We start from the raw sequence: 70,935 nt of genomic DNA, 5'->3' as shown, positions 1-70,935 counted from the left end.
ACCCCGGGGCTTAGGGTTTTTTTCAAAAAATGTTTTTCTGCCGGTTAAGTTGTCGCGGGCTGATTTCTTTTCTTGTGATAAAAAGCTTTCTGTTTCAACCGCCAAACATCTCAGGGGAGCATTTGCAACCGTTTGGCACCATTTTTGAGTGAATTGCCGATAGTCAGATTTTTGATGAAATTGTGAGCCCGGGACTTAGGGATTTTTTTAAAAAAAACCTTTTCTGCCGGTTAAGGATTTTCTGTCCTATGATAAAAAGCCTTCTGTTTTGACCGCGAAACGTTTCAGGGGAGCATTTGCAACCATTTGGCACCATTTTTGAGTGAATTGCCGAAAGTCAGATTTCTGATGAAATTGTGACCCCGGGGCTAGGGGTTTTTTCAAAAAAATCTTTTTCTGACAGCTAAGTTGTCGAGGGCATATTTCTTTTCCTGTGATAAAAAGCCTTCTGTTTCGACCGCCAAACATCTCAGGGGAGCATTTGCAACCGTTTGGCACCATTTTTGAGTCAATTGCCGAAAGTCAGATTTCTGATGAAATTGTGACCCCGGGGCTTAGGGGTTTTTTCAAAAAATGTTTTTCTGCCGGTTAAGTTGTCGCGGGCTGATTTCTTTTCTTGTGATAAAAAGCCTTCTGTTTCGACCGCCAGACATCTCAGGGAAGCATTTGCAACCGTTTGGCACCATTTTTGAGTGAATTGCCGAAAGTCAGATTTTTGTTGAAATTGTGACCCCGAGGCTTAAGATTTTTTTCAAAAAAATCTTTTTCTGACGGCTAAGTTGTCGAGGGCTGATTTCTTTTCCTGTGATAAAAAGCCTACTGTTTCGACCGCCAAACATCTCAGGGGAGCATTTGCAACCGTTTGACACCATTTTTGAGTCAATTGCCGAAAGTCAGATTTTTGATGAAATTGTGACCCCGGGGCTTAAGAATTTTTTCAAAAAAATCTTTTTCTGACAGCTAAGTTGTCGCGGGCTGATTTCTTTTCCTGTGATAAGAAGCCTTCTGTTTCGACCGCCAAACATCTCAGGGGAGCATTTGCAACCGTTTGGCACCATTTTTGAGTCAATTGCCGAAAGTCAGATTTCTGATGAAATTGTGACCCCGGGGCTTAGGGGTTTTTTCAAAAAATGTTTTTCTGCCGGTTAAGTTGTTGCGGGCTGATTTTTTTTCTTGTGATAAAAAGCCTTCTGTTTCGACCGCCAAACATCTCAGGGGAGCATTTGCAACCGTTTGGCACCATTTTTGAGTCAATTGCCGAAAGTTAGATTTCTGATGAAATTGTGAGCCCGGGGCTTAGGGATTTTTTTAAAAAAAATCTTTTTCTGCCGGTTAAGGATTTTCTGTCCTGTGATAAAAAGTCTTCTGTTTTGACCGCGAAACGTTTCAGGGGAGCATTTGCAACCGTTTGACACCATTTTTGAGTGAATTGCCGAAAGTCAGATTTTTGATGAAATTGTGACCCCGGGGCTTAAGAATTTTTTCAAAAAAATCTTTTTCTGACAGCTAAGTTGTCGCGGGCTGATTTCTTTTCCTGTGATAAAAAGCCTTCTGTTTCGACCGCCAAACATCTCAGGGGAGCATTTGCAACCGTTTGGCACCATTTTTGAGTCAATTGCCGAAAGTCAGATTTCTGATGAAATTGTGACCCCGGGGCTTAGGGGTTTTTTCAGAAAATGTTTTTCTGCCGGTTAAGTTGTCGCGGGCTGATTTCTTTTCTTGTGATAAAAAGCCTTCTGTTTCAACCGCCAGACATCTCAGGGGAGCATTTGCAACCGTTTGGCACCATTTTTGAGTGAATTGCCGATAGTCAGATTTTTGATGAAATTGTGAGCCCGGGGCTTAGGGATTTTTTAAAAAAAAACCTTTTCTGCCGGTTAAGGATTTTCTGTCCTGTGATAAAAAGCCTTCTGTTTTGACCGCGAAACGTTTCAGGGGAGCATTTGCAACCATTTGGCACCATTTTTGAGTGAATTGCCGAAAGTCAGATTTCTGATGAAATTGTGACCCCGGGGCTAGGGGTTTTTTCAAAAAAATCTTTTTCTGGCAGGTAAGTTGTAGCGGGCTGATTTCTTTTCCTGTGATAAAAAGCCTTCCGTTTCGACCGCCAAACATCTCAGGGGAGCATTTGCAACCGTTTGGCACCATTTTTGAGTGAATTGCCGAAAGTCAAATTTTTGATGAAATTGTGACCCCGGGGCTTAAGATTTTTTTCAAAAAAATCTTTTTCTGACGGCTAAGTTGTTGAGGGCTGATTTCTTTTCCTGTGATAAAAAGCCTACTGTTTCGACCGCCAAACATCTCAGGGGAGCATTTGCAACCATTTGGCACCATTTTTGAGTCAATTGCCGAAAGTCAGATATTTGATGAAATTGTGACCCCGGGGCTTAAGAATTTTTTCAAAAAAATCTTTTTCTGACAGCTAAGTTGTCGCGGGCTGATTTCTTTTCCTGTGATAAAAAGCCTTCTGTTTCGACCGCCAAACATCTCAGGGGAGCATTTGCAACCGTTTGGCACCATTTTTGAGTCAATTGCCAAAAGTCAGATTTCTGATGAAATTGTGACCCCGGGGCTTAGGGTTTTTTTCAAAAAATGTTTTTCTGCCGGTTAAGTTGTCGCGGGCTGATTTCTTTTCTTGTGATAAAAAGCTTTCTGTTTCAACCGCCAAACATCTCAGGGGAGCATTTGCAACCGTTTGGCACCATTTTTGAGTGAATTGCCGATAGTCAGATTTTTGATGAAATTGTGAGCCCGGGACTTAGGGATTTTTTTAAAAAAAACCTTTTCTGCCGGTTAAGGATTTTCTGTCCTATGATAAAAAGCCTTCTGTTTTGACCGCGAAACGTTTCAGGGGAGCATTTGCAACCATTTGGCACCATTTTTGAGTGAATTGCCGAAAGTCAGATTTCTGATGAAATTGTGACCCCGGGGCTAGGGGTTTTTTCAAAAAAATCTTTTTCTGACAGCTAAGTTGTCGAGGGCATATTTCTTTTCCTGTGATAAAAAGCCTTCTGTTTCGACCGCCAAACATCTCAGGGGAGCATTTGCAACCGTTTGGCACCATTTTTGAGTCAATTGCCGAAAGTCAGATTTCTGATGAAATTGTGACCCCGGGGCTTAGGGGTTTTTTCAAAAAATGTTTTTCTGCCGGTTAAGTTGTCGCGGGCTGATTTCTTTTCTTGTGATAAAAAGCCTTCTGTTTCGACCGCCAGACATCTCAGGGAAGCATTTGCAACCGTTTGGCACCATTTTTGAGTGAATTGCCGAAAGTCAGATTTTTGTTGAAATTGTGACCCCGAGGCTTAAGATTTTTTTCAAAAAAATCTTTTTCTGACGGCTAAGTTGTCGAGGGCTGATTTCTTTTCCTGTGATAAAAAGCCTACTGTTTCGACCGCCAAACATCTCAGGGGAGCATTTGCAACCGTTTGACACCATTTTTGAGTCAATTGCCGAAAGTCAGATTTTTGATGAAATTGTGACCCCGGGGCTTAAGAATTTTTTCAAAAAAATCTTTTTCTGACAGCTAAGTTGTCGCGGGCTGATTTCTTTTCCTGTGATAAGAAGCCTTCTGTTTCGACCGCCAAACATCTCAGGGGAGCATTTGCAACCGTTTGGCACCATTTTTGAGTCAATTGCCGAAAGTCAGATTTCTGATGAAATTGTGACCCCGGGGCTTAGGGGTTTTTTCAAAAAATGTTTTTCTGCCGGTTAAGTTGTTGCGGGCTGATTTTTTTTCTTGTGATAAAAAGCCTTCTGTTTCGACCGCCAAACATCTCAGGGGAGCATTTGCAACCGTTTGGCACCATTTTTGAGTCAATTGCCGAAAGTTAGATTTCTGATGAAATTGTGAGCCCGGGGCTTAGGGATTTTTTTAAAAAAAATCTTTTTCTGCCGGTTAAGGATTTTCTGTCCTGTGATAAAAAGTCTTCTGTTTTGACCGCGAAACGTTTCAGGGGAGCATTTGCAACCGTTTGACACCATTTTTGAGTGAATTGCCGAAAGTCAGATTTTTGATGAAATTGTGACCCCGGGGCTTAAGAATTTTTTCAAAAAAATCTTTTTCTGACAGCTAAGTTGTCGCGGGCTGATTTCTTTTCCTGTGATAAAAAGCCTTCTGTTTCGACCGCCAAACATCTCAGGGGAGCATTTGCAACCGTTTGGCACCATTTTTGAGTCAATTGCCGAAAGTCAGATTTCTGATGAAATTGTGACCCCGGGGCTTAGGGGTTTTTTCAGAAAATGTTTTTCTGCCGGTTAAGTTGTCGCGGGCTGATTTCTTTTCTTGTGATAAAAAGCCTTCTGTTTCAACCGCCAGACATCTCAGGGGAGCATTTGCAACCGTTTGGCACCATTTTTGAGTGAATTGCCGATAGTCAGATTTTTGATGAAATTGTGAGCCCGGGGCTTAGGGATTTTTTAAAAAAAAACCTTTTCTGCCGGTTAAGGATTTTCTGTCCTGTGATAAAAAGCCTTCTGTTTTGACCGCGAAACGTTTCAGGGGAGCATTTGCAACCATTTGGCACCATTTTTGAGTGAATTGCCGAAAGTCAGATTTCTGATGAAATTGTGACCCCGGGGCTAGGGGTTTTTTCAAAAAAATCTTTTTCTGGCAGGTAAGTTGTAGCGGGCTGATTTCTTTTCCTGTGATAAAAAGCCTTCCGTTTCGACCGCCAAACATCTCAGGGGAGCATTTGCAACCGTTTGGCACCATTTTTGAGTCAATTGCCGAAAGTCAGATTTCTGATGAAATTGTGACCCCGGGGCTTAGGGGTTTTTTCAAAAAATGTTTTTCTGCCGGTTAAGTTGTCGCGGGCTGATTTCTTTTCTTGTGATAAAAAGCCTTCTGTTTCGACTGCCAGACATCTCTGGGGAGCATTTGCAACCGTTTGGCACCATTTTTGAGTGAATTGCCGAAAGTCAGATTTTTGATGAAATTGTGACCCCGGGGCTTAGGGATTTTTTTTAAAAAAATCTTTTTCTGCCGGTTAAGGATTTTCTGTCCTGTGATAAAAAGCCTTCTGTTTTGACCGCGAAACGTTTCAGGGGAGCATTTGCAACCGTTTGACACCATTTTTGAGTGAATTGCCGAAAGTCAGATTTTTGATGAAATTGTGACCCCGGGGATTAAGAATTTTTTCAAAAAAATCTTTTTCTGACAGCTAAGTTGTAGCGGGCTGATTTCTTTTCCTGTGATAAAAAGCCTTCTGTTTCGACCGCCAAACATCTCAGGGGAGCATTTGCAACCGTTTGGCACCATTTTTGAGTGAATTGCCGAAAGTCAGATTTCTGATGAAATTGTGACCCCGGGGCTTAGGGGTTTTTTCATAAAATGTTTTTCTGCCGGTTAAGTTGTCGCGGGCTGATTTCTTTTCTTGTGATAAAAAACCTTCTGTTTCGACCGCCAGACATCTCAGGGGAGCATTTGCAACCGTTTGGCACCATTTTTGAGTCAATTGCCGAAAGTCAGATTTTTGATGAAATTGTGAGCCCGGGGCTTAGGGATTTTTTTTAAAAAAACCTTTTCTGTCGGTTAAGGATTTTCTGTCCTGTGATAAATTGTGACCCCAGGGCTAGGGTTTTTTTCAAAAAAATCTTTTCCTGACAGCTAAGTTGTCGAGGGCATATTTCTTTTCCTGTGATAAAAAGCCTTCTGTTTCGACCGCCAGACATCTCAGGGGAGCATTTGCAACCGTTTGGCACCATTTTTGAGTGAATTGCCGAAAGTCAGATTTTTGATGAAATTGTGACCCCGGGACTTAGGGATTTTTTTTTAAAAAAATCTTTTTCTGCCGGTTAAGGATTTTCTGTCCTGTGATAAAAAGCCTTCTGTTTTGACCACGAAACGTTTCAGGGGAGCATTTGCAACCGTTTGACACCATTTTTGAGTGAATTGCCGAAAGTCAGATTTTTGATGAAATTGTGACCCCGGGGCTTAAGAATTTTTTCAAAAAAATCTTTTTCTTACAGCTAAGTTGTAGCGGGCTGATTTCTTTTCCTGTGATAAAAAGCCTTCTGTTTCGACCGCCCAACATCTCAGGGGAGCATTTGCAACCGTTTGGCACCATTTTTGAGTCAATTGCCGAAAGTCAGATTTCTGATGAAATTGTGACGCCGGGGCTTTGGGGTTTTTTCAAAAAATGTTTTTCTGCCGGTTAAGTTGTTGCGGGCTGATTTCTTTTCTTGTGATAAAAAGCCTTCTGTTTCGACCGCCAGACATCTCAGGGGAGCATTTGCAACCGTTTGGCACCATTTTTGAGTGAATTGCCGAAAGTCAGATTTTTGATGAAATTGTGAGCCCGGGGCTTAGGGATTTTTCTTAAAAAAACCTTTTCTGCCGGTTAAGGATTTTCTGTCCTGTGATAAAAAGCCTTCTGTTTTGACCGCGAAACGTTTCAGGGGAGCATTTGCAACCATTTGGCACCATTTTTGAGTGAATTGCCGAAAGTCAGATTTTTGATGAAATTGTGACCCCGGGGCTTAGGGATTTTTTTTAAAAAAATCTTTTTCTGACAGCTAAGTTGTCGCGGGCTGATTTCTTTTCCTGTGATAAAAAGCCTTCTGTTTCGACCGCCAAACATCTCAGGGGAGCATTTGCAACCGTTTGGCACCATTTTTGAGTCAATTGCCGAAAGTCAGATTTCTGATGAAATTGTGACCCCGGGGCTTAGGGGTTTTTTCAAAAAATGTATTTCTGCCGGTTAAGTTGTCGCGGGCTGATTTCTTTTCTTGTGATAAAAAGCCTTCTGTTTCGACCGCCAAACATCTCAGGGGAGCATTTGCAACCGTTTGGCACCATTTTTGAGTGAATTGCCGAAAGTCAGATTTTTGATGAAATTGTGAGCCCGGGACTTAGGGATTTTTTAAAAAAAAAACCTTTTCTGCCGGTTAAGGATTTTCTGTCCTGTGATAAAAAGCCTTCTGTTTTGACCGCGAAACGTTTCAGGGGAGCATTTGCAACCGTTTGACACCATTTTTGAGTGAATTGCCGAAAGTCAGATTTTTGATGAAATTGTGACCCCGGGGCTTAAGATTTTTTTCAAAAATATCTTTTTCTGACAGCTAAGTTGTCGCGGGCTGATTTCTTTTCTTGCGATAAAAAGTTTTCTGTTTCGACCGCCAAACATCTCAGGGGAGCATTTGCACCCGTTTGGCACCATTTTTGAGTCAATTGCCGAAAGTCAGATTTCTGATGAAATTGTGACCCCGGGGCTTAGGGGTTTTTTCAAAAAATGTTTTTCTGCCGGTTAAGTTGTCGCGGGCTGATTTCTTTTCTTGTGATAAAAAGCCTTCTGTTTCGACCGCCAAACATCTCAGGGGAGCATTTGCAACCGTTTGGCACCATTTTTGAGTGAATTGCCGAAAGTCAGATTTTTGATGAAATTAAGACCCCGGGGCTTAGGGATTTTTTTTAAAAAAATCTTTTTCTGACAGTTAAGTTGTCGAGGGCTGATTTCTTTTCTTGTGATAAAAAGCCTTCTGTTTTGACTGCCAAACATTTTAGGGGAGCATTTGCAACCGTTTGGCACCATTTTTGAGTGAATTGCCGAAAGTCAGATTTTTGATGAAATTGTGACCCCGGGCCTTAGGGATTTTTTCAAAAAAATCTTTTTCTGCCAGTTAAGTTGTCGAGGGCATATTTCTTTTCCTGTGATAAAAAGCCTTCTGTTTCGACCGCCAAACATCTCAGGGGAGTATTTGCAACCGTTTGGCACCATTTTTGAGTGAATTGCCGAAAGTCAGATTTTTGATGAAATTGTTACCGCGGGGCTTAGGGATTTTTTTCAAAAAAATCTTTTTCTGACGGCTAAGTTGTCGAGGGCTGATTTCTTTTCCTGTGATAAAAAGCCTACTGTTTCGACCGCCAAACATCTCAGGGGAGCATTTGCAACCATTTGGCACCATTTTTGAGTCAATTGCCGAAAGTCAGATTTTTGATGAAATTGTGACCCCGGGGCTTAAGAATTTTTTCAAAAAAATCTTTTTCTGACAGCTAAGTTGTCGCGGGCTGATTTCTTTTCCTGTGATAAAAAGCCTTCTGTTTCGACCGCCAAACATCTCAGGGGAGCATTTGCAACCGTTTGGCACCATTTTTGAGTCAATTGCCGAAAGTCAGATTTCTGATGAAATTGTGACCCCGGGGCTTAGGGGTTTTTTCAAAAAATGTTTTTCTGCCGGTTAAGTTGTCGCGGGCTGATTTCTTTTCCTGTGATAAAAAGCCTTCTGTTTCGACCGCCAAACATCTCAGGGGAGCATTTGCAACCGTTTGGCACCATTTTTGAGTGAATTGCCGAATGTCAGATTTTTGATGAAATTGTGAGCCCGGGGTTTAGAGATTTTTTTAAAAAAAACCTTTTCTGCCGGTTAAGGATTTTCTGTCCTGTGATAAAAAGCCTTCTGTTTTGACCGCGAAACGTTTCAGGGGAGCATTTGCAACCGTTTGACACCATTTTTGAGTGAATTGCCGAAAGTCAGATTTTTGATGAAATTGTGACCCCGGGGCTTAAGATTTTTTTCAAAAAAATCTTTTTCTGACGGCTAAGTTGTCGAGGGCTGATTTTTTTTTCCTGTGATAAAAAGCCTACTGTTTCGACCGCTAAACATCTCAGGGGAGCATTTGCAACCGTTTGGCACCATTTTTGAGTCAATTGCCGAAAGTCAGATTTCTGATGAAATTGTGACCCCGGGGCTGAGGGGTTTTTTCAAAAAATGTATTTCTGCCGGTTAAGTTGTAGCGGGCTGATTTCTTTTCTTGTGATAAAAAGCCTTCTGTTTCGACCGCCAAACATCTCAGGGGAGCATTTGCAACCGTTTGGCACCATTTTTGAGTGAATTGCCGAAAGTCAGATTTTTGATGAAATTGTGAGCCCGGGACTTAGGGATTTTTTTAAAAAAAACCTTTTCTGCCGGTTAAGGATTTTCTGTCCTGTGATAAAAAGCCTACTGTTTTGACCGCGAAACGTTTCAGGGGAGCATTTGCAACCATTTGACACCATTTTTGAGTGAATTGCCGAAAGTCAGATTTTTGATAAAATTGTGACCCCGGGGCTTAAGATTTTTTTCAAAAAAATCTTTTTCTGACGGCTAAGTTGTCGAGGGCTGATTTCTTTTCCTGTGATAAAAAGCCTACTGTTTCGACCGCCAAACATCTCAGGGGAGCATTTGCAACCATTTGGCACCATTTTTGAGTCAATTGCCGAAAGTCAGATTTTTGATGAAATTGTGACCCCGGGGCTTAAGAATTTTTTCAAAAAAATCTTTTTCTGACAGCTAAGTTGTCGCGGGCTGATTTCTTTTCCTGTGATAAAAAGCCTTCTGTTTCGACCGCCAAACATCTCAGGGGAGCATTTGCAACCGTTTGGCACCATTTTTGAGTCAATTGCCGAAAGTCATATTTCTGATGAAATTGTGACCCCGGGGCTTAGGGGTTTTTTCAAAAAATGTTTTTCTGCCGGTTAAGTTGTCGCGGGCTGATTTCTTTTCTTGTGATAAAAAGCCTTCTGTTTCGACCGCCAAACATCTCAGGGGAGCATTTGCAACCGTTTGGCACCATTTTTGAGTGAATTGCCGAAAGTCAGATTTTTGATGAAATTGTGAGCCCGGGACTTAGGGATTTTTTTAAAAAAAAACCTTTTCTGCCGGTTAAGGATTTTCTGTCCTGTGATAAAAAGCCTTCTGTTTTGACCGCGAAACGTTTCAGGGGAGCATTTGCAACCGTTTGACACCATTTTTGAGTGAATTGCCGAAAGTCAGATTTTTGATGAAATTGTGACCCCGGGGCTTAAGATTTTTTTCAAAAAAATCTTTTTCTGACAGCTAAGTTGTCGCGGGCTGATTTCTTTTCCTGTGATAAAAAGCCTTCTGTTTCGACCGCCAAACATCTCAGGGGAGCATTTGCAACCGTTTGGCACCATTTTTGAGTCAATTGCCGAAAGTCAGATTTCTGATGAAATTGTGACCCCGGGGCTTAGGGGTTTTTTCAAAAAATGTTTTTCTGCCGGTTAAGTTGTCGCGGGCTGATTTCTTTTCTTGTGATAAAAAGCCTTCTGTTTCGACCGCCAGACATCTCAGGGGAGCATTTGCAACCATTTGGCACCATTTTTGAGTGAATTGCCGAAAGTCAGATTTCTGATGAAATTGTGAGCCCGGGGCTTAGGGATTTTTTTAAAAAAAATCTTTTTCTGACAGTTAAGTTGTCGAGGGCTGATTTCTTTTCTTGTGATAAAAAGCCTTCTGTTTTGACTGCCAAACATTTTAGGGGAGCATTTGCAACCGTTTGGCACCATTTTTGAGTGAATTGCCGAAAGTCAGATTTTTGATGAAATTGTGACCCCGGGCCTTAGGGATTTTTTCAAAAAAATCTTTTTCTGCCAGTTAAGTTGTCGAGGGCATATTTCTTTTCCTGTGATAAAAAGCCTTCTGTTTCGACCGCCAAACATCTCAGGGGAGTATTTGCAACCGTTTGGCACCATTTTTGAGTGAATTGCCAAAAGTCAGATTTTTGATGAAATTGTGACCCCGGGGCTTAAGATTTTTTTCAAAAAAATCTTTTTCTGACGGCTAAGTTGTCGCGGGCTGATTTCTTTTCCTGTGATAAAAAGCCTTCTGTTTCGACCGCCAAACATCTCAGGGGAGCATTTGCAACCGTTTGGCACCATTTTTGAGTCAATTGCCGAAAGTCAGATTTCTGATGAAATTGTGACCCCGGGGCTTAGGGGTTTTTTCAAAAAATGTTTTTCTGCCGGTTAAGTTGTCGCGGGCTGATTTCTTTTCTTGTGATAAAAAGCCTTCTGTTTCGACCGCCAAACATCTCAGGGGAGCATTTGCAACCGTTTGGAACCATTTTTTAGTGAATTGCCGAAAGTCAGATTTTTGATGAAATTGTGAGCCCGGGGCTTAGAGATTTTTTTTAAAAAAACCGTTTCTGCCGGTTAAGGATTTTCTGTCCTGTGATAAAAAGCCTTCTGTTTTGACCGCGAAACGTTTCAGGGGAGCATTTGCAACCGTTTGACACCATTTTTGAGTGAATTGCCGAAAGTCAGATTTCTGATGAAATTATGACGCCGGGGCTTAGGGGTTTTTTCAAAAAATGTTTTTCTGCCGGTTAAGTTGTCGAGGGCATATTTCTTTTCTTGTGATAAAAAGCCTTCTGTTTTGACCGCCAAACATCTTAGGGGAGCATTTGCAACCGTTTGGCACCATTTTTGAGTGAATTGCCGAAAGTCAGATTTTTGATGAAATTGTGACCCCGGGCCTTAGGGATTTTTTCAAAAAAAATTTTCTACCAGTTAAGTTGTCGATGGCATTTTTCTTTTCCTGTGATAAAAAGCCTTCTGTTTCGACCGCCAAACATCTCAGGGGAGTATTTGCAACCGTTTGGCACCATTTTTGAGTGAATTGCCGAAAGTCAGATTTTTGATGAAATTGTGACCCCGGGGCTTAAGATTTTTTTCAAAAAAATCTTTTTCTGACGGCTAAGTTGTCGAGGGCTGATTTCTTTTCCTGTGATAAAAAGCCTACTGTTTCGACCGCCAAACATCTCAGGGGAGCATTTGCAACCATTTGGCACCATTTTTGAGTCAATTGCCGAAAGTCAGATTTTTGATGAAATTGTGACCCCGGGGCTTAAGAATTTTTTCAAAAAAAACTTTTTCTGACAGCTAAGTTGTCGCGGGCTGATTTCTTTTCCTGTGATAAAAAGCCTTCTGTTTCGACCGCCAAACATCTCAGGGGAGCATTTGCAACCGTTTGGCACCATTTTTGAGTCAATTGCCGAAAGTCAGATTTCTGATGAAATTGTGACCCCGGGGCTTAGGGGTTTTTTCAAAAAATGTTTTTCTGCCGGTTAAGTTGTCGCGGGCTGATTTCTTTTCTTGTGATAAAAAGCCTTCTGTTTCGACCGCCAAACATCTCAGGGGAGCATTTGCAACCGTTTGGAACCATTTTTTTCGTGAATTGCCGAAAGTCAGATTTTTGATGAAATTGTGAGCCCGGGGCTTAGAGATTTTTTTTAAAAAAACCTTTTCTGCCGGTTAAGGATTTTCTGTCCTGTGATAAAAAGCCTTCTGTTTTGACCGCGAAACGTTTCAGGGGAGCATTTGCAACCGTTTGACACCATTTTTGAGTGAATTGCCGAAAGTCAGATTTCTGATGAAATTATGACGCCGGGGCTTAGGGGTTTTTTCAAAAAATGTTTTTCTGCCGGTTAAGTTGTCGAGGGCATATTTCTTTTCTTGTGATAAAAAGCCTTCTGTTTTGACCGCCAAACATCTTAGGGGAGCATTTGCAACCGTTTGGCACCATTTTTGAGTGAATTGCCGAAAGTCAGATTTTTGATGAAATTGTGACCCCGGGCCTTAGGGATTTTTTCAAAAAAAATTTTCTACCAGTTAAGTTGTCGATGGCATTTTTCTTTTCCTGTGATAAAAAGCCTTCTGTTTCGACCGCCAAACATCTCAGGGGAGTATTTGCAACCGTTTGGCACCATTTTTGAGTGAATTGCCGAAAGTCAGATTTTTGATGAAATTGTGACCCCGGGGCTTAAGATTTTTTTCAAAAAAATCTTTTTCTGACGGCTAAGTTGTCGAGGGCTGATTTCTTTTCCTGTGATAAAAAGCCTACTGTTTCGACCGCCAAACATCTCAGGGGAGCATTTGCAACCATTTGGCACCATTTTTGAGTCAATTGCCGAAAGTCAGATTTTTGATGAAATTGTGACCCCGGGGCTTAAGAATTTTTTCAAAAAAATCTTTTTCTGACAGCAAAGTTGTCGCGGGCTGATTTCTTTTCCTATGATAAAAAGCCTTCTGTTTCGACCGCCAAACATCTCAGGGGAGCATTTGCAACCGTTTGGCACCATTTTTGAGTCAATTGCCGAAAGTCAGATTTCTCATGAAATTGTGACCCCGGGCCTTAGGGATTTTTTCAAAAAATGTTTTTCTGCCGGTTAAGTTGTCGAGGGCATATTTCTTTTCTTGTGATAAAAAGCCTTCTGTTTTGACAGCCATACATCTCAGGGGAGCATTTGCAACCGTTTGGCACCATTTTTGAGTCAATTGCCGAAAGTCAGATTTTTGATGAAATTGTGACCCCGGGGCTTAAGATTTTTTTCAAAAAAATCTTTTTCTGACGGCTAAGTTGTCGAGGGCTGATTTCTTTTCCTGTGATAAAAAGCCTTCTGTTTCGACCGCCAAACATCTCAGGGGAGCATTTGCAATCGTTTGGCACCATTTTTGAGTGAATTGCCGAAAGTCAGATTTTTGATGAAATTGTGACCCCGGGGCTTCGGGATTTTTTTTTAAAAAAAACCTTTTCTGCCGGTTAAGGATTTTCTGTCCTGTGATAAAAAGCCTTCTGTTTTGACCGCGAAACGTTTCATGGGAGCATTTGCAACCATTTGGCACCATTTTTGAGTGAATTGCCGAAAGTCAGATTTTTGATGAAATTGTGACCCCGGGGCTTAAGAATTTTTTCAAAAAAATCTTTTTCTGACAGCTAAGTTGTCGAGGGCATATTTCTTTTCCTGTGATAAAAAGCCTTCTGTTTCGACCGCCAAACATCTCAGGGGAGCATTTGCAACCGTTTAGCACCATTTTTGAGTCAATTGCCGAAAGTCAGATTTTTGATGAAATTGTGACCCCGGGGCTTAAGAATTTTTTCAAAAAAATCTTTTTCTGACAGCTAAGTTGTCGCGGGCTGATTTCTTTTCCTGTGATAAAAAGCCTTCTGTTTCGACCGCCAAACATCTCAGGGGAGCATTTGCAACCGTTTGGCACCATTTTTGAGTCAATTGCCGAAAGTCAGATTTCTGATGAAATTGTGACCCCGGGGCTTAGGGGTTTTTTCAAAAAATGTATTTCTGCCGGTTAAGTTGTCGCGGGCTGATTTCTTTTCTTGTGATAAAAAGCCTTCTGTTTCGACCGCCAAACATCTCAGGGGAGCATTTGCAACCGTTTGGCACCATTTTTGAGTGAATTGCCGAAAGTCAGATTTTTGATGAAATTGTGAGCCCGGGACTTAGGGATTTTTTTAAAAAAAAACCTTTTCTGCCGGTTAAGGATTTTCTGTCCTGTGATAAAAAGCCTTCTGTTTTGACCGCGAAACGTTTCAGGGGAGCATTTGCAACCGTTTGACACCATTTTTGAGTGAATTGCCGAAAGTCAGATTTTTGATGAAATTGTGACCCCGGGCCTTAGGGATTTTTTCAAAAAAATCTTTTTCTGCCAGTTAAGTTGTCGAGGGCATATTTCTTTTCCTGTGATAAAAAGCCTTCTGTTTCGACCGCCAAACATCTCAGGGGAGTATTTGCAACCGTTTGGCACCATTTTTGAGTGAATTGCCAAAAGTCAGATTTTTGATGAAATTGTGACCCCGGGGCTTAAGATTTTTTTCAAAAAAATCTTTTTCTGACGGCTAAGTTGTCGAGGGCTGATTTCTTTTCCTGTGATAAAAAGCCTACTGTTTCGACCGCCAAACATCTCAGGGGAGCATTTGCAACCATTTGGCACCATTTTTGAGTCAATTGCCGAAAGTCAGATTTTTGATGAAATTGTGACCCCGGGGCTTAAGAATTTTTTCAAAAAAAACTTTTTCTGACAGCTAAGTTGTCGCGGGCTGATTTCTTTTCCTGTGATAAAAAGCCTTCTGTTTCGACCGCCAAACATCTCAGGGGAGCATTTGCAACCGTTTGGCACCATTTTTGAGTCAATTGCCGAAAGTCAGATTTCTGATGAAATTGTGACCCCGGGGCTTAGGGGTTTTTTCAAAAAATGTTTTTCTGCCGGTTAAGTTGTCGCGGGCTGATTTCTTTTCTTGTGATAAAAAGCCTTCTGTTTCGACCGCCAAACATCTCAGGGGAGCATTTGCAACCGTTTGGAACCATTTTTTAGTGAATTGCCGAAAGTCAGATTTTTGATGAAATTGTGAGCCCGGGGCTTAGAGATTTTTTTAAAAAAAACCTTTTCTGCCGGTTAAGGATTTTCTGTCCTGTGATAAAAAGCCTTCTGTTTTGACCGCGAAACGTTTCAGGGGAGCATTTGCAACCGTTTGACACCATTTTTGAGTGAATTGCCGAAAGTCAGATTTCTGATGAAATTATGACGCCGGGGCTTAGGGGTTTTTTCAAAAAATGTTTTTCTGCCGGTTAAGTTGTCGAGGGCATATTTCTTTTCTTGTGATAAAAAGCCTTCTGTTTTGACCGCCAAACATCTTAGGGGAGCATTTGCAACCGTTTGGCACCATTTTTGAGTGAATTGCCGAAAGTCAGATTTTTGATGAAATTGTGACCCCGGGCCTTAGGGATTTTTTCAAAAAAAAATTTCTACCAGTTAAGTTGTCGAGGGCATTTTTCTTTTCCTGTGATAAAAAGCCTTCTGTTTCGACCGCCAAACATCTCAGGGGAGTATTTGCAACCGTTTGGCACCATTTTTGAGTGAATTGCCGAAAGTCAGATTTTTGATGAAATTGTGACCCCGGGGCTTAAGATTTTTTTCAAAAAAATCTTTTTCTGACGGCTAAGTTGTCGAGGGCTGATTTCTTTTCCTGTGATAAAAAGCCTACTGTTTCGACCGCCAAACATCTCAGGGGAGCATTTGCAACCATTTGGCACCATTTTTGAGTCAATTGCCGAAAGTCAGATTTTTGATGAAATTGTGACCCCGGGGCTTAAGAATTTTTTCAAAAAAATCTTTTTCTGACAGCAAAGTTGTCGCGGGCTGATTTCTTTTCCTATGATAAAAAGCCTTCTGTTTCGACCGCCAAACATCTCAGGTGAGCATTTGCAACCGTTTGGCACCATTTTTGAGTCAATTGCCGAAAGTCAGATTTCTCATGAAATTGTGACCCCGGGCCTTAGGGATTTTTTCAAAAAATGTTTTTCTGCCGGTTAAGTTGTCGAGGGCATATTTCTTTTCTTGTGATAAAAAGCCTTCTGTTTTGACAGCCATACATCTCAGGGGAGCATTTGCAACCGTTTGGCACCATTTTTGAGTCAATTGCCGAAAGTCAGATTTTTGATGAAATTGTGACCCCGGGGCTTAAGATTTTTTTCAAAAAAATCTTTTTCTGACGGCTAAGTTGTCGAGGGCTGATTTCTTTTCCTGTGATGAAAAGCCTTCTGTTTCGACCGCCAAACATCTCAGGGGAGCATTTGCAATCGTTTGGCACCATTTTTGAGTGAATTGCCGAAAGTCAGATTTTTGATGAAATTGTGACCCCGGGGCTTCGGGAGTTTTTTTTAAAAAAAACCTTTTCTGCCGGTTAAGGATTTTCTGTCCTGTGATAAAAAGCCTTCTGTTTTGACCGCGAAACGTTTCATGGGAGCATTTGCAACCATTTGGCACCATTTTTGAGTGAATTGCCGAAAGTCAGATTTTTGATGAAATTGTGACCCCGGGGCTTAAGAATTTTTTCAAAAAAATCTTTTTCTGACAGCTAAGTTGTCGAGGGCATATTTCTTTTCCTGTGATAAAAAGCCTTCTGTTTCGACCGCCAAACATCTCAGGGGAGCATTTGCAACCGTTTGGCACCATTTTTGAGTCAATTGCCGAAAGTCAGATTTTTGATGAAATTGTGACCCCGGGCCTTAGGGATTTTTTCAAAAAAAATTTTCTACCAGTTAAGTTGTCGAGGGCATTTTTCTTTTCCTGTGATAAAAAGCCTTCTGTTTCGACCGCCAAACATCTCAGGGGAGTATTTGCAACCGTTTGGCACCATTTTTGAGTGAATTGCCGAAAGTCAGATTTTTGATGAAATTGTGACCCCGGGGCTTAAGATTTTTTTCAAAAAAATCTTTTTCTGACGGCTAAGTTGTCGAGGGCTGATTTCTTTTCCTGTGATAAAAAGCCTACTGTTTCGACCGCCAAACATCTCAGGGGAGCATTTGCAACCATTTGGCACCATTTTTGAGTCAATTGCCGAAAGTCAGATTTTTGATGAAATTGTGACCCCGGGGCTTAAGAATTTTTTCAAAAAAATCTTTTTCTGACAGCAAAGTTGTCGCGGGCTGATTTCTTTTCCTATGATAAAAAGCCTTCTGTTTCGACCGCCAAACATCTCAGGGGAGCATTTGCAACCGTTTGGCACCATTTTTGAGTCAATTGCCGAAAGTCAGATTTCTCATGAAATTGTGACCCCGGGCCTTAGGGATTTTTTCAAAAAATGTTTTTCTGCCGGTTAAGTTGTCGAGGGCATATTTCTTTTCTTGTGATAAAAAGCCTTCTGTTTTGACAGCCATACATCTCAGGGGAGCATTTGCAACCGTTTGGCACCATTTTTGAGTGAATTGCCGAAAGTCAGATTTTTGATGAAATTGTGACCCCGGGGCTTAAGATTTTTTTCAAAAAAATCTTTTTCTGACGGCTAAGTTGTCGAGGGCTGATTTCTTTTCCTGTGATAAAAAGCCTTCTGTTTCGACCGCCAAACATCTCAGGGGAGCATTTGCAATCGTTTGGCACCATTTTTGAGTGAATTGCCGAAAGTCAGATTTTTGATGAAATTGTGACCCCGGGGCTTCGGGATTTTTTTTAAAAAAAACCTTTTCTGCCGGTTAAGGATTTTCTGTCCTGTGATAAAAAGCCTTCTGTTTTGACCGCGAAACGTTTCATGGGAGCATTTGCAACCATTTGGCACCATTTTTGAGTGAATTGCCGAAAGTCAGATTTTTGATGAAATTGTGACCCCGGGGCTTAAGAATTTTTTCAAAAAAATCTTTTTCTGACAGCTAAGTTGTCGAGGGCATATTTCTTTTCCTGTGATAAAAAGCCTTCTGTTTCGACCGCCAAACATCTCAGGGGAGCATTTGCAACCGTTTGGCACCATTTTTGAGTCAATTGCCGAAAGTCAGATTTTTGATGAAATTGTGACCCCGGGGCTTAAGAATTTTTTCAAAAAAATCTTTTTCTGACAGCTAAGTTGTCGAGGGCATATTTCTTTTCCTGTGACAAAAAGCCTTCTGTTTCGACCGCCAAACATCTCAGGGGAGTATTTGCAACCGTTTGGCACCATTTTTGAGTCAATTGCCGAAAGTCAGATTTTTGATGAAATTGTGAGCCCGGGGCTTAGGGATTTTTTTTTTAAAAAACCTTTTCTGCCGGTTAAGGATTTTCTGTCCTATGATAAAAAGCCTTCTGTTTTGACCGTGAAACGTTTCAGGGGAGCATTTGCAACCATTTGGCACCATTTTTGAGTGAATTGCCAAAAGTCAGATTTCTGATGAAATTGTGAGCCCGGGGCTTAGGGATTTTTTTTAAAAAAACCTTTTCTGCCAGTTAAGGATTTTCTGTCCTGTGATAAAAAGCCTTCTGTTTTGACCGCTAGGGGTTTTTTCAAAAAATGTTTTTCTGCCGGTTAAGTTGTCGCGGACTGATTTCTTTTCTTGTGATAAAAAGCCTACTGTTTCCACCGCTAAACATCTCAGGGGAGCATTTGCAACCGTTTGGCACCATTTCTGAGTCAACTGCCGAAAGTCAGATTTCTGATGAAATTGTGACCCCGGGGCTAGGGGTTTTTTCAAAAAATGTTTTTCTGCCGGTTAAGTTGTCGCGGGCTGATTTCTTTTCTTGTGATAAAAAGCCTTCTGTTTCGACCGCCAAACATCTCAGGGGAGCATTTGCAACCGTTTGGCCCCATTTTTGAGTGAATTGCCGAAAGTCAGATTTTTGATGAAATTGTGACCCCGGGGCTTAGAGATTTTTTCAAAAAAATCTTTTTCTGCCAGTTAAGTTGTCGAGGGCATATTTCTTTTCCTGTGATAAAAAGCCTTCTGTTTCGACCGCCAAACATCTCAGGGGAGTATTTGCAACCGTTTGGCACCATTTTTGAGTGAATTGCCGAAAGTCAGATTTTTGATGAAATTGTGACCCCGGGGCTTAAGATTTTTTTCAAAAAAATCTTTTTCTGACGGCTAAGTTGTAGAGGGCTGATTTCTTTTCCTGTGATAAAAAGCCTACTGTTTCGACCGCCAAACATCTCAGGGGAGTATTTGCAACCGTTTGGCACCATTTTTGAGTCAATTGCCGAAAGTCAGATTTCTGATGAAATTGTGACCCCGGGGCTTAGGGGTTTTTTCAAAAAATCTTTTTCTGCCGGTTAAGTTGTCGCGGGCTGATTTCTTTTCTTGTGATAAAAAGCTTTCTGTTTCGACCGCCAAACATCTCAGGGGAGCGTTTGCAACCGTTTGGCACCATTTTTGAGTGAATTGCCGAAAGTCATATTTTTGGTGAAATTGTGAGACCGGGGCTTAGAGATTTTTTTTAAAAAAACCTTTTCTGCCGGTTAAGGATTTTCTGTCCTGTGATAAAAAGCCTTCTGTTTTGACCGCGAAACGTTTCAGGGGAGCATTTGCAACCGTTTAACACCATTTTTGAGTGAATTGCCGAAAGTCAGATTTTTGATGAAATTGTGACCCCGGGGCTTAAGATTTTTTTCAAAAAAATCTTTTTCTGACGGCTAAGTTGTCGAGGGCTGATTTCTTTTCCTGTGATGAAAAGCCTACTGTTTCGACCGCCAAACATCTCAGGGGAGCATTTGCAACCATTTGGAACCATTTTTGAGTCAATTGCCGAAAGTCAGATTTTTGATGAAATTGTGACCCCGGGGCTTAAGAATTTTTTCAAAAAAATCTTTTTCTGACAGCTAAGTTGTCGCGGGCTGATTTCTTTTCCTGTGATAAAAAGCCTTCTGTTTCGACCGCCAAACATCTCAGGGGAGCATTTGCAACCGTTTGGCACCATTTTTGAGTCAATTGCCGAAAGTCAGATTTCTGATGAAATTGTGACCCCGGGGCTTAGGGGTTTTTTCAAAAAATGTATTTCTGCCGGTTAAGTTGTCGCGGGCTGATTTCTTTTCTTGTGATAAAAAGCCTTCTGTTTCGACCGCCAAACATCTCAGGGGAGCATTTGCAACCGTTTGGCACCATTTTTGAGTGAATTGCCGAAAGTCAGATTTTTGATGAAATTGTGAGCCCGGGACTTAGGGATTTTTTTTAAAAAAACCTTTTCTGCCGGTTAAGGATTTTCTGTCCTGTGATAAAAAGCCTTCTGTTTTGACCGCGAAACGTTTCAGGGGAGCATTTGCAACCGTTTGACACCATTTTTGAGTGAATTGCCGAAAGTCAGATTTTTGATGAAATTGTGACCCCGGGGCTTAAGATTTTTTTCAAAAAAATCTTTTTCTGACGGCTAAGTTGTCGAGGGCTGATTTCTTTTCCTGTGATAAAAAGCCTACTGTTTCGACCGCCAAACATCTCAGGGGAGCATTTGCAACCATTTGGCACCATTTTTGAGTCAATTGCCGAAAGTCAGATTTTTGATGAAATTGTGACCCCGGGGCTTAAGAATTTTTTCAAAAAAATCTTTTTCTGACAGCTAAGTTGTCGCGGGCTGATTTCTTTTCCTGTGGTAAAAAGCCTTCTGTTTCGACCGCCAAACATCTCAGGGGAGCATTTGCAACCGTTTGGCACCATTTTTGAGTCAATTGCCGAAAGTCAGATTTCTGATGAAATTGTGACCCCGGGGCTTAGGGGTTTTTTCAAAAAATGTTTTTCTGCCGGTTAAGTTGTCGCGGGCTGATTTCTTTTCTTGTGATAAAAAGGCTTCTGTTTCGACCGCCAAACATCTCAGGGGAGCATTTGCAACCGTTTGGCACCATTTTTGAGTCAATTGCCGAAAGTCAGATTTCTGATGAAATTGTGACCCCGGCGCTTAGGGATTTTTTTTAAAAAAACATTTTCTGCCGGTTAAGGTTTTTCTGTCCTGTGATAAAAATCCTTCTGTTTTGACCGCGAAACGTTTCAGGGGAGCATTTACAACCGTTTGACACCATTTTTGAGTCAATTGCCGAAAGTCAGATTTCTGATGAAATTGTGACCCCGGGGCTTAAGATTTTTTTCAAAAAAATCTTTTTCTGACGGCTAAGTTGTGGAGGGCTGATTTCTTTTCCTGTGATAAAAAGCCTACTGTTTCGACCGCCAAACATCTCAGGGGAGCATTTGCAACCATTTGGCACCATTTTTGAGTCAATTGCCGAAAGTCAGATTTTTGATGAAATTGTGACCCCGGGGCTTAGTGGTTTTTTTAAAAAAATATTTTTCTGACAGTTAAGTTGTCGCGGGCTGATATCTTTTCTTGTGATAAAAAGCCTTCTGTTTCGACCGCCAAACATCTCAGGGGAGCATTTGCAACCATTTGGCACCATTTTTGAGTGAATTGCCGAAAGTCAGATTTCTGATGAAATTGTGACCCCGGGGCTTAGGGGTTTTTTTAAAAAAATCTTTTTCTGACAGTTAAGTTGTCGAGGGCTGATTTCTTTTCTTGTGATAAAAAGCCTTCTGTTTCGACCGCCAAACATCTCAGGGGAGCATTTGCAACCGTTTGGCACCATTTTTGAGTGAATTGCCGAAAGTCAGATTTTTGATGAAATTGTGACCCCGGGGCTTAGGGATTTTTTCAAAAAAATCTTTTTCTGCCAGTTAAGTTGTCGAGGGCATATTTCTTTTCCTGTGATAAAAAGCCTTCTGTTTCGACCGCCAAACATCTCAGGGGAGCATTTGCAACCGTTTGGCACCATTTTTGAGTGAATTGCCGAAAGTCAGATTTTTGATGAAATTGTGACCCCGGGGCTTAAGATTTTTTTCAAAAAAATCTTTTTCTGATGGCTAAGTTGTCGCGGGCTGATTTCTTTTCTTGTGATAAAAAGCCTTCTGTTTCGACCGCCAAACATCTCAGGGGAGCATTTGCAACCGTTTGGAACCATTTTTTAGTGAATTGCCGAAAGTCAGATTTTTGATGAAATTGTGAGCCCGGGGCTTAGAGATTTTTTTTAAAAAAACATTTTCTGCCGGTTAAGGATTTTCTGTCCTGTGATAAAAAGCCTTCTGTTTTGACCGCGAAACATCTCAGGGGAGCATTTGCAACTGTTTGGCACCATTTTTGAGTCAATTGCCGAAAGTCAGATTTCTGATGAAATTGTGACCCCGGGGCTTAGGGGTTTTTTCAAAAAAATCTTTTTCTGACAGATAAGTTGTCGAGGGCTGATTTCTTTTCTTGTGATAAAAAGCCTTCTGTTTCGACCGCCAAACATCTCAGGGGAGCATTTGCAACCGTTTGGCACCATTTTTGAGTGAATTGCCGAAAGTCAGATTTTTGATGAAATTGTGACCCCGGGGCTTAAGATTTTTTTCAAAAAATCTTTTTCTGACGGCTAAGTTGTCAAGGGCTGATTACTTTTCCTATGATAAAAAGCCTTCTGTTTCGACCGCCAAACATCTCAGGGGAGCATTTGCAACCGTTTGGCACCATTTTTAAGTGAATTGCCGAAAGTCAGATTTCTGATGAAATCGTGAGCCCGGGGCTTAGGGGTTTTTTCAAAAAATGTTTTTCTCCCGGTTAAGTTGTCGTGGGCTGATTTCTTTTCTTGTGATAAAAAGCCTTCTGTTTCGACTGCCAAACATCTCAGGGGAGCATTTGCAACCGTTTGGCACCATTTTTGAGTGAATTGCCTAAAGTCAGATTTTTGATGAAATTGTGAGCCCGGGGCTTAGGGATTTTTTAAAAAAAACATTTTCTGCCGGTTAAGGATTTTCTGTCCTGTGATAAAAAGCCTTCTGTTTTGACCGCGAAACGTTTCAGGGGAGCATTTGCAACCGTTTGACACCATTTTTGAGTGAATTGCCGAAAGTCAGATTTTTGATGAAATTGTGACCCCGGGGCTTAAGATTTTTTTCAAAAAAATGTTTTTCTGCCGGTTAAGTTGTGGAGGGCTGATTTCTTTTCCTGTGATAAAAAGCCTACTGTTTCGACCGCCAAACATCTCAGGGGAGCATTTGCAACCGTTTGGCACGATTTTTGAGTGAATTGCCGAAAGTCAGATTTTTGATGAAATTGTGAGCCCGGGGCTTAAGAATTTTTTCAAAAAAATCTTTTTCTGACAGCTAAGTTGTCGCGGGCTGATTTCTTTTCCTGTGGTAAAAAGCCTTCTGTTTCGACCGCCAAACATCTCAGGGGAGCATTTGCAACCGTTTGGCACCATTTTTGAGTGAATTGCCGAAAGTCAGATTTTTGATGAAATTGTGACCCCGGGGCTTAGGGATTTTTTCAAAAAAATCTTTTTCTACCAGTTAAGTTGTCGAGGGCATTTTTCTTTTCCTGTGATAAAAAGCCTTCTGTTTCGACCGCCAAACATCTCAGGGGAGTATTTGCAACCGTTTGCCACCATTTTTGAGTGAATTGCCGAAAGTCAGATTTTTGATGAAATTGTGACCCTGGGGCTTAAGATTTTTTTCAAAAAAATCTTTTTCTGACGGCTAAGTTGTGGAGGGCTGATTTCTTTTCCTGTGATAAAAAGCCTACTGTTTCGACCGCCAAACATCTCAGGGGAGCATTTGCAACCATTTGGCACCATTTTTGAGTCAATTGCCGAAAGTCAGATTTTTGATGAAATTGTGACCCCGGGGCTTAAGAATTTTTTCAAAAAAATCTTTTTCTGACAGCTAAGTTGTCGCGGGCTGATTTCTTTTCCTGTGGTAAAAAGCCTTCTGTTTCGACCGCCAAACATCTCAGGGGAGCATTTGCAACCGTTTGGCACCATTTTTGAGTCAATTGCCGAAAGTCAGATTTCTGATGAAATTGTGACCCCGGGGCTTAGGGGTTTTTTCAAAAAAATCTTTTTCTGACAGTTAAGTTGTCGAGGGCTGATTTCTTTTCTTGTGATAAAAAGCCTTCTGTTTCGACCGCCAAACATCTCAGGGGAGCATTTGCAACCGTTTGGCACCATTTTTGAGTGAATTGCCGAAAGTCAGATTTTTGATGAAATTGTGAGCCCGGGGCTTAGGGATTTTTTTTAAAAAAATCTTTTTCTGCCGGTTAAGGATTTTCTGTCCTGTGATAAAAAGCCTTCTGTTTTGACCGCGAAACGTTTCAGGGGAGCATTTGCAACCGTTTGACACCATTTTTGAGTGAATTGCCGAAAGTCAGATTTTTGATGAAATTGTGACCCCGGAGCTTAAGATTTTTTTCAAAAAAATCTTTTTCTGCCGGCTAAGTTGTCGAGGGCTGATTTCTTTTCCTGTGATAAAAAGCCTACTGTTTCGACCGCCAAACATCTCAGGGGAGCATTTGCAACCATTTGGCACCATTTTTGAGTGAATTGCCGAAAGTCAGATTTTTGATGAAATTGTGGGCCCGGGGCTTAGGGATTTTTTTTTAAAAAAATTTTCTGCCGGTTAAGGATTTTCTGTCCTGTGATAAAAAGCCTTCTGTTTTGACCGCGAAACGTTTCAGGGGAGCATTTGCAACCATTTGGCACCATTTTTGAGTGAATTGCCGAAAGTCAGATTTCTGATGAAATTGTGACCCCGGGGCTTAAGATTTTTTTCAAAAAAATCTTTTTCTGACGGCTAAGTTGTCGAGGGCTGATTTCTTTTCTTGTGATAAAAAGCCTTCTGTTTTGACCGCCAAACATCTTAGGGGAGCATTTGCAACCGTTTGGCACCATTTTTGAGTGAATTGCCGAAAGTCAGATTTTTGATGAAATTGTGACCCCGGGCCTTAGGGATTTTTTCAAAAAAAAATTTCTACCAGTTAAGTTGGCGAGGGCATTTTTCTTTTCCTGTGATAAAAAGCCTTCTGTTTCGACCGCCAAACATCTCAGGGGAGTATTTGCAACCGTTTGGCACCATTTTTGAGTGAATTGCCGAAAGTCAGATTTTTGATGAAATGGTGACCCCGGGGCTTAAGATTTTTTTCAAAAAAATCTTTTTCTGACGGCTAAGTTGTCGAGGGCTGATTTCTTTTCCTGTGATAAAAAGCCTACTGTTTCGACCGCCAAACATCTCAGGGGAGCATTTGCAACCATTTGGCACCATTTTTGAGTCAATTGCCGAAAGTCAGATTTTTGATGAAATTGTGACCCCGGGGCTTAAGAATTTTTTCAAAAAAATCTTTTTCTGACAGCAAAGTTGTCGCGGGCTGATTTCTTTTCCTGTGATAAAAAGCCTTCTGTTTCGACCGCCAAACATCTCAGGGGAGCATTTGCAACCGTTTGGCACCATTTTTGAGTCAATTGCCGAAAGTCAGATTTCTGATGAAATTATGACGCGGGGGCTTAGGGGTTTTTTCAAAAAATGTTTTTCTGCCGGTTAAGTTGTCGCGGGCTGATTTCTTTTCTTATGATAAAAAGCCTTCTGTTTCGACCGCCAAACATCTCAGGGGAGCATTTGCAACCGTTTGGCACCATTTTTGAGTGAATTGCTGAAAGTCAGATTTTTGATGTAATTGTGACCCCGGGGCTTAAGAATTTTTTCAAAAAAATCTTTTTCTGACGGCTAAGTTGTCGAGGGCTGATTTCTTTTCCTGTGATAAAAAGCCTACTGTTTCGACCGCCAAACATCTCAGGGGAGTATTTGCAACTTTTTGGCACCATTTTTGAGTGAATTGCCGAAAGTCAGATTTTTGATGAAATTGTGACCCCGGGGCTTAGGGATTTTTTAAAAAATATCTTTTTCTGCCAGTTAAGGATTTTCTGTCCTGTGATAAAAAGCCTTCTGTTTTGACCGCGAAACGTTTCAGGGGAGCATTTGGCACCATTTGGCACCATTTTTGAGTGAATTGCCGAAAGTCAGGTTTTTGATGAAATTGTGACCCCGGGGCTTAAGAATTTTTTCAAAAAAATCTTTTTCTGACAGCTAAGTTGTTGAGGGCATATTTCTTTTCCTGTGATAAAAAGCCTTCTGTTTTGACCGCCAAACATCTCAGGGGAGCATTTGCAACAGTTTGGCACCATTTTTGAGTGAATTGCCGAAAGTCAGATTTTTGATGAAATTGTGAGCCCGAGGCTTAGGGGTTTTTTTTAAAAAAAATCTTTTTCTGCCGGTTAAGGATTTTCTGTCCTGTGATAAAAAGCCTTCTGTTTTGACCGCGAAACGTTTCAGGGGAGCATTTGCAACCAATTGGCACCATTTTTGAGTGAATTGCCGAAAGTCAGATTTCTGATGAAATTGTGACCCCGGGGCTTAGGGATTTTTTCAAAAAAATGCTTTTCTGCCGGTTAAGTTGTCGAGGGCTGATTTCTTTTCCTGTGATAAAAAGCCATCTGTTTCGACCGCGAAACATCTCAGGGGAGCATTTGCAACCGTTTGGCACCATTTATGAGTGAATTGCCGAAAGTCAGATTTTTGATGAAATTGTGAGCCCGGGGCTTAGGGAGTTTTTCAAAAAAAATCTTTTTCTGCCAGTTAAGTTGTCGAGGGCTGATTTCTTTTCTTGTGATAAAAAGCCTTCTGTTTCGACCGCCAAACATCTCAGGGGTGCATTTGCAACCGTTTGGCACCATTTTTGAGTCAATTGCCGAAAGTCAGATTTTTGATGAAATTGTGAGCCCGGGGCTTAGGGATTTTTTTAAAAAAAACCTTTTCTGCCGGTTAAGGATTTTCTGTCCTATGATAAAAAGCCTTCTGTTTTGACCGTGAAACGTTTCAGGGGAGCATTTGCAACCATTTGGCACCATTTTTGAGTGAATTGCCAAAAGTCAGATTTCTGATGAAATTGTGAGCCCGGGGCTTAGGGATTTTTTAAAAAAAAACCTTTTCTGCCAGTTAAGGATTTTCTGTCCTGTGATAAAAAGCCTTCTGTTTTGACCGCTAGGGGTTTTTTCAAAAAATGTTTTTCTGCCGGTTAAGTTGTCGCGGGCTGATTTCTTTTCTTGTGATAAAAAGCCTACTGTTTCCACCGCTACACATCTCAGGGGAGCATTTGCAACCGTTTGGCACCATTTTTGAGTCAACTGCCGAAAGTCAGATTTCTGATGAAATTGTGACCCCGGGGCTAGGGGTTTTTTCAAAAAATGTTTTTCTGCCGGTTAAGTTGTCGCGGGCTGATTTCTTTTCTTGTGATAAAAAGCCTTCTGTTTCGACCGCCAAACATCTCAGGGGAGCATTTGCAACCGTTTGGCCCCATTTTTGAGTGAATTGCCGAAAGTCAGATTTTTGATGAAATTGTGACCCCGGGGCTTAGAGATTTTTTCAAAAAAATCTTTTTCTGCCAGTTAAGTTGTCGAGGGCATATTTCTTTTCCTGTGATAAAAAGCCTTCTGTTTCGACCGCCAAACATCTCAGGGGAGTATTTGCAACCGTTTGGCACCATTTTTGAGTGAATTGCCGAAAGTCAGATTTTTGATGAAATTGTGACCCCGGGGCTTAAGATTTTTTTCAAAAAAATCTTTTTCTGACGGCTAAGTTGTAGAGGGCTGATTTCTTTTCCTGTGATAAAAAGCCTACTGTTTCGACCGCCAAACATCTCAGGGGAGCATTTGCAACCATTTGGCACCATTTTTGAGTCAATTGCCGAAAGTCAGATTTTTGATGAAATTGTGACCCCGGGCCTTAGGGATTTTTTCAAAAAAATCTTTTTCTACCAGTTAAGTTGTCGAGGGCATTTTTCTTTTCCTGTGATAAAAAGCCTTCTGTTTCGACCGCCAAACATCTCAGGGGAGTATTTGCAACCGTTTGGCACCATTTTTGAGTGAATTGCCGAAAGTCAGATTTTTGATGAAATTGTGACCCCGGGGCTTAAGATTTTTTTCAAAAAAATCTTTTTCTGACGGCTAAGTTGTCGAGGGCTGATTTCTTTTCCTGTGATAAAAAGCCTACTGTTTCGACCGCCAAACATCTCAGGGGAGCATTTGCAACCATTTGGCACCATTTTTGAGTCAATTGCCGAAAGTCAGATTTTTGAGGAAATTGTGACCCCGGGGCTTAAGAATTTTTTCAAAAAAATCTTTTTCTGACAGCTAAGTTGTCGCGGGCTGATTTCTTTTCCTGTGATAAAAAGCCTTCTGTTTCGACCGCCAAACATCTCAGGGGAGCATTTGCAACCGTTTGGCACCATTTTTGAGTGAATTGCCGAAAGTCAGATTTTTGATGAAATTGTGAGCCCGGGGCTTAAGATTTTTTTAAAAAAAACCTTTTCTGCCGGTTAAGGATTTTCTGTCCTGTGATAAAAAGCCTTCTGTTTTGACCGCGAAACGTTTCAGGGGAGCATTTGCAACAATTTAGCACCATTTTTGAGTGAATTGCCGAAAGTCAGATTTCTGATGAAATTGTGACCCCGGGGCTTAGGGTTTTTTTTAAAAAAAAATCTTTTCTGCCAGTTAAGGATTTTCTGTCCTGTGATAAAAAGCCTTCTGTTTCGACCGCCAAACATCTCAGGGGAGCATTTGCAACCGTTTGGCCCCATTTTTGAGTGAATTGCCGAAAGTCAGATTTTTGATGAAATTGTGAGCCCCCGGGGCTTAGGGATTTTTTTAAAAAAAATCTTTTTCTGACAGTTAAGTTGTCGAGGGCTGATTTCTTTTCTTGTGATAAAGAGCCTTCTTTTTTGACAGCCAAACATCTCAGGGGAGTATTTGCAACCGTTTGGCACCATTTTTGAGTGAATTGCCGAAAGTCAGATTTTTGATGAAATTGTGACCCCGGGGCTTAGAGATTTTTTCAAAAAAATCTTTTTCTGCCAGTTAAGTTGTCGAGGGCATATTTCTTTTCCTGTGATAAAAAGCCTTCTATTTCGACCGCCAAACATCTCAGGGGAGTATTTGCAACCATTTGGCACCATTTTTGAGTGAATTGCCGAAAGTCAGATTTTTGATGAAATTGTGACCCCGGGGCTTAAGATTTTTTTCAAAAAAATCTTTTTCTGACGGCTAAGTATTCGAGGGCTGATTTCTTTTCCTGTGATAAAAAGCCTTCTGTTTCGACCGCCAAACATCTCAGGGGAGCATTTGCAACCGTTTGGCACCATTTTTGAGTGAATTGCCGAAAGTCAGATTTCTGATGAAATTGTGAGCCCGGGGCTTAGGGATTTTTTTTTTAAAAACCTTTTCTGCCGGTTAAGGATTTTCTGTCCTATGATAAAAAGCCTTCTGTTTTGACCGTGAAACGTTTCAGGGGAGCATTTGCAACCATTTGGCACCATTTTTGAGTGAATTGCCAAAAGTCAGATTTCTGATGAAATTGTGAGCCCGGGGCTTAGGGATTTTTTTAAAAAAAAAACCTTTTCTGCCAGTTAAGGATTTTCTGTCCTGTGATAAAAAGCCTTCTGTTTTGACCGCTAGGGGTTTTTTCAAAAAATGTTTTTCTGCCGGTTAACTTGATTTCTTTTCTTGTGATAAAAAGCCTACTGTTTCCACCGCTAAACATCTCAGGGGAGCATTTGCAACCGTTTGGCACCATTTTTGAGTCAACTGCCGAAAGTCAGATTTCTGATGAAATTGTGACCCCGGGGCTAGGGGTTTTTTCAAAAAATGTTTTTCTGCCGGTTAAGTTGTCGCGGGCTGATTTCTTTTCTTGTGATAAAAAGCCTTCTGTTTCGACCGCCAAACATCTCAGGGGAGCATTTGCAACCGTTTGGCCCCATTTTTGAGTGAATTGCCGAAAGTCAGATTTTTTATGAAATTGTGACCCCGGGGCTTAGAGATTTTTTCAAAAAAATCTTTTTCTGCCAGTTAAGTTGTCGAGGGCATATTTCTTTTCCTGTGATAAAAAGCCTTCTGTTTCGACCGCCAAACATCTCAGGTGAGCATTTGCAACCGTTTGGCACCATTTTTGAATGAATTGCCGAAAGTCAGATTTTTGATGAAATTGTGACCCCGGGGCTTAAGATTTTTTTCAAAAAAATCTTTTTCTGACGGCTAAGTTGTCGAGGGCTGATTTCTTTTCCTGTGATAAAAAGCCTACTGTTTCGACCGCCAAACATCTCAGGGGAGCATTTGCAACCATTTGGCACCATTTTTGAGTCAATTGCCGAAAGTCAGATTTTTGATGAAATTGTGAGCCCGGGGCTTAAGATTTTTTTAAAAAAAACCTTTTCTGCCGGTTAAGGATTTTCTGTCCTGTGATAAAAAACCTTCTGTTTCAACCGCCAAACATCTCAGGGGAGCGTTTGCAACCGTTTGGCCCCATTTTTGAGTGAATTGCCGAAAGTCAGATTTTTGATGAAATTGTGACCCCGGGGCTTAGGGTTTTTTTTTAAAAAAAATCTTTTCTGCCAGTTAAGGATTTTCTGTCCTGTGATAAAAAGCCTTCTGTTTCGACCGCCAAACATCTCAGGGGAGCATTTGCAACCGTTTGGCCCCATTTTTGAGTGAATTGCCGAAAGTCAGATTTTTGATGAAATTGTGAGCCCCCGGGGCTTAGGGATTTTTTTTAAAAAAATCTTTTTCTGACAGTTAAGTTGTCGAGGGCTGATTTCTTTTCTTGTGATAAAGAGCCTTCTTTTTTGACAGCCAAACATCTCAGGGGAGTATTTGCAACCGTTTGGCACCATTTTTGAGTGAATTGCCGAAAGTCAGATTTTTGATGAAATTGTGACCCCGGGGCTAGGGGTTTTTTCAAAAAATGTTTTTCTGCCGGTTAAGTTGTTGCGGGCTGATTTCTTTTCTTGTGATAAAAAGCCTTCTGTTTCGACCGCCAAACATCTCAGGGGAGCATTTGCATCCGTTTGGCACCATTTTTGAGTGAATTGCCGAAAGTCAGATTTCTGATGAAATTGTGACCCCGGGGCTAGGGGTTTTTTCAAAAAATGTTTTTCTGCCGGTTAAGTTGTCGCGGGCTGATTTCTTTTCTTGTGATAAAAAGCCTTCTGTATCGACCACCAAACATCTCAGGGGAGCATTTGCAACCGTTTGGCACCATTTTTGAGTGAATTGCCGAAAGTCAGATTTTTGATGAAATTGTGAGCCCGGGGCTTAGGGATTTTTTTTAAAAAAACCTTTTCTGCCAGTTAAGGATTTTCTGTCATGTGATAAAAAGCCTTCTGTTTTGAACGCGAAACGTTTCAGGGGAGCATTTGCAACCATTTGGCACCATTTTTGAGTGAATTGCCGAAAGTCAGATTTCTGATGAAATTGTGACCCCGGGGCTTAGGGATTTTTTTAAAAAAAATCTTTTTCTGACAGTTAAGTTGTCGAGGGCTGATTTCTTTTCTTGTGATAAAGAGCCTTCTGTTTTGACAGCCAAACATCTCAGGGGAGCATTTGCAACCGTTTGGCACCATTTTTGAGTGAATTGCCGAAAGTCAGATTTTTGATGAAATTGTGACCCCGGGGCTTAAGAATTTTTTCAAAAAAATCTTTTTCTGACAGCTAAGTTGTCGCGGGCTGATTTCTTTTCCTGTGATAAAAAGCCTTCTGTTTCGACACCAAACATCTCAGGGGAGCATTTGCAACCGTTTGGCACCATTTTTGAGTCAATTGCCGAAAGTCAGATTTCTGATGAAATTGTGACCCCGGGGCTTAAGGGTTTTTTCAAAAAATGTTTTTCTGCCGGTTAAGTTGTCACGGGCTGATTTCTTTTCTTGTGAAAAAAAAACCTTCTGTTTCGACCGCCAAACATCTAAGGGAGCATTTGCAACCGTTTGGCACCATTTTTGAGTGAATTGCCGAAAGTCAGATTTTTGATGAAATTGTGAGCCCGGGGCTCAGGGATTTTTTTTAAAAAAAACCTTTTCTGCCGGTTAAGGATTTTCTGTCCTGTGGTAAAAAGCCTTCTGTTTTGACCGCGAAATGTTTAGGGGAGCATATGCAACCATTTGGCACCATTTTTGAGTGAATTGCCGAAAGTCAGATTTCTGATGAAATTGTGACCCCGGGGCTTAGGGATTTTTTTTAAAAAAATCTTTTTCTGACAGTAAAGTTGTCGAGGGCTGATTTCTTTTCTTGTGATAAAAAGCCTTCTGTTTTGACCGCCAAACATTTCAGGGGAGCATTTGCAACCGTTTGGCACCATTTTTGAGTGAATTGCCGAAAGTCAGATTTTTGATGAAATTGTGACCCCGGGGCTTAGGGATTTTTTCAAAAAAATCTTTTTCTGCCAGTTAAGTTGTCGAGGGCATATTTCTTTTCCTGTGATAAAAAGCCTTCTGTTTCGAGCGCCAAACATCTCAGGGGAGCATTTGCAACCGTTTGGCACCATTTTTGAGTGAATTGCCGAAAGTCAGATTTTTGATGAAATTGTGAGCCCGGGGCTTAGGGATTTTTTTTAAAAAAAATCTTTTTCTGCCGGTTAAGGATTTTCTGTCCTGTGATAAAAAGCCTTCTGTTTTGACCGCGAAACGTTTCAGGGGAGCATTTGGCACCATTTGGCACCATTTTTGAGTGAATTGCCGAAAGTCAGGTTTTTGATGAAATTGTGACCCCGGGGCTTAAGAATTTTTTCAAAAAAATCTTTTTCTGACAGCTAAGTTGTCGCGGGCTGATGTCCTTTCCTGTGATAAAAACCCTTCTGTTTCGACCGCCAAACATCTCAGGGGAACATTTGCAACCGTTTGGCACCATTTTTGAGTGAATTGCCGAAAGTCAGATTTTTGATGAAATTGTGACCCCGGGGCTAGGGGTTTTTTCAAAAAATGTTTTTCTGCCGGTTAAGTTGTCGAGGGTTGATTTCTTTTCCTGTGATAAAAAGCCTACTGTTTCGACCGCCAAACATCTCAGGGGAGCATTTGCAACCGTTTGGCACCATTTTTGAGTGAATTGCCGAAAGTCAGATTTTTGATGAAATTGTGACCCCGGGGCTAGGGGTTTTTTCAAAAAAATGTTTTTCTGCCGGTTAAGTTGTCGCGGGCTGATTTCTTTTCTTGTGATAAAAAGCCTTCTGTTTCTACCGCCAAACATCTCAGGGGAGCATTTGCAACCGTTTGGCACCATTTTTGAGTGAATTGCCGAAAGTCAGATTTTTGATGAAATTGTGACCCCGGGGCTAGGGGTTTTTTCAAAAAATGTTTTTCTGCCGGTTAAGTTGTCGCGGGCTGATTTCTTTTCTTGTGATAAAAAGCCTTCTGTATCGACCACCAAACATCTCAGGGGAGCATTTGCAACCGTTTGGCACCATTTTTGAGTGAATTGCCGAAAGTCAGATTTTTGATGAAATTGTGAGCCCGGGGCTTAGGGATTTTTTTTAAAAAAACCTTTTCTGCCAGTTAAGGATTTTCTGTCATGTGATAAAAAGCCTTCTGTTTTGAACGCGAAACGTTTCAGGGGAGCATTTGCAACCATTTGGCACCATTTTTGAGTGAATTGCCGAAAGTCAGATTTCTGATGAAATTGTGACCCCGGGGCTTAGGGATTTTTTTAAAAAAAATCTTTTTCTGACAGTTAAGTTGTCGAGGGCTGATTTCTTTTCTTGTGATAAAGAGCCTTCTGTTTTGACAGCCAAACATCTCAGGGGAGCATTTGCAACCGTTTGGCACCATTTTTGAGTGAATTGCCGAAAGTCAGATTTTTGATGAAATTGTGACCCCGGGGCTTAAGAATTTTTTCAAAAAAATCTTTTTCTGACAGCTAAGTTGTCGCGGGCTGATTTCTTTTCCTGTGATAAAAAGCCTTCTGTTTCGACACCAAACATCTCAGGGGAGCATTTGCAACCGTTTGGCACCATTTTTGAGTCAATTGCCGAAAGTCAGATTTCTGATGAAATTGTGACCCCGGGGCTTAAGGGTTTTTTCAAAAAATGTTTTTCTGCCGGTTAAGTTGTCACGGGCTGATTTCTTTTCTTGTGAAAAAAAAACCTTCTGTTTCGACCGCCAAACATCTAAGGGAGCATTTGCAACCGTTTGGCACCATTTTTGAGTGAATTGCCGAAAGTCAGATTTTTGATGAAATTGTGAGCCCGGGGCTTAGGGATTTTTTTTAAAAAAAACCTTTTCTGCCGGTTAAGGATTTTCTGTCCTGTGGTAAAAAGCCTTCTGTTTTGACCGCGAAATGTTTAGGGGAGCATATGCAACCATTTGGCACCATTTTTGAGTGAATTGCCGAAAGTCAGATTTCTGATGAAATTGTGACCCCGGGGCTTAGGGATTTTTTTAAAAAAAATCTTTTTCTGACAGTAAAGTTGTCGAGGGCTGATTTCTTTTCTTGTGATAAAAAGCCTTCTGTTTTGACCGCCAAACATTTCAGGGGAGCATTTGCAACCGTTTGGCACCATTTTTGAGTGAATTGCCGAAAGTCAGATTTTTGATGAAATTGTGACCCCGGGGCTTAGGGATTTTTTCAAAAAAATCTTTTTCTGCCAGTTAAGTTGTCGAGGGCATATTTCTTTTCCTGTGATAAAAAGCCTTCTGTTTCGAGCGCCAAACATCTCAGGGGAGCATTTGCAACCGTTTGGCACCATTTTTGAGTGAATTGCCGAAAGTCAGATTTTTGATGAAATTGTGAGCCCGGGGCTTAGGGATTTTTTTTAAAAAAAATCTTTTTCTGCCGGTTAAGGATTTTCTGTCCTGTGATAAAAAGCCTTCTGTTTTGACCGCGAAACGTTTCAGGGGAGCATTTGGCACCATTTGGCACCATTTTTGAGTGAATTGCCGAAAGTCAGGTTTTTGATGAAATTGTGACCCCGGGGCTTAAGAATTTTTTCAAAAAAATCTTTTTCTGACAGCTAAGTTGTCGCGGGCTGATGTCCTTTCCTGTGATAAAAACCCTTCTGTTTCGACCGCCAAACATCTCAGGGGAACATTTGCAACCGTTTGGCACCATTTTTGAGTGAATTGCCGAAAGTCAGATTTTTGATGAAATTGTGACCCCGGGGCTAGGGGTTTTTTCAAAAAATGTTTTTCTGCCGGTTAAGTTGTCGAGGGTTGATTTCTTTTCCTGTGATAAAAAGCCTACTGTTTCGACCGCCAAACATCTCAGGGGAGCATTTGCAACCGTTTGGCACCATTTTTGAGTGAATTGCCGAAAGTCAGATTTTTGATGAAATTGTGACCCCGGGGCTAGGGGTTTTTTCAAAAAAATGTTTTTCTGCCGGTTAAGTTGTCGCGGGCTGATTTCTTTTCTTGTGATAAAAAGCCTTCTGTTTCTACCGCCAAACATCTCAGGGGAGCATTTGCAACCGTTTGGCACCATTTTTGAGTGAATTGCCGAAAGTCAGATTTTTGATGAAATTGTGAGCCCAACCTTTTCTGCCAGTTAAGGATTTTCTGTCATGTGATAAAAAGCCTTCTGTTTTGAACGCGAAACGTTTCAGGGGAGCATTTGCAACCATTTGGCACCATTTTTGAGTGAATTGCCGAAAGTCAGATTTCTGATGAAATTGTGACCCCGGGGCTTAGGGATTTTTTTAAAAAAAATCTTTTTCTGACAGTTAAGTTGTCGAGGGCTGATTTCTTTTATTGTGATAAAGAGCCTTCTGTTTTGACAGCCAAACATCTCAGGGGAGCATTTGGAACCGTTTGGCACCATTTTTGAGTGAATTGCCGAAAGTCAGATTTTTGATGAAATTGTGAGCCCGGGGCTTAGGGATTTTTTGAAAAAAAACCTTTTCTGCCAGTTAAGGATTTTCTGTCATGTGATCAAAAGCCTTCTGTTTTGAACGCGAAACGGTTCAGGGGAGCATTTGCAACCATTTGGCACCATTTTTGAGTGAATTGCCGAAAGTCAGATTTTTGATGAAATTGTGACCCCGGGGCTTAGGTATTTTTTTAAAAAAAATCTTTTTCTGACGGCTAAGTTGTCGAGGGTTGATTTCTTTTCCTGTGATAAAAAGCCTACTGTTTCGACCGCCAAACATCTCAGGGGAGCATTTGCAACCGTTTGGCACCATTTTTGAGTGAATTGCCGAAAGTCAGATTTTTGATGAAATTGTGACCCCGGGGCTTAGAGATTTTTTCAAAAAAATCTTTTTCTGCCAGTTAAGTTGTCGAGGGCATATTTCTTTTCCTGTGATAAAAAGCCTTCTGTTTCGACCGCCAAACATCTCAGGGGAGTATTTGCAACCGTTTGGCACCATTTTTGAGTGAATTGCCGAAAGTCAGATTTTTGATGAAATTGTGACCCCGGGGCTTAAGATTTTTTTCAAAAAAATCTTTTTCTGACGGCTAAGTATTCGAGGGCTGATTTCTTTTCCTGTGATAAAAAGCCTACTGTTTCGACCGCCAAACATCTCAGGGGAGCATTTGCAACCGTTTGGCACCATTTTTGAGTGAATTGCCGAAAGTCAGATTTCTGATGAAATTGTGACCCCGGGGCTAGGGGTTTTTTCAAAAAATGTTTTTCTGCCGGTTAAGTTGTCGCGGGCTGATTTCTTTTCTTGTGATAAAAAGCCTTCTGTTTCGACCGCCAAACATCTCAGGGGAGCATTTGCAACCGTTTGGCACCATTTTTGAGTGAATTGCCGAAAGTCAAATTTCTGATGAAATTGTGACCCCGGGGCTAGGGGTTTTTTCAAAAAATGTTTTTCTGCCGGTTAAGTTGTCGCGGGCTGATTTCTTTTCTTGTGATAAAAAGCCTTCTGTTTCTACCGCCAAACATCTCAGGGGAGCATTTGCAACCGTTTGGCACCATTTTTGAGTGAATTGCCGAAAGTCAGATTTTTGATGAAATTGTGAGCCCGGGGCTTAGGGATTTTTTTAAAAAAAACCTTTTCTGCCAGTTAAGGATTTTCTGTCATGTGATAAAAAGCCTTCTGTTTTACAACGCGAAACGTTTCAGGGGAGCATTTGCAACCATTTGGCACCATTTTTGAGTGAATTGCCGAAAGTCAGATTTCTGATGAAATTGTGACCCCGGGGCTTAGGGATTTTTTTAAAAAAAATCTTTTTCTGACAGTTAAGTTGTCGAGGGCTGATTTCTTTTCTTGTGATAAAGAGCCTTCTGTTTTGACAGCCAAACATCTCAGGGGAGCATTTGCAACCGTTTGGCACCATTTTTGAGTGAATTGCCGAAAGTCAGATTTTTGATGAAATTGTGAGCCCGGGGGCTTAGGGATTTTTAAAAAAAAAACCTTTTCTGCCAGTTAAGGATTTTCTGTCATGTGATAAAAAGCCTTCTGTTTTGAACGCGAAACGTTTCAGGGGAGCATTTGTAACCATTTGGCACCATTTTTGAGTGAATTGCCGAAAGTCAGATTTCTGATGAAATTGTGACCCCGGGGCTTAGGGATTTTTTTTAAAAAAAATCTTTTTCTGCCGGATAAGTTGTCACGGGCTGATTTCTTTTCTTGTGATAAAAAGCCTTCTGTTTCGAGCGCCAAACATCAAAGGGAGCATATGCAACCGTTTGGCACCATTTTTGAGTGAATTGCCGAAAGTCAGATTTTTGATGAAATTGAGAGCCCGGGGCTTAGGGATTTTTTTTTAAAAAAAATCTTTTTCTGCCGGTTAAGGATTTTCTGTCCTGTGATAAAAAGCCTTCTGTTTTGACCGCGAAACGTTTCAGTGGAGCATTTGCAACCGTTTGAAACCATTTTTGAGTGAATTGCCGAAAGTCAGATTTTTGATGAAATTGTGACCCCGGGGCTTAAGAATTTTTTCAAAAAAATCTTTTTCTGACGGCTAAGTTGTCGAGGGCTGATTTCTTTTCCTGTGATAAAAAGCCTACTGTTTCGACCGCCAAACATCTCAGGGGAGCATTTGCAACCTTTTGGCACCATTTTTGAGTCAATTGCCGAAAGTCAGATTTTTGATGAAATTGTGACCCCGGGGCTTAAGAATTTTTTCAAAAAAATCTTTTTCTGACAGCTAAGTTGTCGCGGGCTGATTTCTTTTCCTGTGATAAGAAGCCTTCTGTTTCGACCGCCAAACATCTCAGGGGAGCATTTGCAACCGTTTGGCACCATTTTTGAGTCAATTGCCAAAAGTCAGATTTTTGATGAAATTGTGACCCCGGGGCTTAAGATTTTTTTCAAAAAAATCTTTTTCTGACGGCTAAGTTGTCGAGGGCTGATTTCTTTTCCTGTGATAAAAAGCCTACTGTTTCGACCGCCAAACATCTCAGGGGAGCATTTGCAACCGTTTGGCACCATTTTTGAGTCAATTGCCGAAAGTCAGATTTTTGATGAAATTGTGACCCCGGGGCTTAAGAATTTTTTCAAAAAAATCTTTTTCTGACAGCTAAGTTGTCGCGGGCTGATTTCTTTTCCTGTGATAAAAAGCCTTCTGTTTCGACACCAAACATCTCAGGGGAGCATTTGCAACCGTTTGGCACCATTTTTGAGTCAATTGCCGAAAGTCAGATTTCTGATGAAATTGTGACCCCGGGGCTTAAGGGTTTTTTCAAAAAATGTTTTTCTGCCGGTTAAGTTGTCGAGGGCTGATTTCTTTTCTTGTGATAAAAAGCCTTCTGTTTCGAACGCCAAACATCTAAGGGAGCATTTGCAACCGTTTGGCACCATTTTTGAGTGAATTGCCGAAAGTCAGATTTTTGATGAAATTGTGAGCCCGGGGCTTAGGGATTTTTTAAAAAAAAACCTTTTCTGCCGGTTAAGGATTTTCTGTCCTGTGGTAAAAAGCCTTCTGTTTTGACCGCGAAATGTTTAGGGGAGCATATGCAACCATTTGGCACCATTTTTGAGTCAATTGCCGAAAGTCAGATTTCTGATGAAATTATGACGCCGGGGCTTAGGGGTTTTTTCAAAAAATGTTTTTCTGCCGGTTAAGTTGTCGCGGGCTGATTTCTTTTCTTGTGATAAAAAGCCTTCTGTTTCGACACCAAACATCTCAGGGGAGCATTTGCAACCGTTTGGCACCATTTTTGAGTCAATTGCCGAAAGTCAGATTTCTGATGAAATTGTGAGCCCGGGGCTTAGGGATTTTTTTTAAAAAAATCTTTTTCTGCCGGTTAAGGATTTTCTGTCCTGTGATAAAAAGCCTTCTGTTTTGACCGCGAAACGTTTCAGGGGAGCATTTGGCACCCTTTGGCACCATTTTTGAGTGAATTGCCGAAAGTCAGGTTTTTGATGAAATTGTGACCCCGGGGCTTAGAATTTTTTCAAAAAAATCTTTTTCTGACAGCTAAGTTGTCGCGGGCTGATGTCTTTTCCTGTGATAAAAACCCTTCTGTTTCGACCGCCAAACATCTCAGGGGAACATTTGCAACCGTTTGGCACCATTTTTGAGTGAATTGCCGAAAGTCAGATTTTTGATGAAATTGTGACCCCAGGGCTTAAGATTTTTTTCAAAAAAATCTTTTTCTGACGGCTAAGTTGTCGAGGGTTGATTTCTTTTCCTGTGATAAAAAGCCTACTGTTTCGACCGCCAAACATCTCAGGGGAGCATTTGCAACCGTTTGGCACCATTTTTGAGTGAATTGCCGAAAGTCAGATTTTTGATGAAATTGTGACCCCGGGGCTTAGAGATTTTTTCAAAAAAATCTTTTTCTGCCAGTTAAGTTGTCGAGGGCATATTTCTTTTCCTGTGATAAAAAGCCTTCTGTTTCGACCGCCAAACATCTCAGGGGAGTATTTGCAACCGTTTGGCACCATTTTTGAGTGAATTGCCGAAAGTCAGATTTTTGATGAAATTGTGACCCCGGGGCTTAAGATTTTTTTCAAAAAAATCTTTTTCTGACGGCTAAGTATTCGAGGGCTGATTTCTTTTCCTGTGATAAAAAGCCTACTGTTTCGACCGCCAAACATCTCAGGGGAGCATTTGCAACCGTTTGGCACCATTTTTGAGTGAATTGCCGAAAGTCAGATTTCTGATGAAATTGTGACCCCGGGGCTTAGGGATTTTTTCAAAAAATGTTTTTCTGCCGGTTAAGTTGTCGCGGGCTGATTTCTTTTCTTGTGATAAAAAGCCTTCTGTTTCGACCGCCAAACATCTCAGGGGAGCATTTGCAACCGTTTGGCACCATTTTTGAGTGAATTGCCGAAAGTCAGATTTCTGATGAAATTGTGACCCCGGGGCTAGGGGTTTTTTCAAAAAATGTTTTTCTGCCGGTTAAGTTGTCGCGGGCTGATTTCTTTTCTTGTGATAAAAAGCCTTCTGTTTCGACCGCCAAACATCTCAGGGGAGCATTTGCAACCGTTTGGCACCATTTTTGAGTGAATTGCCGAAAGTCAGATTTTTGATGAAATTGTGAGCCCGGGGCTTAGGGATTTTTTTTAAAAAAACCTTTTCTGCCAGTTAAGGATTTTCTGTCATGTGATAAAAAGCCTTCTGTTTTGAACGCGAAACGTTTCAGGGGAGCATTTGCAACCATTTGGCACCATTTTTGAGTGAATTGCCGAAAGTCAGATTTTTGATGAAATTGTGACCCCGGGGCTTAAGAGTTTTTTCAAAAAAATCTTTTTCTGACGGCTAAGTTGTCGAGGGCTGATTTCTTTTCCTGTGATAAAAAGCCTACTGTTTCGACCGCCAAACATCTCAGGGGAGCATTTGTAACCATTTGGCACCATTTTTGAGTGAATTGCCGAAAGTCAGATTTTTTATGAAATTGTGACCCCGGGGCTTAGGGATTTTTTCAAAAAAATGTTTTTCTGCCGGTTAAGTTGTCGCGGTCTGATTTCTTTTCTTGTGATAAAAAGCCTTCTGTTTCGACCGCCAAACATCTCAGGGGAGCATTTGCAACCGTTTGGCACCATTTTTGAGTGAATTGCCGAAAGTCAGATTTCTGATAAAATTGTGACCCCGGGGCTAGGGGTTTTTTCAAAAAATGTTTTTCTGCCGGTAAAGTTGTCGCGGCCTGATTTCTTTTCTTGTGATAAAAAGCCATCTGTTTCGACCGCCAAACATCTCAGGGGAGCATTTGCAACCGTTTGGCACCATTTTTGAGTGAATTGCCGAAAGTCAGATTTTTGATGAAATTGTGAGCCCGGGGCTTAGGGATTTTTTCAAAAAAAATCTTTTTCTCACAGTTAAGTTGTCGAGGGCTGATTTCTTTTCTTGTGATAAAAAGCCTTCTGTTTTGACCGCCAAACATCTCAGGGGAGCATTTGCAACCGTTTGGCACCATTTTTGAGTGAATTGCCGAAAGTCAGATTTTTGATGAAATTGTGACCCCGGGGCTTAGGGATTTTTTCAAAAAAATCTTTTTCTGACGGCTAAGTTGTCGAGGGCTGATTTCTTTTCCTGTGATAAAAAGCCTTCTGTTTCGACCGCCAAACATCTCAGGGGAGCATTTGTAATCGTTTGGCACCATTTTTGAGTGAATTGCCGAAAGTCAGATTTTTGATGAAATTGTGACCCCGGGGCTTCGGGATTTTTTTTTAAAAAAAACCTTTTCTGCCGGTTAAGGATTTTCTGTCCTGTGATAAAAAGCCTTCTGTTTTGACCGCGAAACGTTTCAGGGGAGCATTTGCAACCATTTGGCACCATTTTTGAGTGAATTGCCGAAAGTCAGATTTTTGATGAAATTGTGACCCCGGGGCTTAAGAATTTTTTCAAAAAAATCTTTTTCTGACAGCTAAGTTGTCGAGGGCATATTTCTTTTCCTGTGATAAAAAGCCTTCTGTTTCGACCGCCAAACATCTCAGGGGAGCATTTGCAACCGTTTGGCACCATTTTTGAGTCAATTGCCGAAAGTCAGATTTTTGATGAAATTGTGACCCCGGGGCTTAAGAATTTTTTCAAAAAAATCTTTTTCTGACGGCTAAGTTGTCGAGGGCTGATTTCTTTTCCTGTGATAAAAAGCCTACTGTTTCGACCGCCAAACATCTCAGGGGAGCATTTGTAACCATTTGGCACCATTTTTGAGTGAATTGCCGAAAGTCAGATTTTTTATGAAATTGTGACCCCGGGGCTTAGGGATTTTTTCAAAAAAATGTTTTTCTGCCGGTTAAGTTGTCGCGGTCTGATTTCTTTTCTTGTGATAAAAAGCCTTCTGTTTCGACCGCCAAACATCTCAGGGGAGCATTTGCAACCGTTTGGCACCATTTTTGAGTGAATTGCCGAAAGTCAGATTTCTGATGAAATTGTGACCCCGGGGCTAGGGGTTTTTTCAAAAAATGTTTTTCTGCCGGTAAAGTTGTCGCGGGCTGATTTCTTTTCTTGTGATAAAAAGCCTTCTGTTTCGACCGCCAAACATCTCAGGGGAGCATTTGCAACCGTTTGGCACCATTTTTGAGTGAATTGCCGAAAGTCAGATTTTTGATGAAATTGTGAGCCCGGGGCTTAGGGATTTTTTTAAAAAAAACATTTTCTGCCGGTTAAGGATTTTCTGTCCTGTGATAAAAAGCCTTCTGTTTTGACCGCGAAACGTTTCAGGGGAGCATTTGCAACCATTTGGCACCATTTTTGAGTGAATTGCCGAAAGTCAGATTTCTGATGAAATTGTGAGCCCGGGGCTTAGGGATTTTTTCAAAAAAAATCTTTTTCTGCCAGTTAAGTTGTCGCGGGCTGATTTCTTTTCTTGTGATAAAAAGCCTTCTGTTTCGACCGCCAAACATCTCAGGGGAGCATTTGCAACCGTTTGGCACCATTTTTGAGTGAATTGCCGAAAGTCAGATTTTTGATGAAATTGTGAGCCCGGGGCTTAGGGATTTTTTCAAAAAAAATATTTTTCTCACAGTTAAGTTGTCGAGGGCTGATTTCTTTTCTTGTGATAAAAAGCCTTCTGTTTTGACCGCCAAACATCTCAGGGGAGCATTTGCAACCGTTTGGCACCATTTTTGAGTGAATTGCCGAAAGTCAGATTTTTGATGAAATTGTGACCCCGGGGCTTAAGATTTTTTTCAAAAAAATCTTTTTCTGACGGCTAAGTTGTCGAGGGCTGATTTCTTTTCCTGTAATAAAAAGCCTTCTGTTTCGACCGCCAAACATCTCAGGGGAGCATTTGCAACCGTTTGGCACCATTTTTGAGTGAATTTCCGAAAGTCAGATTTTTGATGAAATTGTGAGCCCGGGGCTTAGGGATTTTTTCAAAAAAAATCTTTTTCTGCCAGTTAAGTTGTCGAGGGCTGATTTCTTTTCTGGTGATAAAAAGCCTTCTGTTTCGACCGCCAAACATCTCAGGGGAGCATTTGCAACTGTTTGGCACCATTTTTGAGTGAATTGCCGAAAGTCAGATTTTTGATGAAATTGTGAGCCCGGGGCTTAGGGATTTTTTAAAAAAAAACCTTTTCTGTCGGTTAAGGATTTTCTGTCCTGTGATAAAAAGCCATCTGTTTCGACCGCCAAACATCTCAGGGGAGCATTTGCAACCGTTTGGCACCATTTTTGAGTGAATTGCCGAAAGTCAGATTTTTGATGAAATTGTGAGCCCGGGGCTTAGGGATTTTTTCAAAAAAAATCTTTTTCTCACAGTTAAGTTGTTGAGGGCTGATTTCTTTTCTTGTGATAAAAAGCCTTCTGTTTTGACCGCCAAACATCTCAGGGGAGCATTTGCAACCGTTTGGCACCATTTTTGAGTGAATTGCCGAAAGTCAGATTTTTGATGAAATTGTGACCCCGGGGCTTAAGAATTTTTTCAAAAAAATCTTTTTCTGACAGCTATGTTGTCGCGGGCTGATTTCTTTTCCTGTGATAAAAAGCCTTCTGTTTCGACACCAAACATCTCAGGGGAGCATTTGCAACCGTTTGGCACCATTTTTGAGTCAATTGCCGAAAGTCAGATTTCTGATGAAATTGTGACCCCGGGGCTTAGGGATTTTTTCAAAAAATGTTTTTCTGCCGGTTAAGTTGTCGAGGGCTGATTTCTTTTCTTGTGATAAAAAGCCTTCTGTTTCGAACGCCAAACATCTAAGGGAGCATTTGCAACCGTTTGGCACCATTTTTGAGTGAATTGCCGAAAGTCAGATTTTTGATGAAATTGTGAGCCCGGGGCTTAGGGATTTTTTTAAAAAAAACCTTTTCTGCCGGTTAAGGATTTTCTGTCCTGTGGTAAAAAGCCTTCTGTTTTGACCGCGAAATGTTTAGGGGAGCATATGCAACCATTTGGCACCATTTTTGAGTCAATTGCCGAAAGTCAGATTTCTGATGAAATTATGACGCCGGGGCTTAGGGGTTTTTTCAAAAAATGTTTTTCTGCCGGTTAAGTTGTCGCGGGCTGATTTCTTTTCTTGTGATAAAAAGCCTTCTGTTTCGACACCAAACATCTCAGGGGAGCATTTGCAACCGTTTGGCACCATTTTTGAGTGAATTGCCGAAAGTCAGATTTCTGATGAAATTGTGACCCCGGGGCTTAGGGATTTTTTCAAAAAAATCTTTTTCTGCCAGTTAAGTTGTCGAGGGCATATTTCTTTTCCTGTGATAAAAAGCCTTCTGTTTTGACCGCCAAACATTTCAGAGGAGCATTTGCAACCGTTTGGCACCATTTTTGAGTGAATTGCCGAAAGTCAGATTTTTGATGAAATTGTGAGCCCGGGGCTTAGGGATTTTTTTTAAAAAAATCTTTTTCTGCCGGTTAAGGATTTTCTGTCCTGTGATAAAAAGCCTTCTGTTTTGACCGCGAAATGTTTCAGGGGAGCATTTGGCACCCTTTGGCACCATTTTTGAGTGAATTGCCGAAAGTCAGGTTTTTGATGAAATTGTGACCCCGGGGCTTAGAATTTTTTCAAAAAAATCTTTTTCTGACAGCTAAGTTGTCGCGGGCTGATGTCTTTTCCTGTGATAAAAACCCTTCTGTTTCGACCGCCAAACATCTCAGGGGAACATTTGCAACCGTTTGGCACCATTTTTGAGTGAATTGCCGAAAGTCAGATTTTTGATGAAATTGTGACCCCAGGGCTTAAGATTTTTTTCAAAAAAATCTTTTTCTGACGGCTAAGTATTTGAGGGCTGATTTCTTTTCCTGTGATAAAAAGCCTACTGTTTCGACCGCCAAACATCTCAGGGGAGCATTTGCAACCGTTTGGCACCATTTTTGAGTGAATTGCCGAAAGTCAGATTTCTGATGAAATTGTGACCCCGGGGCTTAGAATTTTTTCAAAAAAATCTTTTTCTGCCAGTTAAGTTGTCGAGGGCATATTTCTTTTCCTGTGATAAAAAGCCTTCTGTTTCGACCGCCAAACATCTCAGGGGAGTATTTGCAACCGTTTGGCACCATTTTTGAGTGAATTGCCGAAAGTCAGATTTTTGATGAAATTGTGACCCCGGGGCTTAAGATTTTTTTCAAAAAAATCTTTTTCTGACGGCTAAGTATTTGAGGGCTGATTTCTTTTCCTGTGATAAAAAGTCTACTGTTTCGACCGCCAAACATCTCAGGGGAGCATTTGCAACCGTTTGGCACCATTTTTGAGTGAATTGCCGAAAGTCAGATTTCTGATGAAATTGTGACCCCGGGGCTAGGGGTTTTTTCAAAAAATGTTTTTCTGCCGGTTAAGTTGTCGCGGGCTGATTTCTTTTCTTGTGATAAAAAGCCTTCTGTTTCGACCGCCAAACATCTCAGGGGAGCATTTGCAACCGTTTGGCACCATTTTTGAGTGAATTGCCGAAAGTCAGATTTTTGATGAAATTGTGACCCCGGGGCTTAAGATTTTTTTCAAAAAAATCTTTTTCTGACGGCTAAGTTGTCGAGGGCTGATTTCTTTTCCTGTAATAAAAAGCCTTCTGTTTCGACCGCCAAACATCTCAGGGGAGCATTTGCAACCGTTTGGCACCATTTTTGAGTGAATTGCCGAAAGTCAGATTTTTGATGAAATTGTGAGCCCGGGGCTTAGGGATTTTTTCAAAAAAAATCTTTTTCTGCCAGTTAAGTTGTCGAGGGCTGATTTCTTTTCTTGTGATAAAAAGCCTTCTGTTTCGACCGCCAAACATCTCAGGGGAGCATTTGCAACCGTTTGGCACCATTTTTGAGTGAATTGCCGAAAGTCAGATTTTTGATGAAATTGTGAGCCCGGGGCTTAGGGATTTTTTTTAAAAAAACCTTTTCTGTCGGTTAAGGATTTTCTGTCCTGTGATAAAAAGCCATCTGTTTCGACCGCCAAACATCTCAGGGGAGCATTTGCAACCGTTTGGCACCATTTTTGAGTGAATTGCCGAAAGTCAGATTTTTGATGAAATTGTGAGCCCGGGGCTTAGGGATTTTTTCAAAAAAAATCTTTTTCTCACAGTTAAGTTGTCGAGGGCTGATTTCTTTTCTTGTGATAAAAAGCCTTCTGTTTTGACCGCCAAACATCTCAGGGGAGCATTTGCAACCGTTTGGCACCATTTTTGAGTGAATTGCCGAAAGTCAGATTTTTGATGAAATTGTGACCCCGGGGCTTAAGATTTTTTTCAAAAAAATCTTTTTCTGACGGCTAAGTTGTCGAGGGCTGATTTCTTTTCCTGTGATAAAAAGCCTTCTGTTTCGACCGCCAAACATCTCAGGGGAGCATTTGCAATCGTTTGGCACCATTTTTGAGTGAATTGCCGAAAGTCAGATTTTTGATGAAATTGTGACCCCGGGGCTTCGGCATTTTTTTTAAAAAAAAAACCTTTTCTGCCGGTTAAGGATTTTCTGTCCTGTGATAAAAAGCCTTCTGTTTTGACCGCGAAACGTTTCAGGGGAGCATTTGCAACCATTTGGCACCATTTTTGAGTGAATTGCCGAAAGTCAGATTTTTGATGAAATTTTGACCCCGGGGCTTAAGATTTTTTTCAAAAAAATCTTTTTCTGACGGCTAAGTTGTAGAGGGCTGATTTCTTTTCCTGTGATAAAAAGCCTACTGTTTCGACCGCCAAACATCTCAGGGGAGCATTTGCAACCATTTGGCACCATTTTTGAGTCAATTGCCGAAAGTCAGATTTTTGATGAAATTGTGACCCCGGGCCTTAGGGATTTTTTCAAAAAAATCTTTTTCTACCAGTTAAGTTGTTGAGGGCATTTTTCTTTTCCTGTGATAAAAAGCCTTCTGTTTCGACCGCCAAACATCTCAGGGGAATATTTGCAACCGTTTGGCACCATTTTTGAGTGAATTGCCGAAAGTCAGATTTTTGATGAAATTGTGACCCCGGGGCTTAAGATTTTTTTCAAAAAAATCTTTTTCTGACGGCTAAGTTGTCGAGGGCTGATTTCTTTTCCTGTCATAAAAAGCCTACTGTTTCAACCGCCAAACATCTCAGGGGAGCATTTGTAACCATTTGGCACCATTTTTTGGTGAATTGCCGAAAGTCAGATTTCTGATGAAATTGTGACCCCGGGGCTAGGGGTTTTTTCAAAAAATGTTTTTCTGCCGGTAAAGTTGTCGCGGGCTGATTTCTTTTCTTGTGATAAAAAGCCTTCTGTTTCGACCGCCAAACATCTCAGGGGAGCATTTGCAACCGTTTGGCACCATTTTTGAGTGAATTGCCGAAAGTCAGATTTTTGATGAAATTGTGAGCCCGGGGCTTAGGGATTTTTTCAAAAAAAATATTTTTCTCACAGTTAAGTTGTCGAGGGCTGATTTCTTTTCTTGTGATAAAAAGCCTTCTGTTTTGACCGCCAAACATCTCAGGGGAGCATTTGCAACCGTTTGGCACCATTTTTGAGTGAATTGCCGAAAGTCAGATTTTTGATGAAATTGTGACCCCGGGGCTTAAGATTTTTTTCAAAAAAATCTTTTTCTGACGGCTAAGTTGTCGAGGGCTGATTTCTTTTCCTGTAATAAAAAGCCTTCTGTTTCGACCGCCAAACATCTCAGGGGAGCATTTGCAACCGTTTGGCACCATTTTTGAGTGAATTGCCGAAAGTCAGATTTTTGATGAAATTGTGAGCCCGGGGCTTAGGGATTTTTTCAAAAAAAATCTTTTTCTGCCAGTTAAGTTGTCGAGGGCTGATTTCTTTTCTTGTGATAAAAAGCCTTCTGTTTCGACCGCCAAACATCTCAGGGGAGCATTTGCAACCGTTTGGCACCATTTTTGAGTGAATTGCCGAAAGTCAGATTTTTGATGAAATTGTGAGCCCGGGGCTTAGGGATTTTTTTAAAAAAAACCTTTTCTGTCGGTTAAGGATTTTCTGTCCTGTGATAAAAAGCCATCTGTTTCGACCGCCAAACATCTAAGGGAGCATTTGCAACCGTTTGGCACCATTTTTGAGTGAATTGCCGAAAGTCAGATTTTTGATGAAATTGTGAGCCCGGGGCTTAGGGATTTTTTCAAAAAAAATCTTTTTCTCACAGTTAAGTTGTCGAGGGCTGATTTCTTTTCTTGTGATAAAAAGCCTTCTGTTTTGACCGCCAAACATCTCAGGGGAGCATTTGCAACCGTTTGGCACCATTTTTGAGTGAATTGCCGAAAGTCAGATTTTTGATGAAATTGTGACCCCGGGGCTTAAGATTTTTTTCAAAAAAATCTTTTTCTGACGGCTAAGTTGTCGAGGGCTGATTTCTTTTCCTGTGATAAAAAGCCTTCTGTTTCGACCGCCAAACATCTCAGGGGAGCATTTGCAATCGTTTGGCACCATTTTTGAGTGAATTGCCGAAAGTCAGATTTTTGATGAAATTGTGACCCCGGGGCTTCGGCATTTTTTTTTAAAAAAAAACCTTTTCTGCCGGTTAAGGATTTTCTGTCCTGTGATAAAAAGCCTACTGTTTCGACCGCCAAACATCTCAGGGGAGCATTTGCAACCATTTGGCACCATTTTTGAGTCAATTGCCGAAAGTCAGATTTTTGATGAAATTGTGACCCCGGGCCTTAGGGATTTTTTCAAAAAAATCTTTTTCTACCAGTTAAGTTGTCGAGGGCATTTTTCTTTTCCTGTGATAAAAAGCCTTCTGTTTCGACCGCCAAACATCTCAGGGGAGTATTTGCAACCGTTTGGCACCATTTTTGAGTGAATTGCCGAAAGTCAGATTTTTGATGAAATTGTGACCCCGGGCCTTAGGGATTTTTTCAAAAAAATCTTTTTCTACCAGTTAAGTTGTCGAGGGCATTTTTCTTTTCCTGTGATAAAAAGCCTTCTGTTTCGACCGCCAAACATCTCAGGGGAATATTTGCAACCGTTTGGCACCATTTTTGAGTGAATTGCCGAAAGTCAGATTTTTGATGAAATTGTGACCCCGGGGCTTAAGATTTTTTTCAAAAAAATCTTTTTCTGACGGCTAAGTTGTCGAGGGCTGATTTCTTTTCCTGTCATAAAAAGCCTACTGTTTCAACCGCCAAACATCTCAGGGGAGCATTTGTAACCATTTGGCACCATTTTTTGGTGAATTGCCGAAAGTCAGATTTCTGATGAAATTGTGACCCCGGGGCTAGGGGTTTTTTCAAAAAATGTTTTTCTGCCGGTAAAGTTGTCGCGGGCTGATTTCTTTTCTTGTGATAAAAAGCCTTCTGTTTCGACCGCCAAACATCTCAGGGGAGCATTTGCAACCGTTTGGCACCATTTTTGAGTGAATTGCCGAAAGTCAGATTTTTGATGAAATTGTGAGCCCGGGGCTTAGGGATTTTTTTTAAAAAAACCTTTTCTGCCAGTTAAGGATTTTCTGTCCTGTGATAAAAAGCCTTCTATTTTGACTGCGAAACGTATCAGGGGAGCATTTGCAACCATTTGGCACCATTTTTGAGTGAATTAACGAAAGTCAGATTTCTGATGAAATTGTGACCCCGGGGCTTAGGGATTTTTTTAAAAAAAATCTTTTTCTGACAGTTAAGTTGTCGAGGGCTGATTTCTTTTCTTGTAATAAAGAGCCTTCTGTTTTGACCGCCAAACATCTCAGGGGAGCATTTGCAACCGTTTGGCACCATTTTTGAGTGAATTGCCGAAAGTCAGCTTTTTGATGAAATTGTGAACCCGGGGCTTAAGAATTTTTTCAAAAAAATCTTTTTCTGACAGCTAAGTTGTCGCGGGCTGATTTCTTTTCCTGTGATAAGAAGCCTTCTGTTTCGACCGCCAAACATCTCAGGGGAGCATTTGCAACCGTTTGGCACCATTTTTGAGTCAATTGCCGAAAGTCAGATTTTTGATGAAATTGTGACCCCGGGGCTTAAGATTTTTTTCAAAAAAATCTTTTTCTGACAGCTAAGTTGTCGCGGGCTGATTTCTTTTCCTGTGATAAAAAGCCTTCTGTTTCGACCGCCAAACATCTCAGGGGAGCATTTGCAACCGTTTGGCACCATTTTTGAGTCAATTGCCAAAAGTCAGATTTTTGATGAAATTGTGACCCCGGGGCTTAAGATTTTTTTCAAAAAAATCTTTTTCTGACGGCTAAGTTGTCGAGCGCTGATTTCTTTTCCTGTGATAAAAAGCCTACTGTTTCGACCGCCAAACATCTCAGGGGAGCATTTGCAACCATTTGGCACCATTTTTGAGTCAATTGCCGAAAGTCAGATTTTTGATGAAATTGTGACCCCGGGGCTTAAGAATTTTTTCAAAAAAATCTTTTTCTGACAGCTAAGTTGTCGCGGGCTGATTTCTTTTCCTGTGATAAAAAGCCTTCTGTTTCGACACCAAACATCTCAGGGGAGCATTTGCAACCGTTTGGCACCATTTTTGAGTCAATTGCTGAAAGTCAGATTTCTGATGAAATTGTGACCCCGGGGCTTAAGGGTTTTTTCAAAAAATGTTTTTCTGCCGGTTAAGTTGTCACGGGCTGATTTCTTTTCTTGTGATAAAAAGCCTTCTGTTTCGACCGCCAAACATCTAAGGGAGCATTTGCAACCGTTTGGCACCATTTTTGAGTGAATTGCCGAAAGTCAGATTTTTGATGAAATTGAGAGCCCGGGGCTTAGGGATTTTTTTTAAAAAAAATCTTTTTCTGCCGGTTAAGGATTTTCTGTCCTGTGATAAAAAGCCTTCTGTTTTGACCGCGAAACGTTTCAGTGGAGCATTTGCAACCGTTTGACACCATTTTTGAGTGAATTGCCGAAAGTCAGATTTTTGATGAAATTGTGAGCCCGGGGCTTAGGGATTTTTTTTAAAAAAAATCTTTTTCTGCCGGTTAAGGATTTTCTGTCCTGTGATAAAAAGCCTTCTGTTTTGACCGCGAAACGTTTCAGTGGAGCATTTGCAACCGTTTGACACCATTTTTGAGTGAATTGCCGAAAGTCAGATTTTTTATGAAATTGTGACCCCGGGGCTTAAGAATTTTTTCAAAAAAATCTTTTTCTGACGGCTAAGTTGTCGAGGGCTGATTTCTTTTCCTGTGATAAAAAGCCTACTGTTTCGACCGCCAAACATCTCAGGGGAGCATTTGCAACCTTTTGGCACCATTTTTGAGTCAATTGCCGAAAGTCAGATTTTTGATGAAATTGTGACCCCGGGGCTTAAGAATTTTTTCAAAAAAATCTTTTTCTGACAGCTAAGTTGTCGCGGGCTGATTTCTTTTCCTGTAATAAGAAGCCTTCTGTTTCGACCGCCAAACATCTCAGGGGAGCATTTGCAACCGTTTGGCACCATTTTTGAGTCAATTGCCAAAAGTCAGATTTTTGATGAAATTGTGAGCCCGGGGCTTAAGATTTTTTTCAAAAAAATCTTTTTCTGACGGCTAAGTTGTCGAGGGCTGATTTCTTTTCCTGTGATAAAAAGCCTACTGTTTCGACCGCCAAACATCTCAGGGGAGAATTTGCAACCGTTTGGCACCATTTTTGAGTCAATTGCCGAAAGTCAGATTTTTGATGAAATTGTGACCCCGGGGCTTAAGAATTTTTTCAAAAAAATCTTTTTCTGACAGCTAAGTTGTCGCGGGCTGATTTCTTTTCCTGTGATAAAAAGCCTTCTGTTTCGACACCAAACATCTCAGGGGAGCATTTGCAACCGTTTGGCACCATTTTTGAGTGAATTGCCGAAAGTCAGATTTTTGATGAAATTGTGACCCCGGGGGCTTAGAGATTTTTTCAAAAAAATCTTTTTCTGCCAGTTAAGTTGTCGAGGGCATATTTCTTTTCCTGTGATAAAAAGCCTTCTGTTTCGACCGCCAAACATCACAGGGGAGTATTTGCAACCGTTTGGCACCATTTTTGAGTGATTTGCCGAAAGTCAGATTTTTGAGGAAATTGTGACCCCGGGGCTTAGGGATTTTTTCAAAAAAATGTTTTTCTGCCGGTTAAGTTGTCGCGGGCTGATTTCTTTTCTTGTGATAAAAAGCCTTCTGTTTCGACCGCCAAACATCTCAGGGGAGCATTTGCAACCGTTTGGCACCATTTTTGAGTGAATTGCCGAAAGTCAGATTTCTGATGAAATTGTGACCCCGGGGCTAGGGGTTTTTTCAAAAAGTGTTTTTCTGCCGGTTAAGTTGTCGCGGGCTGATTTCTTTTCTTGTGATTAAAAGCCTTCTGTTTCGACCGCCAAACATCTCAGGGGAGCATTTGCAACCGTTTGGCACCATTTTTGAGTGAATTGCCGAAAGTCAGATTTTTGATGAAATTGTGAGCCCGGGGCTTAGGGATTTTTTGTAAAAAAACCTTTTCTGCCAGTTAAGGATTTTCTGTCCTGTGATAAAAAGCCTTCTGTTTTGACTGCGAAACGTTTCAGGGGAGCATTTGCAACCATTTGGCACCATTTTTGAGTGAATTGACGAAAGTCAGATTTCTTATGAAATTGTGACCCCGGGGCTTAGGGATTTTTTTAAAAAAAATCTTTTTCTGACAGTTAAGTTGTCGAGGGCTGATTTCTTTTCTTGTGATAAAGAGCCTTCTGTTTTGACCGCCAAACATCTCAGGGGAGCATTTGCAACCGTTTGGCACCATTTTTGAGTAAATTGCCGAAAGTCAGATTTTTGATGAAATTGTGACCCCGGCGCTTAAGATTTTTTTCAAAAAAATCTTTTTCTGACGGCTAAGTTGTCGAGGGCTGATTTCTTTTCCTGTGATAAAAAGCCTACTGTTTCGACCGCCAAACATCTCAGGGGAGCATTTGTAACCATTTGGCACCATTTTTGAGTCAATTGCCGAAAGTCAGATTTTTGATGAAATTGTGACCCCGGGGCTTAAGAATTTTTTCAAAAAAATCTTTTTCTGACAGCTAAGTTGTCGCGGGCTGATTTCTTTTCCTGTGATAAGAAGCCTTCTGTTTCGACCGCCAAACATCTCAGGGGAGCATTTGCAACCGTTTGGCACCATTTTTGAGTCAATTGCCGAAAGTCAGATTTCTGATGAAATTGTGACCCCGGGGCTAGGGGTTTTTTCAAAAAATGTTTTTCTGCTGGTTAAGTTGTTGCGGGCTGATTTCTTTTCTTGTGATAAAAAGCCTTCTGTTTCGACCGCCAAACATCTCAGGGAAGCATTTGCAACCGTTTGGCACCATTTTTGAGTGAATTGCCGAAAGTCAGATTTTTGATGAAATTGTGAGCCCGGGGCTTAGGGATTTTTTTTAAAAAAACCTTTTCTGCCAGTTAAGGATTTTCTGTCCTGTGATAAAAAGCCTTCTGTTTTGACCGCGAAACGTTTCAGGGGAGCATTTGCAACCATTTGGCACCATTTTTGAGTCAATTGCCGAAAGTCAGATTTTTGATGAAATTGTGACCCCGGGGCTTAAGAATTTTTTCAAAAAAATCTTTTTCTGACATCTAAGTTGTCGCGGGCTGATTTCTTTTCCTTTGATAAAAAGCCTTCTGTTTCGACCGCCAAACATCTCAGGGGAGCATTTGCAACCGTTTGGCACCATTTTTGAGTGAATTGCCGAAAGTCAGATTTTTGATGAAATTGTGACCCTGGGGCTTAAGATTTTTTTCAAAAAAAATCTTTTTCTCACAGTTAAGTTGTCGAGGGCTGATTTCTTTTCTTGTGATAAAAAGCCTTCTGTTTTGACCGCCAAACATCTCAGGGGAGCATTTGCAACCGTTTGGCACCATTTTTGAGTGAATTGCCGAAAGTCAGATTTTTGATGAAATTGTGACCCCGGGGCTTAAGATTTTTTTCAAAAAAATCTTTTTCTGACGGCTAAGTTGTCGAGGGCTGATTTCTTTTCCTGTGATAAAAAGCCTTCTGTTTCGACCGCCAAACATCTCAGGGGAGCATTTGCAATCGTTTGGCACCATTTTTGAGTGAATTGCCGAAAGTCAGATTTTTGATGAAATTGTGACCCCGGGGCTTAAGATTTTCTTCAAAAAAATCTTTTTCTGACGGCTAAGTTGTAGAGGGCTGATTTCTTTTCCTGTGATAAAAAGCCTACTGTTTCGACCGCCAAACATCTCAGGGGAGCATTTGCAACCATTTGGCACCATTTTTGAATCAATTGCCGAAAGTCAGATTTTTGATGAAATTGTGACCCCGGGCCTTAGGGATTTTTTCAAAAAAATCTTTTTCTACCAGTTAAGTTGTCGAGGGCATTTTTCTTTTCCTGTGATAAAAAGCCTTCTGTTTCGACCGCCAAACATCTCAGGGGAGCATTTGCAACCGTTTGTCACCATTTTTGAGTCAATTGCCGAAAGTCAGATTTCTGATGAAATTGTGACCCCGGGGCTAGGGGTTTTTTCAAAAAATGTTTTTCTGCTGGTTAAGTTGTTGCGGGCTGATTTCTTTTCTTGTGATAAAAAGCCTTCTGTTTCGACCGCCAAACATCTCAGGGAAGCATTTGCAACCGTTTGGCACCATTTTTGAGTGAATTGCCGAAAGTCAGATTTTTGATGAAATTGTGAGCCCGGGGCTTAGGGATTTTTTTTAAAAAAACCTTTTCTGCCAGTTAAGGATTTTCTGTCCTGTGATAAAAAGCCTTCTGTTTTGACCGCGAAACGTTTCAGGGGAGCATTTGCAACCATTTGGCACCATTTTTGAGTCAATTGCCGAAAGTCAGATTTTTGATGAAATTGTGACCCCGGGGCTTAAGAATTTTTTCAAAAAAATCTTTTTCTGACATCTAAGTTGTCGCGGGCTGATTTCTTTTCCTGTGATAAAAAGCCTTCTGTTTTGACCGCCAAACATCTCAGGGGAGCATTTGCAACCGTTTGGCACCATTTTTGAGTGAATTGCCGAAAGTCAGATTTTTGATGAAATTGTGACCCCGGGGCTTAAGATTTTTTTCAAAAAAAATCTTTTTCTCACAGTTAAGTTGTCGAGGGCTGATTTCTTTTCTTGTGATAAAAAGCCTTCTGTTTTGACCGCCAAACATCTCAGGGGAGCATTTGCAACCGTTTGGCACCATTTTTGAGTGAATTGCCGAAAGTCAGATTTTTGATGAAATTGTGACCCCGGGGCTTAAGATTTTTTTCAAAAAAATCTTTTTCTGACGGCTAAGTTGTCGAGGGCTGATTTCTTTTCCTGTGATAAAAAGCCTTCTGTTTCGACCGCCAAACATCTCAGGGGAGCATTTGCAATCGTTTGGCACCATTTTTGAGTGAATTGCCGAAAGTCAGATTTTTGATGAAATTGTGACCCCGGGGCTTCGGCATTTTTTTAAAAAAAAAAACCTTTTCTGCCGGTTAAGGATTTTCTGTCCTGTGATAAAAAGCCTTCTGTTTTGACCGCGAAACGTTTCAGGGGAGCATTTGCAACCATTTGGCACCATTTTTGAGTGAATTGCCGAAAGTCAGATTTTTGATGAAATTTTGACCCCGGGGCTTAAGATTTTTTTCAAAAAAATCTTTTTCTGACGGCTAAGTTGTAGAGGGCTGATTTCTTTTCCTGTGATAAAAAGCCTACTGTTTCGACCGCCAAACATCTCAGGGGAGCATTTGCAACCATTTGGCACCATTTTTGAGTCAATTGCCGAAAGTCAGATTTTTGATGAAATTGTGACCCCGGGCCTTAGGGATTTTTTCAAAAAAATCTTTTTCTACCAGTTAAGTTGTTGAGGGCATTTTTCTTTTCCTGTGATAAAAAGCCTTCTGTTTCGACCGCCAAACATCTCAGGGGAATATTTGCAACCGTTTGGCACCATTTTTGAGTGAATTGCCGAAAGTCAGATTTTTGATGAAATTGTGACCCCGGGGCTTAAGATTTTTTTCAAAAAAATCTTTTTCTGACGGCTAAGTTGTCGAGGGCTGATTTCTTTTCCTGTCATAAAAAGCCTACTGTTTCAACCGCCAAACATCTCAGGGGAGCATTTGTAACCATTTGGCACCATTTTTTGGTGAATTGCCGAAAGTCAGATTTCTGATGAAATTGTGACCCCGGGGCTAGGGGTTTTTTCAAAAAATGTTTTTCTGCCGGTAAAGTTGTCGCGGGCTGATTTCTTTTCTTGTGATAAAAAGCCTTCTGTTTCGACCGCCAAACATCTCAGGGGAGCATTTGCAACCGTTTGGCACCATTTTTGAGTGAATTGCCGAAAGTCAGATTTTTGATGAAATTGTGAGCCCGGGGCTTAGGGATTTTTTCAAAAAAAATATTTTTCTCACAGTTAAGTTGTCGAGGGCTGATTTCTTTTCTTGTGATAAAAAGCCTTCTGTTTTGACCGCCAAACATCTCAGGGGAGCATTTGCAACCGTTTGGCACCATTTTTGAGTGAATTGCCGAAAGTCAGATTTTTGATGAAATTGTGACCCCGGGGCTTAAGATTTTTTTCAAAAAAATCTTTTTCTGACGGCTAAGTTGTCGAGGGCTGATTTCTTTTCCTGTAATAAAAAGCCTTCTGTTTCGACCGCCAAACATCTCAGGGGAGCATTTGCAACCGTTTGGCACCATTTTTGAGTGAATTGCCGAAAGTCAGATTTTTGATGAAATTGTGAGCCCGGGGCTTAGGGATTTTTTCAAAAAAAATCTTTTTCTGCCAGTTAAGTTGTCGAGGGCTGATTTCTTTTCTTGTGATAAAAAGCCTTCTGTTTCGACCGCCAAACATCTCAGGGGAGCATTTGCAACCGTTTGGCACCATTTTTGAGTGAATTGCCGAAAGTCAGATTTTTGATGAAATTGTGAGCCCGGGGCTTAGGGATTTTTTTAAAAAAAACCTTTTCTGTCGGTTAAGGATTTTCTGTCCTGTGATAAAAAGCCATCTGTTTCGACCGCCAAACATCTCAGGGGAGCATTTGCAACCGTTTGGCACCATTTTTGAGTGAATTGCCGAAAGTCAGATTTTTGATGAAATTGTGAGCCCGGGGCTTAGGGATTTTTTCAAAAAAAATCTTTTTCTCACAGTTAAGTTGTCGAGGGCTGATTTCTTTTCTTGTGATAAAAAGCCTTCTGTTTTGACCGCCAAACATCTCAGGGGAGCATTTGCAACCGTTTGGCACCATTTTTGAGTGAATTGCCGAAAGTCAGATTTTTGATGAAATTGTGACCCCGGGGCTTAAGATTTTTTTCAAAAAAATCTTTTTCTGACGGCTAAGTTGTCGAGGGCTGATTTCTTTTCCTGTGATAAAAAGCCTTCTGTTTCGACCGCCAAACATCTCAGGGGAGCATTTGCAATCGTTTGGCACCATTTTTGAGTGAATTGCCGAAAGTCAGATTTTTGATGAAATTGTGACCCCGGGGCTTCGGCATTTTTTTTAAAAAAAAAACCTTTTCTGCCGGTTAAGGATTTTCTGTCCTGTGATAAAAAGCCTACTGTTTCGACCGCCAAACATCTCAGGGGAGCATTTGCAACCATTTGGCACCATTTTTGAGTCAATTGCCGAAAGTCAGATTTTTGATGAAATTGTGACCCCGGGCCTTAGGGATTTTTTCAAAAAAATCTTTTTCTACCAGTTAAGTTGTCGAGGGCATTTTTCTTTTCCTGTGATAAAAAGCCTTCTGTTTCGACCGCCAAACATCTCAGGGGAGTATTTGCAACCGTTTGGCACCATTTTTGAGTGAATTGCCGAAAGTCAGATTTTTGATGAAATTGTGACCCCGGGCCTTAGGGATTTTTTCAAAAAAATCTTTTTCTACCAGTTAAGTTGTCGAGGGCATTTTTCTTTTCCTGTGATAAAAAGCCTTCTGTTTCGACCGCCAAACATCTCAGGGGAATATTTGCAACCGTTTGGCACCATTTTTGAGTGAATTGCCGAAAGTCAGATTTTTGATGAAATTGTGACCCCGGGGCTTAAGATTTTTTTCAAAAAAATCTTTTTCTGACGGCTAAGTTGTCGAGGGCTGATTTCTTTTCCTGTCATAAAAAGCCTACTGTTTCAACCGCCAAACATCTCAGGGGAGCATTTGTAACCATTTGGCACCATTTTTTGGTGAATTGCCGAAAGTCAGATTTCTGATGAAATTGTGACCCCGGGGCTAGGGGTTTTTTCAAAAAATGTTTTTCTGCCGGTAAAGTTGTCGCGGGCTGATTTCTTTTCTTGTGATAAAAAGCCTTCTGTTTCGACCGCCAAACATCTCAGGGGAGCATTTGCAACCGTTTGGCACCATTTTTGAGTGAATTGCCGAAAGTCAGATTTTTGATGAAATTGTGAGCCCGGGGCTTAGGGATTTTTTTTAAAAAAACCTTTTCTGCCAGTTAAGGATTTTCTGTCCTGTGATAAAAAGCCTTCTATTTTGACTGCGAAACGTATCAGGGGAGCATTTGCAACCATTTGGCACCATTTTTGAGTGAATTAACGAAAGTCAGATTTCTGATGAAATTGTGACCCCGGGGCTTAGGGATTTTTTTAAAAAAAATCTTTTTCTGACAGTTAAGTTGTCGAGGGCTGATTTCTTTTCTTGTAATAAAGAGCCTTCTGTTTTGACCGCCAAACATCTCAGGGGAGCATTTGCAACCGTTTGGCACCATTTTTGAGTGAATTGCCGAAAGTCAGCTTTTTGATGAAATTGTGAACCCGGGGCTTAAGAATTTTTTCAAAAAAATCTTTTTCTGACAGCTAAGTTGTCGCGGGCTGATTTCTTTTCCTGTGATAAGAAGCCTTCTGTTTCGACCGCCAAACATCTCAGGGGAGCATTTGCAACCGTTTGGCACCATTTTTGAGTCAATTGCCGAAAGTCAGATTTTTGATGAAATTGTGACCCCGGGGCTTAAGATTTTTTTCAAAAAAATCTTTTTCTGACAGCTAAGTTGTCGCGGGCTGATTTCTTTTCCTGTGATAAAAAGCCTTCTGTTTCGACCGCCAAACATCTCAGGGGAGCATTTGCAACCGTTTGGCACCATTTTTGAGTCAATTGCCAAAAGTCAGATTTTTGATGAAATTGTGACCCCGGGGCTTAAGATTTTTTTCAAAAAAATCTTTTTCTGACGGCTAAGTTGTCGAGCGCTGATTTCTTTTCCTGTGATAAAAAGCCTACTGTTTCGACCGCCAAACATCTCAGGGGAGCATTTGCAACCATTTGGCACCATTTTTGAGTCAATTGCCGAAAGTCAGATTTTTGATGAAATTGTGACCCCGGGGCTTAAGAATTTTTTCAAAAAAATCTTTTTCTGACAGCTAAGTTGTCGCGGGCTGATTTCTTTTCCTGTGATAAAAAGCCTTCTGTTTCGACACCAAACATCTCAGGGGAGCATTTGCAACCGTTTGGCACCATTTTTGAGTCAATTGCTGAAAGTCAGATTTCTGATGAAATTGTGACCCCGGGGCTTAAGGGTTTTTTCAAAAAATGTTTTTCTGCCGGTTAAGTTGTCACGGGCTGATTTCTTTTCTTGTGATAAAAAGCCTTCTGTTTCGACCGCCAAACATCTAAGGGAGCATTTGCAACCGTTTGGCACCATTTTTGAGTGAATTGCCGAAAGTCAGATTTTTGATGAAATTGAGAGCCCGGGGCTTAGGGATTTTTTTAAAAAAAAATCTTTTTCTGCCGGTTAAGGATTTTCTGTCCTGTGATAAAAAGCCTTCTGTTTTGACCGCGAAACGTTTCAGTGGAGCATTTGCAACCGTTTGACACCATTTTTGAGTGAATTGCCGAAAGTCAGATTTTTGATGAAATTGTGAGCCCGGGGCTTAGGGATTTTTTTTAAAAAAAATCTTTTTCTGCCGGTTAAGGATTTTCTGTCCTGTGATAAAAAGCCTTCTGTTTTGACCGCGAAACGTTTCAGTGGAGCATTTGCAACCGTTTGACACCATTTTTGAGTGAATTGCCGAAAGTCAGATTTTTTATGAAATTGTGACCCCGGGGCTTAAGAATTTTTTCAAAAAAATCTTTTTCTGACGGCTAAGTTGTCGAGGGCTGATTTCTTTTCCTGTGATAAAAAGCCTACTGTTTCGACCGCCAAACATCTCAGGGGAGCATTTGCAACCTTTTGGCACCATTTTTGAGTCAATTGCCGAAAGTCAGATTTTTGATGAAATTGTGACCCCGGGGCTTAAGAATTTTTTCAAAAAAATCTTTTTCTGACAGCTAAGTTGTCGCGGGCTGATTTCTTTTCCTGTAATAAGAAGCCTTCTGTTTCGACCGCCAAACATCTCAGGGGAGCATTTGCAACCGTTTGGCACCATTTTTGAGTCAATTGCCAAAAGTCAGATTTTTGATGAAATTGTGAGCCCGGGGCTTAAGATTTTTTTCAAAAAAATCTTTTTCTGACGGCTAAGTTGTCGAGGGCTGATTTCTTTTCCTGTGATAAAAAGCCTACTGTTTCGACCGCCAAACATCTCAGGGGAGAATTTGCAACCGTTTGGCACCATTTTTGAGTCAATTGCCGAAAGTCAGATTTTTGATGAAATTGTGACCCCGGGGCTTAAGAATTTTTTCAAAAAAATCTTTTTCTGACAGCTAAGTTGTCGCGGGCTGATTTCTTTTCCTGTGATAAAAAGCCTTCTGTTTCGACACCAAACATCTCAGGGGAGCATTTGCAACCGTTTGGCACCATTTTTGAGTGAATTGCCGAAAGTCAGATTTTTGATGAAATTGTGACCCCGGGGGCTTAGAGATTTTTTCAAAAAAATCTTTTTCTGCCAGTTAAGTTGTCGAGGGCATATTTCTTTTCCTGTGATAAAAAGCCTTCTGTTTCGACCGCCAAACATCACAGGGGAGTATTTGCAACCGTTTGGCACCATTTTTGAGTGATTTGCCGAAAGTCAGATTTTTGAGGAAATTGTGACCCCGGGGCTTAGGGATTTTTTCAAAAAAATGTTTTTCTGCCGGTTAAGTTGTCGCGGGCTGATTTCTTTTCTTGTGATAAAAAGCCTTCTGTTTCGACCGCCAAACATCTCAGGGGAGCATTTGCAACCGTTTGGCACCATTTTTGAGTGAATTGCCGAAAGTCAGATTTCTGATGAAATTGTGACCCCGGGGCTAGGGGTTTTTTCAAAAAGTGTTTTTCTGCCGGTTAAGTTGTCGCGGGCTGATTTCTTTTCTTGTGATTAAAAGCCTTCTGTTTCGACCGCCAAACATCTCAGGGGAGCATTTGCAACCGTTTGGCACCATTTTTGAGTGAATTGCCGAAAGTCAGATTTTTGATGAAATTGTGAGCCCGGGGCTTAGGGATTTTTTGTAAAAAAACCTTTTCTGCCAGTTAAGGATTTTCTGTCCTGTGATAAAAAGCCTTCTGTTTTGACTGCGAAACGTTTCAGGGGAGCATTTGCAACCATTTGGCACCATTTTTGAGTGAATTGACGAAAGTCAGATTTCTTATGAAATTGTGACCCCGGGGCTTAGGGATTTTTTTAAAAAAAATCTTTTTCTGACAGTTAAGTTGTCGAGGGCTGATTTCTTTTCTTGTGATAAAGAGCCTTCTGTTTTGACCGCCAAACATCTCAGGGGAGCATTTGCAACCGTTTGGCACCATTTTTGAGTAAATTGCCGAAAGTCAGATTTTTGATGAAATTGTGACCCCGGCGCTTAAGATTTTTTTCAAAAAAATCTTTTTCTGACGGCTAAGTTGTCGAGGGCTGATTTCTTTTCCTGTGATAAAAAGCCTACTGTTTCGACCGCCAAACATCTCAGGGGAGCATTTGTAACCATTTGGCACCATTTTTGAGTCAATTGCCGAAAGTCAGATTTTTGATGAAATTGTGACCCCGGGGCTTAAGAATTTTTTCAAAAAAATCTTTTTCTGACAGCTAAGTTGTCGCGGGCTGATTTCTTTTCCTGTGATAAGAAGCCTTCTGTTTCGACCGCCAAACATCTCAGGGGAGCATTTGCAACCGTTTGGCACCATTTTTGAGTCAATTGCCGAAAGTCAGATTTCTGATGAAATTGTGACCCCGGGGCTAGGGGTTTTTTCAAAAAATGTTTTTCTGCTGGTTAAGTTGTTGCGGGCTGATTTCTTTTCTTGTGATAAAAAGCCTTCTGTTTCGACCGCCAAACATCTCAGGGAAGCATTTGCAACCGTTTGGCACCATTTTTGAGTGAATTGCCGAAAGTCAGATTTTTGATGAAATTGTGAGCCCGGGGCTTAGGGATTTTTTTTAAAAAAACCTTTTCTGCCAGTTAAGGATTTTCTGTCCTGTGATAAAAAGCCTTCTGTTTTGACCGCGAAACGTTTCAGGGGAGCATTTGCAACCATTTGGCACCATTTTTGAGTCAATTGCCGAAAGTCAGATTTTTGATGAAATTGTGACCCCGGGGCTTAAGAATTTTTTCAAAAAAATCTTTTTCTGACATCTAAGTTGTCGCGGGCTGATTTCTTTTCCTGTGATAAAAAGCCTTCTGTTTCGACCGCCAAACATCTCAGGGGAGCATTTGCAACCGTTTGGCACCATTTTTGAGTGAATTGCCGAAAGTCAGATTTTTGATGAAATTGTGACCCCGGGGCTTAAGATTTTTTTCAAAAAAAATCTTTTTCTCACAGTTAAGTTGTCGAGGGCTGATTTCTTTTCTTGTGATAAAAAGCCTTCTGTTTTGACCGCCAAACATCTCAGGGGAGCATTTGCAACCGTTTGGCACCATTTTTGAGTGAATTGCCGAAAGTCAGATTTTTGATGAAATTGTGACCCCGGGGCTTAAGATTTTTTTCAAAAAAATCTTTTTCTGACGGCTAAGTTGTCGAGGGCTGATTTCTTTTCCTGTGATAAAAAGCCTTCTGTTTCGACCGCCAAACATCTCAGGGGAGCATTTGCAATCGTTTGGCACCATTTTTGAGTGAATTGCCGAAAGTCAGATTTTTGATGAAATTGTGACCCCGGGGCTTAAGATTTTCTTCAAAAAAATCTTTTTCTGACGGCTAAGTTGTAGAGGGCTGATTTCTTTTCCTGTGATAAAAAGCCTACTGTTTCGACCGCCAAACATCTCAGGGGAGCATTTGCAACCATTTGGCACCATTTTTGAATCAATTGCCGAAAGTCAGATTTTTGATGAAATTGTGACCCCGGGCCTTAGGGATTTTTTCAAAAAAATCTTTTTCTACCAGTTAAGTTGTCGAGGGCATTTTTCTTTTCCTGTGATAAAAAGCCTTCTGTTTCGACCGCCAAACATCTCAGGGGAGCATTTGCAACCGTTTGTCACCATTTTTGAGTCAATTGCCGAAAGTCAGATTTCTGATGAAATTGTGACCCCGGGGCTAGGGGTTTTTTCAAAAAATGTTTTTCTGCTGGTTAAGTTGTTGCGGGCTGATTTCTTTTCTTGTGATAAAAAGCCTTCTGTTTCGACCGCCAAACATCTCAGGGAAGCATTTGCAACCGTTTGGCACCATTTTTGAGTGAATTGCCGAAAGTCAGATTTTTGATGAAATTGTGAGCCCGGGGCTTAGGGATTTTTTTTAAAAAAACCTTTTCTGCCAGTTAAGGATTTTCTGTCCTGTGATAAAAAGCCTTCTGTTTTGACCGCGAAACGTTTCAGGGGAGCATTTGCAACCATTTGGCACCATTTTTGAGTCAATTGCCGAAAGTCAGATTTTTGATGAAATTGTGACCCCGGGGCTTAAGAATTTTTTCAAAAAAATCTTTTTCTGACATCTAAGTTGTCGCGGGCTGATTTCTTTTCCTGTGATAAAAAGCCTTCTGTTTTGACCGCCAAACATCTCAGGGGAGCATTTGCAACCGTTTGGCACCATTTTTGAGTGAATTGCCGAAAGTCAGATTTTTGATGAAATTGTGACCCCGGGGCTTAAGATTTTTTTCAAAAAAAATCTTTTTCTCACAGTTAAGTTGTCGAGGGCTGATTTCTTTTCTTGTGATAAAAAGCCTTCTGTTTTGACCGCCAAACATCTCAGGGGAGCATTTGCAACCGTTTGGCACCATTTTTGAGTGAATTGCCGAAAGTCAGATTTTTGATGAAATTGTGACCCCGGGGCTTAAGATTTTTTTCAAAAAAATCTTTTTCTGACGGCTAAGTTGTCGAGGGCTGATTTCTTTTCCTGTGATAAAAAGCCTTCTGTTTCGACCGCCAAACATCTCAGGGGAGCATTTGCAATCGTTTGGCACCATTTTTGAGTGAATTGCCGAAAGTCAGATTTTTGATGAAATTGTGACCCCGGGGCTTCGGCATTTTTTTAAAAAAAAAAACCTTTTCTGCCGGTTAAGGATTTTCTGTCCTGTGATAAAAAGCCTTCTGTTTTGACCGCGAAACGTTTCAGGGGAGCATTTGCAACCATTTGGCACCATTTTTGAGTGAATTGCCGAAAGTCAGATTTTTGATGAAATTTTGACCCCGGGGCTTAAGATTTTCTTCAAAAAAATCTTTTTCTGACGGCTAAGTTGTAGAGGGCTGATTTCTTTTCCTGTGATAAAAAGCCTACTGTTTCGACCGCCAAACATCTCAGGGGAGCATTTGCAACCATTTGGCACCATTTTTGAGTCAATTGCCGAAAGTCAGATTTTTGATGAAATTGTGACCCCGGGCCTTAGGGATTTTTTCAAAAAAATCTTTTTCTACCAGTTAAGTTGTCGAGGGCATTTTTCTTTTCCTGTGATAAAAAGCCTTCTGTTTCGACCGCCAAACATCTCAGGGGAATATTTGCAACCGTTTGGCACCATTTTTGAGTGAATTGCCGAAAGTCAGATTTTTGATGAAATTGTGACCCCGGGGCTTAAGATTTTTTTCAAAAAAATCTTTTTCTGACGGCTAAGTTGTCGAGGGCTGATTTCTTTTCCTGTGATAAAAAGCCTACTGTTTCAACCGCCAAACATCTCAGGGGAGCATTTGTAACCATTTGGCACCATTTTTTGGTGAATTGCCGAAAGTCAGATTTCTGATGAAATTGTGACCCCGGGGCTAGGGGTTTTTTCAAAAAATGTTTTTCTGCCGGTAAAGTTGTCGCGGGCTGATTTCTTTTCTTGTGATAAAAAGTCTTCTGTTTCGACCGCCAAACATCTCAGGGGAGCATTTGCAACCGTTTGGCACCATTTTTGAGTGAATTGCCGAAAGTCAGATTTTTGATGAAATTGTGAGCCCGGGGCTTAGGGATTTTTTTTAAAAAAACCTTTTCTGCCAGTTAAGGATTTTCTGTCCTGTGATAAAAAGCCTTCTATTTTGACTGCGAAACGTATCAGGGGAGCATTTGCAACCATTTGGCACCATTTTTGAGTGAATTAACGAAAGTCAGATTTCTGATGAAATTGTGACCCCGGGGCTTAGGGATTTTTTTAAAAAAAATCTTTTTCTGACAGTTAAGTTGTCGAGGGCTGATTTCTTTTCTTGTAATAAAGAGCCTTCTGTTTTGACCGCCAAACATCTCAGGGGAGCATTTGCAACCGTTTGGCACCATTTTTGAGTGAATTGCCGAAAGTCAGCTTTTTGATGAAATTGTGAACCCGGGGCTTAGGGATTTTTTCAAAAAAATCTTTTTCTGCCAGTTAAGTTGTCGAGGGCATATTTCTTTTCCTGTGATAAAAAGCCTTCTGTTTCGACCGCCAAACATCTCAGGGGAGTATTTGTAACCGTTTGGCACCATTTTTGAGTGAATTGCCGAAAGTCAGATTTTTGATGAAATTGTGACCCCGGGGCTTAAGATTTTTTTCAAAAAAATCTTTTTCTGACGGCTAAGTTGTCGAGGGCTGATTTCTTTTCCTGTGATAAAAAGCCTACTGTTTCGACCGCCAAACATCTCAGGGGAGCATTTGTAACCATTTGGCACCATTTTTGAGTCAATTGCCGAAAGTCAGATTTTTGATGAAATTGTGACCCCGGGGCTTAAGAATTTTTTCAAAAAAATCTTTTTCTGACAGCTAAGTTGTCGCGGGCTGATTTCTTTTCCTGTGATAAGAAGCCTTCTGTTTCGACCGCCAAACATCTCAGGGGAGCATTTGCAACCGTTTGGCACCATTTTTGAGTCAATTGCCGAAAGTCAGATTTTTGATGAAATTGTGACCCCGGGGCTTAAGATTTTTTTCAAAAAAATCTTTTTCTGACAGCTAAGTTGTCGCGGGCTGATTTCTTTTCCTGTGATAAAAAGCCTTCTGTTTCGACCGCCAAACATCTCAGGGGAGCATTTGCAACCGTTTGGCACCATTTTTGAGTCAATTGCCAAAAGTCAGATTTTTGACGAAATTGTGACCCCGGGGCTTAAGATTTTTTTCAAAAAAATCTTTTTCTGACGGCTAAGTTGTCGAGCGCTGATTTCTTTTCCTGTGATAAAAAGCCTACTGTTTCGACCGCCAAACATCTCAGGGGAGCATTTGCAACCATTTGGCACCATTTTTGAGTCAATTGCCGAAAGTCAGATTTTTGATGAAATTGTGACCCCGGGGCTTAAGAATTTTTTCAAAAAAATCTTTTTCTGACAGCTAAGTTGTCGCGGGCTGATTTCTTTTCCTGTGATAAAAAGCCTTCTGTTTCGACACCAAACATCTCAGGGGAGCATTTGCAACCGTTTGGCACCATTTTTGAGTCAATTGCTGAAAGTCAGATTTCTGATGAAATTGTGACCCCGGGGCTTAAGGGTTTTTTCAAAAAATGTTTTTCTGCCGGTTAAGTTGTCACGGGCTGATTTCTTTTCTTGTGATAAAAAGCCTTCTGTTTCGACCGCCAAACATCTAAGGGAGCATTTGCAACCGTTTGGCACCATTTTTGAGTGAATTGCCGAAAGTCAGATTTTTGATGAAATTGTGACCCCGGGGCTAGGGGTTTTTTCAAAAAATGTTTTTCTGCCGGTTAAGTTGTCACGGGCTGATTTCTTTTCTTGTGATAAAAAGCCTTCTGTTTCGAGCGCCAAACATCTAAGGGAGCATATGCAACCGTTTGGTACCATTTTTGAGTGAATTGCCGAAAGTCAGATTTTTGATGAAATTGAGAGCCCGGGGCTTAGGGATTTTTTTTAAAAAAAATCTTTTTCTGCCGGTTAAGGATTTTCTGTCCTGTGATAAAAAGCCTTCTGTTTTGACCGCGAAACGTTTCAGTGGAGCATTTGCAACCGTTTGACACCATTTTTGAGTGAATTGCCGAAAGTCAGATTTTTGATGAAATTGTGAGCCCGGGGCTTAGGGATTTTTTTTAAAAAAAATCTTTTTCTGCCGGTTAAGGATTTTCTGTCCTGTGATAAAAAGCCTTCTGTTTTGACCGCGAAACGTTTCAGTGGAGCATTTGCAACCGTTTGACACCATTTTTGAGTGAATTGCCGAAAGTCAGATTTTTTATGAAATTGTGACCCCGGGGCTTAAGAATTTTTTCAAAAAAATCTTTTTCTGACGGCTAAGTTGTCGAGGGCTGATTTCTTTTCCTGTGATAAAAAGCCTACTGTTTCGACCGCCAAACATCTCAGGGGAGCATTTGCAACCTTTTGGCACCATTTTTGAGTCAATTGCCGAAAGTCAGATTTTTGATGAAATTGTGACCCCGGGGCTTAAGAATTTTTTCAAAAAAATCTTTTTCTGACAGCTAAGTTGTCGCGGGCTGATTTCTTTTCCTGTAATAAGAAGCCTTCTGTTTCGACCGCCAAACATCTCAGGGGAGCATTTGCAACCGTTTGGCACCATTTTTGAGTCAATTGCCAAAAGTCAGATTTTTGATGAAATTGTGAGCCCGGGGCTTAAGATTTTTTTCAAAAAAATCTTTTTCTGACGGCTAAGTTGTCGAGGGCTGATTTCTTTTCTTGTGATAAAAAGCCTACTGTTTCGACCGCCAAACATCTCAGGGGAGCATTTGCAACCGTTTGGCACCATTTTTGAGTGAATTGCCGAAAGTCAGATTTTTGATGAAATTGTGACCCCGGGGCTTAGGGATTTTTTCAAAAAAATCTTTTTCTGCCAGTTAAGTTGTCGAGGGCATATTTCTTTTCCTGTGATAAAAAGCCTTCTGTTTCTACCGCCAAACATCTCAGGGGAGCATTTGCAACCGTTTGGCACCATTTTTGAGTGAATTGCCGAAAGTCAGATTTTTGATGAAATTGTGAGCCCGGGGCTTAGGGATTTTTTTTAAAAAAAATCTTTTTCTGCCGGTTAAGGATTTTCTGTCCTGTGATAAAAAGCCTTCTGTTTTGACCGCGAAACGTTTCAGGGGAGCATTTGGCACCATTTGGCACCATTTTTGAGTGAATTGCCGAAAGTCAGGTTTTTGATGAAATTGTGACCCCGGGGCTTAAGAATTTTTTCAAAAAAATCTTTTTCTGACAGCTAAGTTGTCGCGGGCTGATGTCATTTCCTGTGATAAAAACCCTTCTGTTTCGACCGCCAAACATCTCAGGGGAACATTTGCAACCGTTTGGCACCATTTTTGAGTGAATTGCCGAAAGTCAGATTTTTGATGAAATTGTGACCCCAGGGCTTAAGATTTTTTTCAAAAAAATCTTTTTCTGACGGCTAAGTTGTCGAGGGTTGATTTCTTTTCCTGTGATAAAAAGCCTACTGTTTCGACCGCCAAACATCTCAGGGGAGCATTTGCAACCGTTTGGCACCATTTTTGAGTGAATTGCCGTGCCGAAAGTCAGATTTTTGATGAAATTGTGACCCCGGGGCTTAGAGATTTTTTCAAAAAAATCTTTTTCTGCCAGTTAAGTTGTCGAGGGCATATTTCTTTTCCTGTGATAAAAAGCCTTCTGTTTCGACCGCCAAACATCACAGGGGAGTATTTGCAACCGTTTGGCACCATTTTTGAGTGATTTGCCGAAAGTCAGATTTTTGAGGAAATTGTGACCCCGGGGCTTAAGATTTTTTTCAAAAAAATCTTTTTCTGACGGCTAAGTTGTCGAGGGCTGATTTCTTTTCCTGTGATAAAATGCCTACTGTTTCGACCGCCAAACATCTCAGGGGAGCATTTGTAACCATTTGGCACCATTTTTGAGTGAATTGCCGAAAGTCAGATTTTTGATGAAATTGTGACCCCGGGGCTTAGGGATTTTTTCAAAAAAATGTTTTTCTGCCGGTTAAGTTGTCGCGGGCTGATTTCTTTTCTTGTGATAAAAAGCCTTCTGTTTCGACCGCCAAACATCTCAGGGGAGCATTTGCAACCGTTTGGCACCATTTTTGAGTGAATTGCCGAAAGTCAGATTTCTGATGAAATTGTGACCCCGGGGCTAGGGGTTTTTTCAAAAAGTGTTTTTCTGCCGGTTAAGTTGTCGCGGGCTGATTTCTTTTCTTGTGATTAAAAGCCTTCTGTTTCGACCGCCAAACATCTCAGGGGAGCATTTGCAACCGTTTGGCACCATTTTTGAGTGAATTGCCGAAAGTCAGATTTTTGATGAAATTGTGAGCCCGGGGCTTAGGGATTTTTTGTAAAAAAACCTTTTCTGCCAGTTAAGGATTTTCTGTCCTGTGATAAAAAGCCTTCTGTTTTGACTGCGAAACGTTTCAGGGGAGCATTTGCAACCATTTGGCACCATTTTTGAGTGAATTGACGAAAGTCAGATTTCTTATGAAATTGTGACCCCGGGGCTTAGGGATTTTTTTAAAAAAAATCTTTTTCTGACAGTTAAGTTGTCGAGGGCTGATTTCTTTTCTTGTGATAAAGAGCCTTCTGTTTTGACCGCCAAACATCTCAGGGGAGCATTTGCAACCGTTTGGCACCATTTTTGAGTCAATTGCCGAAAGTCAGATTTTTGATGAAATTGTGACCCCGGCGCTTAAGATTTTTTTCAAAAAAATCTTTTTCTGACGGCTAAGTTGTCGAGGGCTGATTTCTTTTCCTGTGATAAGAAGCCTTCTGTTTCGACCGCCAAACATCTCAGGGGAGCATTTGCAACCGTTTGGCACCATTTTTGAGTCAATTGCCGAAAGTCAGATTTCTGATGAAATTGTGACCCCGGGGCTAGGGGTTTTTTCAAAAAATGTTTTTCTGCTGGTTAAGTTGTTGCGGGCTGATTTCTTTTCTTGTGATAAAAAGCCTTCTGTTTCGACCGCCAAACATCTCAGGGAAGCATTTGCAACCGTTTGGCACCATTTTTGAGTGAATTGCCGAAAGTCAGATTTTTGATGAAATTGTGAGCCCGGGGCTTAGGGATTTTTTTTAAAAAAACCTTTTCTGCCAGTTAAGGATTTTCTGTCCTGTGATAAAAAGCCTTCTGTTTTGACCGCGAAACGTTTCAGGGGAGCATTTGCAACCATTTGGCACCATTTTTGAGTCAATTGCCGAAAGTCAGATTTTTGATGAAATTGTGACCCCGGGGCTTAAGAATTTTTTCCAAAAAATCTTTTTCTGACATCTAAGTTGTCGCGGGCTGATTTCTTTTCCTGTGATAAAAAGCCTTCTGTTTCGACCGCCAAACATCTCAGGGGAGCATTTGCAACCGTTTGGCACCATTTTTGAGTCAATTGCCAAAAGTCAGATTTTTGATGAAATTGTGACCCCGGGGCATAAGATTTTTTTCAAAAAAATCTTTTTCTGACGGCTAAGTTGTCGAGGGCTGATTTCTTTTCCTGTGATAAAAAGCCTACAGTTTCATCCGCCAAACATCTCAGGGGAGCATTTGCAACCATTTGGCACCATTTTTGAGTCAATTGCCGAAAGTCAGATTTTTGATGAAATTGTGACCCCGGGGCTTAAGAATTTGTTCAAAAAAATGTTTTTCTGACAGCTAAGTTGTCGCGGGCTGATTTCTTTTCTTGTGATAAAAAGCCTTCTGTTTCGACCGCCAAACATCTCAGGGGAGCATTTGCAACCGTTTGGCACCATTTTTGAGTCAATTGCCGAAAGTCAGATTTCTGATGAAATTGTGACCCCGGGGCTAGGGGTTTTTTCAAAAAAATCTTTTTTTGCCGGTTAAGGATTTTCTGTCCTGTGATAAAAAGCCTTCTGTTTTGACCGCGAAACGTTTCAGTGGAGCATTTGCAACCGTTTGACACCATTTTTGAGTGAATTGCCGAAAGTCAGATTTTTGATGAAATTGTGACCCCGGGGCTTAAGAATTTTTTCAAAAAAATCTTTTTCTGACGGTTAAGTTGTCGAGGGCTGATTTCTTTTCCTGTGATAAAAAGCCTACTGTTTCGACCGCCAAACATCTCAGGGGAGCATTTGCAACCGTTTGGCACCATTTTTGAGTCAATTGCCGAAAGTCAGATTTTTGATGAAATTGTGACCCCGGGGCTTAAGAATTTTTTCAAAAAAATCTTTTTCTGACAGCTAAGTTGTCGAGGGCATATTTCTTTTCCTGAGATAAAAAGCCTTCTGTTTCGACCGCCAAAGATCTCAGGGGAGCATTTGCAACCGTTTGGCACCATTTTTGAGTGAATTGCCGAAAGTCAGATTTCTGATGAAATTTTGACCCCGGGGCTTAGGGACTTTTTCAAAACAATGTTTTTCTGCCGGTTAAGTTGTCGAGGGC

Source organism: Podarcis erhardii (assembly GCF_964252035.2).
Source record: "Podarcis erhardii genome assembly, chromosome: 10".
NCBI classification, from domain to species: Eukaryota; Metazoa; Chordata; class Lepidosauria; order Squamata; family Lacertidae; genus Podarcis; species Podarcis erhardii.
This window is presented reverse-complemented; position numbering follows the sequence as displayed.